General features: G+C 38.8%; 2 protein-coding genes across 2 annotated transcripts; one reads left to right on the top strand and one right to left on the bottom strand.

Annotated features, from left to right (window-relative positions):
- The first annotated feature begins 319 nt into the window (after positions 1–319).
- Positions 320–16590, top strand: LOC145781155 (ATP-dependent RNA helicase DDX54-like). Its single transcript, XM_082592922.1, has 18 exons — positions 320–498; positions 2161–2329; positions 3425–3495; positions 3709–3897; positions 4117–4304; positions 4628–4811; positions 5224–5355; positions 5885–6095; positions 10384–10518; positions 11281–11404; positions 12097–12194; positions 12619–12692; positions 12809–12942; positions 13138–13204; positions 13802–13932; positions 14282–14363; positions 15003–15231; positions 16320–16590. The coding sequence occupies exons 1-18, from the start codon at positions 496–498 to the stop codon at positions 16535–16537; spliced, it is 2439 nt and encodes an 812-aa protein (XP_082449048.1). The 5' UTR covers positions 320–495; the 3' UTR covers positions 16538–16590.
- Positions 16591–20948: 4358 nt separating this feature from the next.
- On the bottom strand, positions 20949–48516 carry LOC145780544 (uncharacterized). The gene is made up of 6 exons (XM_082592171.1): positions 46150–48516; positions 32268–32496; positions 26211–26312; positions 25029–25127; positions 23859–24005; positions 20949–21624 (listed from the first exon to the last, which is right to left on the bottom strand). Exons 1-6 carry the CDS (start codon positions 48514–48516, stop codon positions 21593–21595), a joined length of 2976 nt encoding a protein of 991 aa, XP_082448297.1. The 3' UTR covers positions 20949–21592.
- Positions 48517–60948: the final 12432 nt, after the last annotated feature.

The following is a 60948-nucleotide window of genomic DNA, read 5'->3' as shown; positions in this document are numbered from 1 at the left end:
AGAAATACAAATTCATTTAGTGAACTTTTCTGCAGCTTTTCAATAGCTTGTAAATTTGTTAGTCGGTTGCATAGCTTACGGTACTAGCCTATAAGTTATATTTTTCAAAAAATACCCACAAAATATTTCTGGGAAGCAGTTGCCCCCTGGTTACACCCTTGATCACCAGCATATTATTCAAAGAATTTTTTACCTTAGCGAATTGTAATGCTTTAAATTAGCTACCTTACCTAACCAACTTAACAGAGTAATTCAGGATTATGGCTCAAACTGTATCTTATAAAAAAATTGCAGTATCACGTTTTTTTGTTTAGTAGGTTATTAATTATACTGCATAGGTAAGTGACTTATCAGAACAGTGAACAATTCAGAAAATTTTTGTTTTCACTGATTGTGCAATTTTTTTTTCAATACATATATAACTAAAGAGTCTCAATCATTAAACAGAAGAGTTCATACCTCAAATTACCTTGTACCACTAAGTGGGAAGAAGTAATGGTAAGTCTAACTTTACTACCCATAGACAAATGCTAACATTTTTTGATTTCTACATTTTCTTAACAAAAGTTATTTTTGTTTTGCTCAAATTAGCTTTTGATTTTGTTTGCGGATTGCAGGTAATGGTTTCACAGTTTTCAAGGAAGTCCAATTTTTAGACCACCTATTACAATCACACAGCGAAATTATATGTGTTCTTGTGCGAATAGTAAAACTCCATTTTTTTGCTTTTAGATTATACCTATATTAGTACTATATATATTAAATCAAATATAGTTATTACTATTTAAACCCTTGACAGCCTGTTTCACCTAAAGGAGGATTATCAGAAGGTCCTTATTCAAAAAGAATCTCATTGAATAACGACCTACTGATGATCCTCCTTTAAGGTGAAACAGGCTGTTTACTATCAAGGGTTTAGATCAGGGTGGTCCAAGACTGCGAACATGAAGGGCCACATTAGGGTCTGAGAAAAACTTCACGGGCCGCATAGTGAGAAATGATGAAATGAACGCGTTGCTGAAAGTAGAAATGTTGTTAAATAAAAACTTAACTAGGTTGCGATTTTGAACTTCTTTTCTATACATTTTGATCTGTTTTAGCTGCATTCTTACTGTTCGCAGGCTGTTAACAGTAACAAGTCTTGTCGCTGACAAAGACTGTTCTGATCGATCTAATGTTTTGCTGCATGCCTAATTCACTTTTTAATCTTTGCTTGCAACTCAAAAAGTGATTTTCAGCTAGTAAAAAAGATACGGTACATAACACGTCAACAAATTAGCAAACCAAAGCAATTTATTGTTTTTTGCTTTTGCATATAGTGTCGATCTCTGGTTTAAATTTAGTGGTCGACAGACGTAAGCACTAAGCAGGCATCCAGGGTTTCATCAGCCATTCTGTTCTGTGTGTCGCTTTTTAATCGCTTCATAACGGAGAAAGTGTCTTCATAACAGAGAAAGTGCTAGCAACAAAAGCAAAATATCAACGCACGTTTGTGTCATCACAAACCGACATTGTTCCCACATAGTTCCCTATTGACCCGATTATGCGCGAATTGATTAGGGTGTGGCGAATGTAATGTGTTTATAAAACGTAGGTGTATTTTTAAACCTTGGATTTAGCAATGATAATTCCGGCATGCACAAAGTGTTCGCGGGCCGCACAAAAGCTTCGCGCGGGCTGCATGCGGCCCGCGTGCCAGGGATTATACCACCCTGGTTTGGAAAGTAGTAACCATCTTTGATTTAATTCGCTTTGCTTTTTGCTTGGCATTGAGCACTTTTTGTAGTATTAATAGTTTTCATTGTTTATAGTATATATATAAAATATTATATTTTTTTCGCGGTAGTGCTTCCACTGCAAGATGTTCATGTGTTACTAAATTTAGTTAAATTAATGTATATATAGTCAATTAATTAAATTTTATGGTAGCTTATTTGATTTGACCTTTGAAGCAAACACTGTTTTGTTTACAATCAAGTAAATAGTATGAAATCAATCACATCGTAAATTACTTTTAGTAAAACCAGTCTTATGATACCTACAGCTTATGAATTCAAATAAAATGTTTATGCATTTATGTATTTTAAGACTAGACATTCAAGTAACTGACAAAACTGCAGCCACTCAAAAAATTGATAATAATATTATGTGTTCACTTAGGATGATGATTCTTCCGCGTTGACTTCAGACAAACCTGAATCACAAAACATAAATGATTTGATCTCCATCATCGATCATGGCTACAAATCAGAAGGAGAACTTGATACCAGGCAGCTTGTTCTTGAAATGAATCGTAAGAAAAGAAAATCGGGTGGATTCCAGTCAATGGGTGGGTAAATGCAGAACATACATATTTCTTACCTCATTATTATTTTGTTTTACTGCCACAATCTATCAAATAGAACAATTCCACCATATTCCATGCTGTTTAGGCTACTGAATTGGGCCTGGTTGGGGTATGATTTTAAATGTAACATCATTGCTTAATTTTTTCATATTCACTGTTATTTTTTTCTTCAGATATTAGCTGATGCTTATGTAAATGTATTTTTGGATGTGTGAATTCTAAATCGTTGAGGTTCACCGTAGCTACCTAGAAATGCTGCCTGATTTGTTTCATTCTGCAGGCTTTTACAAATTGTGTCAAATTTTTGCTCCCAAAATATTGTCTACAAATCGTATTGTTATATGATATGTATATAATTGCTGCCTTTCTCAGCTTTTACCATGCCAGGCTTAAAAAATAAGGCATATTGTTCCGGAAATATTCAGTCTGTGTGAAAATTTTTTAAGTTGCATTTATTCATTTTTTACTCCGTCTTCAAGGCTGGGTTTTTTTTTCGCAGAGACTTTTCGGTCATTTGTCAGAAATGACTTGAAAAATTTCGACTATTTTATATTTATTTTGGTCACATATAGGCTAGTCAATTGACTATATATTTCTTAGGATATTTTGTTAAAAAATCGGTCAATGGCCGATAAATGACCGAAAAAAAAACCCAGGCTTCAAGGCATATCAGCTGTTACCTACATCTATATCATTACCACTTAAAAATGACAGTCTAATGTTTAGAAAATTCCAATCAGACGGCAACAGTTATAAAAATTTTTAAAAAATGTGATAAATCTGATCTTCGGCTAATGGTTAATCATTGCTGTTCTATTTGATAAGTGTCATATTGCTGTGTTAGTGTATCAACTATTAAGCTTTTCATTTAGTCTTGGTACCAGCTAGTCTCAAAATATGTTTTATGTTGTAAACTAAACTTTTATTTCCAGTTGTTTTATGCTGAATGCTTGTAACTATATAAATCACTGCTCATACTCATTTCCTAAATCCTGACGTAAATAGTCACAGCATTTCATGGAAAAATTTATATTCATTTTACTTAAGAAACTTTTGCTTAACAATTGTAACTCTCAGGCCTCACACATGCTGTCTTCAAAGGAGTCATGAAGAAAGGTTACAAAGTTCCTACACCAATTCAAAGGAAGGTTAGATTGTTATTCTGATTGCAAACCTTTTGATGATTCTTTTTTGCAAGGATCAATTATATAAAACCTAGTTACTTCATCTGAGAATTGTTTCAGCTATGATTGTACCACACATTTCTTCCATACTTTTATTGAAACTTGTTTCATTTTGCTTATAAAGTTAGAAGCCACATCAAACTTAGTTTTAAAACTAACACATTTATGGTATGTCAGTGCATTCCTTTGGTGATGAAAGACAAAGATGTGGTTGCTATGGCAAGAACAGGAAGCGGAAAAACTGCTGCATTTCTCATTCCCTTGCTCGAAAAACTTCAAACTCGACAAAGCATGACCGGCGCAAGAGCATTGTTGCTATCCCCAACTCGAGAGTTGGCTTTTCAAACTTTGAAATTTCTTAAAGAGGTAAGTTATGTAGAAGTGGCGTACGTATAACCTTTCTTGTGAAAAGCAGAAGTATTGTTTGTTTTTTTCAATAAAGAGTTAACGACGCTGTAAGGAAATAAAGATGGTACATTACTACACCATCTGGAAACAGATCTATATACTGACTTACTGACTTTTGTTTAAGGTTGTCAAATATAGTGTTACATACAATTTAAAGTATCTCGTTTATGTGTACAGTTAGGTCGTTATACAAATTTGCGAACTGCTTGCATACTTGGAGGCGACAGAATGGATGATCAGTTTTCAGCCCTGCACGAAAATCCAGATATCATCATTGCTACTCCTGGTCGGCTTATGCATGTCTTGGTTGAAATGGAGTTAAGACTGAAAGCCATTCAATATGTTGTCTTTGATGAAGCCGACAGGTTGTTAACTTATTCATGTTTTGTGATTTTCAACAACCAGTTGTGAAGGTATATTGGCAAACTTTGGGCATTGAAAAAACATAGGAAAACTGCATTCGCGCTTGGTCAATTGCATTCTGCTATAGCCTATGTCGTTTTTATAGATTTAAATATAATTTTAAATTTTCTCATATTGGTTATATTTTTGTAACCTTTATTGATTGATTCACAATGATCTAGTATAATTTTAGGAAACACTTAGATTGTAACATTACATGATATTCAACGCATTCTCTGTGATACTATTTTTTGATCTTCTCAATGTAGTTTTTATTTTGATGCAGATTGTTTGAGCTTGGTTTTCAAGAGCAGCTTCTTGAGATACTGAGGCGACTTCCGGAGGATCGACAGACTCTCCTGTTCTCAGCTACTCTTCCCCGACAGCTTGTAGAGTTTGCAAAGGCTGGTTTAAGTGATCCAACCTTGGTGCGGTTGGACGTTGACTCAAAGCTCAGTGATCAGCTAAAGGTGGGGGCAAGAGAGCATAGCTACGTGCTTTTGAACGAAGTTAATTTGGCGTAATTGACTTAGTCGATAGCAATAGGTCTGGGTTGCTTCGTTTCATTTTGTGATTTTGCAGCAGCAAATACGAAGCATATTAGAAAAGTATCATTTTTTATGTTCTCCAGATTATAATTGCTTGTTAGTTCAGACTTGATATTGTTTTACTATGAACAATTGAACATGGAACAGTGGTTTTCAACACTTGGAACATAAATGTTTCTTTTCCGGCACTTATGACCAATCATTATGCTCGTCATGTAGAATCGTGGCCCGTGGGCAATATTTTCTTGCCCTGTATCTAGCAAGAGAAGTTGTAAAATCGAGTTAATTGAACACGGCGACTTTCAATAGCGATCTTCATATTATTTACTTTTAGTTGGCTTTCCTCCATGTCCGCCACGAGGATAAACTGGCAGCCCTGCTCCATCTGCTTCGTAACGTTTGCAAGGAAACTGATCAGAGCGTTGTCTTCGTGGCAACGATGCACCACGTCGAGTACATCAAAGAGGTCTGTAACGTGGTCGCCTTGATTGTTCAATGAAGTTCGTTGTTATCGAGGGTTTGATTTAAGTGAAATTTTACTTTAAAAAGTGAGTGATCTTTGTGAGGTAATAGTGAGAGAAAAAGTAAGGAACTGTTGCAGATAGGTGGATAAATTAATGACGGTAAGAAATAACTTTCACAGATCTACAACGTCCATGACTGGCACAGCGAATGGAAACTGAGGTAGCAGGTTTTCGAATCAAGTCGATGACGCGGTTCAAATAACTTCAACCAGTATTGCTTCAATGCCATCGTGTTTGAATGACCAAGTCTCGAGTCATTCCGGTTCAATTCATTGCGTCACCATGTCATTGGAGGAAAAAGTTATGAGATCTCTCGTCATTCGGGCACAATGCCATACGTATCGCGTCAGTCAAGCCGCGTCATAATACCGTGGACCGCAGCTTGTTTTTTGTTGTTTTGAAAATGCGTCGGGCCAACAAATTTTTTACCACGTTAAACCGGGCAACGTTTCACCACATCTTAAATTACAGATTCTTTCTGTTTGCGGCATGGAATGTTCCCACGTGTACAGCAGCCTTGACCAAACGGCGCGGAAAATTAACATAAGAAAGTTTCAAGAGAAGCAGACCAACATCCTACTCGTTACTGATGTGGCTGCGAGAGGCCTCGACATACCGATGTTGGATAATGTGATTAATTTCACTTTTCCTTCAAAATCAAAGCTCTTTGTGCATAGAGTTGGTAAGCTATATCGTTATCTATTATTGCGATAAATTTGTGCATTTTAATTTAAACAATAAATACTATTAATACTACTAAAAAGTGCTCAGTGCCAAGCAAAATACCAAGCAGAGCGAATTACATCAAAATTAGTTACTACCATCATCTTCCATTTTGCTTCAAAGAAGCCTGGTCTTTATCCCGAAACATCAGCGTCGAGTTCACTCAAAACCTTAACTGCCTGTTTCACCTCAATAGGATCATCAGAAGGAACTGAAAAAAATGCCAAAATATTGAACCGGTAATACTTGAGGTGATAATATTCCACACCTTTTCAAGTATCACCGATTTAGTATTTAACCACTGAGCTAACGGGGCGGACTATTGAGATTGAAATCGATTCTGACATCTTTCAGCATCTACTGTGTATAAACACACGCGGCATTTTTATGACAGTGTTTTTACTGTAGGAGTACTTAGGTATTTCAGGCATAAAAACTAAACTTTCAACAATTGATCGACTTTGTTACCATATTTGCGTCAGTGGTTCAAAGTCTGTGTGGAAGATGTAAGATTATATGTCTCAATTTGAGGTTAAAGATTTTTCCACCGTTTCATTTCCAAAATCTGGAAACCTTAAACCTATCAGTATCTAAGCTAAAAGAAACAAAGGCCGTCCTCAGCGCGAAATGTAATTTGGAATAGTTCCTGGAACTTTTAATGTCGCTGTCACGATTTCTTTCTATCTCTTACCAGGAAAAAGACTTGGAAAGATTCAATGACGTAGTTTAATGGGTTATAACCGAAAAGCAGTCAAATGTCGAATAATTCTACTAGTGGAATGATAATCTAACTTCTTGAAGGACTTTAACGAACGGCTTCTCAAATAACTCTAATTTCTGCATCAACTACCAATCCACAACTCATAGCACAACTCTCATAACCAACACAATAATAATCATAATAATAAATCATAATCAACATCACACAAACTACACCACTATTTATAGTTGGTTGTTCAGTCCAGTAACTTCGAGAAGGTTACGTAATGTTGCGTCACACGAACTCATCGTTCAGTCACGTAGCATTGAAATGTAAACAACAGAAGTCTCTAGAAGGTCACGTAGGGAAAATGATTCCAGAAAACACATTTTACATAATACAGATTTCGTAATCAGAGGTTACTTCAGGTCATAACCGACAATAACACATCGCTCAAAATTCCACAACCAAAACAACACGCTCGTTGAAGACACAAAGCAAGCCATCGCGAGGCATTGCACCTTGATTGTGACATACGCCCCCCCTTAGAATATTGTTGCAAACAATATAACAACACAATCAATACAAAACACACCACAAAACAATTAATTACTCAATAATCAATTCTCATAAGTCCATCGTTGCATGATCTACCAACGATAGCTTTTCTCAAAACAATAGTCACGTTTTCTGCGAAAGTTCCAACGTCCTCAGCAACTTCAGTGCATCGGCGAGCGAGATGACCCATCTTCCTACATCGGAAACACCTCCTCTCCGGACAGTCCTTGGCCAGATGACCTTCTTTATGACAATTGTAGCAAGCCTTTTCATCAAAAGGGCAGCTCCTGGCTATGTGTCCAATCTCCCCACATCGGTAGCAGTGGTTGTCACGGCAACGTCTGTTTTCCGAATGTCCGCCGTCAGCAACGCACTCCCTGGCGAAGTGTCCGCGTCTACCGCATCTATAGCAAACTCCAAATGGTCGTCGCCTGCCTCTTCTCCACGGTTCTTCGCGCTCATTGTATCCATGATCGTGAGATCGTTGCTGATTATCTGCAGAACAATCTCGAGCAAAGTGACCATTCTTGCCACAAGAATAACAAGTAACTTCAGAATTTCTCTCAATAACATTTCCGATTATAAGATCAACTAAAGAGTTTTGTAAACATAACGCTTTCACAGTCCCACTACAATACGGGGTTTCGATATATATCTTCGCTAACGGTCCTTGGATTGAAGTGTTATTTATCTTTATCACATGGCCAGTTTTTCCCGTTAACTGACTGTCTTTAACCAAATCTTTCCTCACCATTATACCCGTAGAACCAGAATCACGTAAAACTTTTACCTTTTTGTCTCCAACTTTTCCATCCACTACTGGCAGGTGATCTTCAGGTATTATTTTTCCGCAAGCATCTTCATCCGGTTTCTCCTCGTCAAGCTTGGGTTCAGGAATCATTAACGCACAACCGCATCGATAAACGTCCGTGTCTTTATCTTTTCCAGACTGATTAGGTAAGGAAAACGACTTATCCTTGCATTCCTTCGCTTCGTGTCCTTGCCTATTGCAACGATTGCACCACTTCCTCGATTCCTGATGATTTCTATTAGTCTTTCTCCAGCAGTTAACAGACTTATGACCTAAGCCATTACAATTAAAACAACGTACTTCTCTTGGAACAGCACCTCCTTTAAAATTATTTGTTTGCTCCTCGTCATTATCGCATGACAACGTTTTTTCAGTCGACAACTTCTCATCATGAGCAACTAAGTACTGTTCTGCCACACTGGCTATTTCTTCTAGAGTCTTTGGACTTCTTTCCATTAAATAAACAGACAGATCTTTTGAACATGAATCTGTGAATTGTTCCTTAACTATAAGGTTTGCCAATCCGTCCAATGATTGTTCGGCCCCCGAAAGTTCAAACCATTTTAACAAAAGGTTTCTTAAACGTTCAATAAATTGACCTGGGCTTTCGTGCCGTTCAGGCTTTGCCTCACGGAATCTTTGACGGTATCCATGCTCGGTAAAATTGTATCGCTTTAACAGAGCTAACTTCAATCTGTCGTAATTCATGGCTTCTTCTTGTGAAAGTCTTGAATATACATCAAGAGCTTGTCCCGATAATAACATGCTTAGCTGGGTAGCCCACGTTGACTTCTCCAATTTGGCTATTGTAGCATATCTTTCAAATCTTAACAAATAACTATCCAACTCATCTTTTTCTTCAACAAATGATGGCAAATCTGGACGTCTAACTTGCGCCACAATAACATCTCGAGCATTATCATTAGTAGAATTAGATCGCTCACCAATGTCCAGCTTTTGTCTTTCTAATTCAAGTTTTAACTTTTCCAATTCATATTGCGCTCTTCTTTCTTCAGCTTCTGCTTCGCGTTGCGCTTGTTTCTCTTCAGCTTCTCGTTGAGCTTGTTTTTCTTCAGCTTCGCCCTGCGCTTGTTTCTCTTCAGCTTCTCGTTGAGCTTGTTTTTCTTCAGCTTCGCGCTGCGCCCGCTTCTCCTCTGCTTCAGCTTCAAGTTGTGCTCGCTTTTCCTCAGCTTCAAGTTGTGCAGCTTCAGCCTCACGCTGTGCTCGTTTTTCTTCAGCTTCAAGTTCTGCTTTCCTTATTTCACGAGCAGCTCTTCTATCTTCTCTTTCGTCAGCTTCTCGCTGAGCTTTTTGGGCCATTATCTTGTGATACTCTTCCATCACAAACTGAGACTTTTCATTGTCACTCAGCCCCATTCGTTCAGCCATGCTCCGTAAGTCTTCAATCATCTCATGTTTGACAGTATCCGCCATCTTGACATTAATTTATTATTCTTTCAATAAATCTTTCGGTGTTCTTCGGTTTTTCTTTTTCGGTTATAATTCCCGGACGAGCCCCCAGAATGTCACGATTTCTTTCTATCTCTTACCAGGAAAAAGACTTGGAAAGATTCAATGACGTAGTTTAATGGGTTATAACCGAAAAGCAGTCAAATGTCGAATAATTCTACTAGTGGAATGATAATCTAACTTCTTGAAGGACTTTAACGAACGGCTTCTCAAATAACTCTAATTTCTGCATCAACTACCAATCCACAACTCATAGCACAACTCTCATAACCAACACAATAATAATCATAATAATAAATCATAATCAACATCACACAAACTACACCACTATTTATAGTTGGTTGTTCAGTCCAGTAACTTCGAGAAGGTTACGTAATGTTGCGTCACACGAACTCATCGTTCAGTCACGTAGCATTGAAATGTAAACAACAGAAGTCTCTAGAAGGTCACGTAGGGAAAATGATTCCAGAAAACACATTTTACATAATACAGATTTCGTAATCAGAGGTTACTTCAGGTCATAACCGACAATAACACATCGCTCAAAATTCCACAACCAAAACAACACGCTCGTTGAAGATACAAAGCAAGCCATCGCGAGGCATTGCACCTTGATTGTGACAGTCGCACTAGAGACATGAATACGATCACTGCTCCTCTTTCATCATGCTGCTTGTTTATTTAATATCAATCGACCACATTGTTCAGGGCGAGTTGCGCGTGCGGGGAGGACTGGGACAGCTTATTCATTGGTTTGTCCCGATGAGGTCCCATACGTCATTGATCTTCATCTCTTTCTTGGCCGACCTTTGAACTTTGCAGTCCCGGATCGAAGTTATAAAAGTAAGCATGCCTCTCTCGTTGTCTTTGCATTGTTGACATGTAGATTGTCGATTGATATCAATCATGAGATTATCTTGTTTTCTTTTTACGTGGTAGAGTAATCCTGTTTGGCAGTACTAAGCTTTACCATGTAGGGATACAAGATGTAGAGGTTGTTGCGATGTTGAATGATTTAACTATGAAACTTGATTTATGAGAAAGGATTTGTTACTTTGCATAAGTTTTGTTGGCTTAGTTGGCTTAGTTCACGGAGAAGCTGATACCCCATTGCATGTTAATATTGCTGCAATGGCCACTTGCCTCTCCAATATAATCCGATGTGTTTGAGAACCCTTCTACATCGAGGAAAGGTGGAACGGACAGTTACGGCACACACAGTTGCGATGTACAAAGCTATGCATGAACATATTGAAAATTAATGATATAAGTCCAAAGTAAAAAGCTTGTGTGACTACAAAATTCATCTTGTCAAAAGCTACCACGAGCATGAAAGAAGCTCCTTTTTTATTGGTATGCAAATGAAGGAAACCTCCAGCCAGTAAAATCCCTTTGCATTGATTCAACGCCCGCAGATGTGATTCAACATCTACAACTATTAATACACATGTAAAAAAGATGGATTTTACGAGCTGTTAATTTACGAAAAACATCGTTTGTTTTGTATATCAGCTTTCCACTTGGCATATTTTTGAATCTATTCGTGATCTGCTATTATTAGCCATCTATAAAAAATTGTTGTTTTAACATTCCCTGTCCATCCAGGCTGGGACAACGTGTATGGTAAGGTGTCCCGCATCGTACTTGACGAGGAACAGGCCACCTTGCAACCTCACTCGAAGAACTCCGACTTAGAGGCTTTGCGTAAAGTGTCGGAGAACGCGTTCAAGTAAGACACAAACTAGATCGGTACATAAAATTTTTGAAAATGGAATACTAGAATGTATAAACTTTGAGACTTTGATAAATTGTCAGGTATGGAATATGATCGTAAGTGAAGAATGCGCAGTAAAATAGTTGGCAAGTTATCATTTTTCAACAATCCGTAAAGACGAGCGTGATACCGCTAGTTGCATTTTCATCATTCTGGAACTGCTTCGGTGTGTTAGCGATCTTATATTCTTGATATCTTGTATTAGTATTCTTGTAGCCGTATTCGATTCAACTCTTTGTTATCTAAACTTGTCATCACTGTAGTGAGCAAGCACACGGTCAGGTTTTGTTACGTCTAGACAGGGCATCAAGCCTAAGACACTAAGGAGGGACCTGGGGTTTTAACCCCTAGTCAAGGTAGTTAATACGAGAAAGAGTAATGGTAATAACTTACATCCTGTATGACAGGGCTGGCTACCCTTCATGTAGTGCGGGCAGGTTTAAAATAAACTTCATTTCCACCCGCCGGTCATCGACCTTTGGCGGGTTAAAGCAAAAAAGAGAGCGAATGTAATTGTATCAAACTTATGCGCCGTTTTCCTTCTGTGCGGTAACAAGCGTGTCGGCTGCCGGTAGCGAGCATCGGACCCGTGTTTGCTCCACCGATGCTTCATGGTATTCCCTTACACGAACTTTACGTTGTTGCAGGCAATACTTACGTTCTCGGCCAGGTGCTGCCTCCGAGTCTATCAAACGAGCGAAGGAAATCCTTCAAGACACGCCGATTGGTGTTCATCCATTGTATGGTTAGTATGAGGCATGCATGGTGAACTGCACTACTTATCACCACTATCGTGACAGCTACACGGCACCGTGTGCCTTTGTAATTTCATTTAAAGATTAGTATATTTCATGGTTATTTCATTACTTTCAATAGCCCTAGTTCCTAAGGTTTTCGTAGGTCCAGTAAGTGTTCTGTGTATTTGTTAGTTTTATCCTCCATTTCCCACTGCAGTAAGTGGATTCGTCTCGTGCATTTCCTGTCGAATTTGTCAGCTAATGTTTTAACCACTTGTTAATGTGTTATAATATAACACGCTTCGCTGCATCAAGCACTGTTTTTCAAAATTCTGGCTGTTGTAACATTCAGTTATCTGAAGAGCACAAGAAGCAACACAACGAATTGTTTTATCTCGTTTCCCACTGATTAGGTTCTTAAATACATTTCAGAAAATCGAATGGACAACGCCGAGAAGGCCCGCTTGGAGTTGGTCACTGCCGTGAAGAATTATAAACCATCTTCGGTAAGTGGATCCTATTCTATTATCCTAATGACTCAATGCTTGGACCATTTTGTTTTCGAAAAATGTTTCCACGTGTTTTCATATTCGATGTCACTTTGCCCTTGTTATTCCTGCAGACAATTTTTGAAATCGGAGTCACGACCAAGTCCACCAGCGCGGTGGTAATGAAGCAAACTAGACAACAAAATGAAAGATTCGTTCACAATTTCAAAGAAAAAATGAAGAAGCGAAAAGAAGAATCAAGCAAAACGTAAGACCACCAACATTATCTCTGTCGAGTCAAAACAATTCAAGTTTGCAATAGAAGACGCTTGGATATATTTTCATACACTTAACACAGCTTGGATCAGAGCGGTTGTTGAAGTCTTCACGGTGGCTGTATGATGGATGAGTAAAAACGTAATATATTATTGTTGCTTACAATTTCTCCACGTTATATTAACAGGCTTTCATCTTCAACATCCTCTGAACCAGCGGCTAAAGTCGAAGAAAGCAGCGACGCAGATCTTAAGGTAAAGTTATCAACAAGGTTTTGCAGCAAATACAACAAACGTGTCCGTGTGTGTTGGACAAACAATAATTGAATTATTCCTGAAGTCACGGAAATATGTCTAAAAATATGTGCATTTTTAAAAGTCACCGCAGAAACGTAGAAGGTTTTCTCAAGTTACGTTTGTCATGACCTCGTATGCCTTGAAGGTTGCAGCGGGTTGCTGAATTATGTTGAACAATCCCGATTGTTTCAGTCAGTGTCTGACAGCTGTGCCAATCGGGCCACCTCAACTATATGTAAGCTGCTTTCACAACGTAGCTAAACCTTTTCAACTCCGACAACGTAGTCTGCAGTGCTGACATATGACATAGGCGGATTGCTGACACGAGGCATTCTTGGTCGCTGCTTTGTCCGTCTTGTTTATCCGGTCGGAAAGCGGCGATCGCAAGAGACCAAGGTATATCTGATCATTTTGATCAATGAGAGCATTGGCATCGCGGTTTTGACGTCGGACTGTTTCCTTCGGAGGGAAGGTCCATATGGAATTTTGGAATAAACAGTATTTTTTTAACCATTGTGGGAAGCTATTATTTTATCCAGTTATCTTTATGTTTAGAAAACTTTTCATACAATTGTTCAATCATCGAAATCAACGAAGCCCTTCAAGAAGAAAGGAGAAAATGTTTCTTTTAAAGATGAAAACTTTTACATCAATTACCGTCCAACAGACGACCACACAGAGCGCGGGTGATTATATGCGTTGTTGCAGATGTGCACGTGGGCTTATCAGTTCCTTAGAAATACTTTAATAACTTCAATTGTGTTTCTGAGACTTTAAAAGAGTTGAGTTGACATGCACCGGGAGTGGAATATGATGTAAACTTTCCTTAAATAGTGACAGGCATGTCCTAACCACAATACGACTACAGTTGCACTAAAGGTAACAAATAATCGACATCAGGTTTTGTGATTTTATGGAGAGCGACTTTACTGCGATGACCGACTAGGTCAAACTTATTAGGTTGCTGATATGCAGACCAGGCTAAAGAGCATGTACCGACATGAACAAATGTATAACAAGGTTTGTGCTTTTCAGTTTGAGTTTATCATCCCAACAAAACTTCTCCAAGGAAGCATCAAATGTCGCGTTAGATCTAATGGGAGACGAGAATGGCCAGGTAACGCAATGTTTTGTATGAAACAGTAGGAAAGTGAGTTTGCAGCAGAAATGTGAAACCTACTGTACTGTAGAGTTATGACAGTGAAGAGTAAACTCCATTATTTGCTATTAAATAGTTGTATTTTTTAATTTTGCTGATATTGTTCTTTCGAGAAGTCCTCCAGTGTGTCATCTTAAAGCCAGCTCTTTTTAATCATACGGCCCTTTCTAGCTTGCAGCAAACTTTGTGAGGGCACCTTCACTTGGATAACAGCATGTTTTTTGGTATCTTCACTGTCCAGCTTTAACGTAAATAAAATGTTATATATTATACTTTATTGCACATTGAACTGAATGTGGGCGACGGGCGTGGGTCAATACTGTAATACCACGCTAGGTCTAGGTATATCACCTGAGTGACGATATTATTTGCTTAGGTTCCGAAGGTGATTTATCTGTCTCTCGATAAGACACTTAATCACGTACTTGAGAATGGATACAAAGTGACTTTCTTGTTCGTTCTGCCACCTGTTCGATCTACACAACTTTATTAGATTAGTGCCTTAATGTAATGATCCATAAACAGTTAAACACGCATGGGCGGCCTAGATACGTCAAGTAAGTTGAACGTGCTGGTATCGGTTGTTATTTCTTGCAGATGAGGAAGATGAACGTGCAGAAGAAGGTCTGGGATCGCAAACGGAAGCGGTTTGTGAACGAACAGGACTCTGATAAGTTCGGAGCGAAGAAGAAGATACGAACGGAGAGTGGAGCCCTCATCAACGCCACTTACAAGAAGAATATTTACGACGAATGGAAGAAGAAATCCAAGCAAGACGAACGGGATGAAGATGATGAAGCCGATGGAATCAGCAAAGCTTGGAGAGGTGAGAAAGCCCAACTGATCCTGAATCTTCGATCGATGCTTCTTAAACTGTACGTCCTTCAAATTTCTTACAGCATCGGGTGAAATTGACTTGAGTTACCCGGCAATGGAGGGGGGGGGTGTGTTTAGTGGCTGATGCAGAAAAACAACTTACTCGTGTATTTCTCAATACGTCAGAAAAAGCAATTTTTCTGTCTACAAATATTTCAACATTCACATTCCTTGAGCTACCACGTTGGTTGAAACTTCATATTTATTTCGTCATCATTCAGATTAGGCTTTGTTTGTGACCGATTGATTTCTTGGAACAATAATAATCATGCTTTTATTTGCGCCCATTGCGATAACGTACAGTACACTGCGATCACAGATGCGATACAACAGACGACAGGAAGCTGCGAAGTGACATATAGTCTTCGAATCAGCTGCTCCCCTTATTTTGGCTTGCCATTAAGTGTCTTTGCCGAGGCACAGCCGCGTGCTCTGGAGCGGTGTCGAACCCACGTCCTTTTGAACGTCGCGCAGACGCTCTCACCACTCGGTTACGCAGCCGACTATTATCTATCCCTTGTCTCCATCTCATCCTCATCACCGCATCTTTCTCTCCGACCTTGTCTGCCTCATTCTTCACCTTTTTTTTCGTATTTGAAATCGATTAAAAGGAAATGTTATGCAAACCTCTTAGCAATTTTTGGCGAAACCCGCAAAATTGTTTCTTGTATTTGTTGCCCAGCACACAAGCGATTTCCATAAGAACCTAATTGTGAACTGATAATTTTTTATGGGATATCCCTAATGATTTTTTCAAACAGTTTGCAAATACTGTCATATTAACCGATTTCATGCAAAAAAAGTACGGTGTTATCATTGTGCAACATAGGTTGTGGGGATGTGGGCCAGTAAAAGAATTCTATTTTGCGTGCAATATATGGCATGGTTGAACTTGTTAGAAAAACAATGCTTTTGATTATCACATTTGCGCCATTTCTAAGTCTATATTATTTGAAAGTGCGATCTTGTTTGCTGAGGTTTTGGCAAAGCTAAGGGGCAAACGCTCCCTGTACCATAATCACTTTATCCCTTTTTCAGGTCAGAAAAAGTTTGGAAGAAAGAAAAATCAAAAATCTAATGTGAAGAGTGAACTCAAGAGGCCGGAGCAGATATTAAGGAACAGAAAAGTAAAGGAGGAAAAGTTCAAAAAAGAGCAGAATCGCAAAGAAGCGCGTGGAAAACAAAATAAGCGTCCAAAGCCAGCAAAACGAGGGAAGAAAAGCGGAAAGAAGAATCAATTAAAAAAACGACGATAATGTTTTCGTATTTCAGTCAATAAAAGATGTTTTTTGGTGAAAAGTTTCAGTGATGTGAAACGTGAGAAAGTGAGTTCGTCAATTCAAAATTTAACTGCCAATGCGACCCTCAGCTCGACCCTTCCTATGGTGGCAACAGGCTAACGATCCAAAGGTCCTAGGTTCGATTCCCTCCCAACGCAATAGGCTAACGATCGGAGGTTCAATCCCTTTCCAACGCGACAGACTAACGATCTAAAGGTCCTCGGTTCGATTTCCTTCTAACGCAACAGGCCAACGATCCGAAGGTCCTCGGTTCGATTCCCTTCCAACGCAACAGGCTAACGATCCGAAGGTCCTCGGTTCGATTCCCTTCCAACGCAACAGGCCAACGATCCGAAGGTCCTCGGTTCGATTCCCTTCCAACGCAACAGGCCAACGATCCGAAGGTCCTCGGTTTGATTCCCTTCCAACGCAACAGACTAACAATCCGAAGATCCTCGGTTTGATTCCCTTCCAACGCAACAGACTAACATTCGTTTCCCAAATAAAGCGACGAGACAACCATACAAAGTCTCTCGATCCCTATTCAACACGACGAGTTTCGGATGCTAATATATAGGCTACCACCCAGACAGCAAATCATTCGTTTTTTTTACATTAATTCAACGTCTGCAGACGACTGATTTGCTTGCTGGGATAGGTTCGATTCTTTTTCAGACAAAATATGGCTGTCCTTTTTTTGTCAGACATGATGTTGATCTAATCTTGCAGAGTTTTACAAACAACATTTATTCATTTGCACATCACACACAAGGATTGGATTAACTCTAAAACAACAGATTAACTATCGATTGGTTTATAATTCAAAGTATTTTGCAATATACAGTACAATAAAATCAAGTTTCAGATGCTACAATTTGCTCTGGTAAGACAATGCTTAGCTGAAGAAATGCAACATTGTAAAAGTTTTATAGTGCAACAGTCTTGTAAAATTACTTGCAATAACAATAAACTTGTGTAGCCCAAATGTGTAGGCACAAAGGCCAACTCACCTCCCAGGCTTCCACTATCGGTACAGTATCATACTCCTGTGTTTTTCAATTTTTTTACTCAAAATGCAATTATTAAAACAATTACCCCTCTTCAGTCTTCAACTCGTTGGTTAGTTATTTAATATTCTGCAGGCTAAAGTAGCACCGCGTTCATTAGTTAACACAGATTTGAGAAAACCAGTCTGCTACAAATTAATCGGAAAACTTTGAAGATTTTGCAGTTCGTCCCTTTTAAAGGTTAGCCCTTTGAGACGGTAAGATATCACAATTGGCTCCAAACAGAAAACCATAATAATGTAGCCATCGACCCTTTTCGCAGCAACTTGCGATCGATTAAAAATGGGCTTACCTCGGAACAGTGGAGATTAAAAAAATTTTAAATGCAGTCATCACAGTTGAAAAATGTTGCCATCCAAAAAACCTTACATTCTACAATTTACACAGTGGCCAAGTCACAATTAAGCGACAAATCCAATTTACGCACAATGCGGAGTCTCAATGGCAAGAAAGAATACGTTTAAAGTGCACAATAATATGTACAATTGTACAAGTAGCCTACGTTGTATATAATGTACAGTAGAATTAGCTCATATCGACGTTTCAACGGGAAGAAAAAAAGTGTTGATATAGACGAATTAATATTAGTTCTTAAATTCCGGTTTTACTTTGATGTTGTTAAAATCAGCAATGCCGATAAATTTCGCTTCGGAAAACAACGCAAGCAAGATCGCGAAAAACAATGGTACCGGTAGTTGTATTTACACTTACCTAATATGCATGTATTGTAGACTATTTCCGGAACAATACGGCGTCACCGGAGTATTTAGTGCATCACCTCCATTCTCTTATTATAGATCAACATGTCGTTTTATTGTTTCTATTGCAGACGAGCTCTATGTCTGAAAAATCTTGCTTTTAGCTGCGAACGACGCTCTATAAGTGTAACAACGTCACTAACTTGTAAGTGAGCTTATGTCTCGAAGTGAAAAAACGACAACTGTCACTGTGAATAAACAAAATGCGCTGGTGGAAGTGTCGATATAGGCGAACTGACGATATAGCAGAAGTCGATATGGGGAACTCGAAAGTGTGTAAAATATTTCGTTGGTCCCAACATTCCAACAGGACCAACGAAAAAGCGACGATATAGGAGAACAGTCGATATAGACCAGTTCTACTGTACAAACTGACGACACGAATCATTTGAGCGTATAAGAAAAACGATAAAAAGTAACAATAAAATTGCACATTGACTTTCTGAGAAGCCTTGTAGAGGGCAATTCTACATAGATTGCACAACACCAAGAAAAATCCCTTGCATACAACGTACAAAAGCGACAGCTTTAATCACAGTTGTGGAGTTGGGCCGTTTCAGTCATTTATCTCCATTTGCTGGCAAAGACCTGGATATTATCATGAAGTATGAGGGTCGAGAGACATTCAGTTGTTTGCAGTGACGCTTCATTTTTCAAAAACACCCAGTTCCACAAATGGAAGGAAAGATACTTCACCTACTAACTATATCTACAACCTTGTACAGTTGATATGAGTACACAAAATCGAGAAGTGCAGCAAGTTTAAGTGTTGGCGATTGAGTAAGTGCACTAACACTGCAACAAATAGTTTCTCGTATGTATGCCGAATCAGGCTACCTATAAGCACAAGGTTGTAACGTGGAAACAGCTGCAACACGATTGTGCAGAACAAGTTGTGCATATTCCAAGAGATTTTATGATTACAAAGAAACAAAGTAGACACAGAATTGAAGTGAAAGGCAGATGGACAATTATGACGACAAACCAAAAGATAAAATTCGCTGGACAAGTTCTAAAACGTTCGCTAGATCAGCTACATCTATTGGTCGTTGAAGGTATGGTGGAAGGATCATGCAAGGGAAAGACTAGGAAAAGATGTAAAACTATGGGCTGACTCATCAAGTGAAGAAGTAAAAAGAGAGGAAGATGGTGAATTGTGGAAAGAGTTGACAGCCAACCTTCAGTTCGGAGATGGCACATGATGATAACTGCACATGACATTTCAAATAAAAGCAGTCCAAAAAACGATTTAATTGAACATATACAGTGCGAAAGTTGTCAACTCAAAGCGTGACGAAAGGCATGTAAACGATTCAAAATCTCAAAGCAAGAAGCACAAGCAATAAAAAGCCCCGACTAATAAACGCATCTTATGCTGGCAGGAAATATAAACGTGCAAAGACAGGGAAAGCATTTTTTGTATTTCGCCAAATCAAAATAATATAACCTGTGAACTGGTGCGATAGCACGTGGAATGACCTCTGAAATGGAAACCTTATGGCGGCCAACGTTCAAAAAGGGAGTGCATGGAAAGCCGCCAAAATGCCGGATCAAAATTTATCCAACCCTTGCAAACTGGACTACTGCAATGCGGGGAATAAAGGAAGGAAAAACGTACACAAACTAACTGACCAAAGCAGCTGCGTATGCGCATCTAACCCATGGCACGGTTTAGCCGGAAACCGATTTGGAAGCATTGATTCCAAACCAAGTGAACATAATTTCAGGATCAATAGAAGAGTGACCTGCTTCTAACAACGGAATTTTGCGATGCAGATGAATGGGCTAAAAAAAGCATTGTTTAAATCAATTAGAACAGCTAACACCGTAAAAAATCGACAAAAATAACCATGAAAAGAACTCACATCACGAGACTTTCAAGGTGGTGATTGTTCAGTTAGTTGCATTTCTTATTTTTGTTGAATCAACGACACCTAACGTCACAGCGACTAATCTCACTGAATAGGCAAGACAATCATCTTGGAACGAGGAAATGATTGGCCACAAGTGATTGGTCGGTTATTTTCCAACATCATGGGAAAGTTAACAATACATGTTTTCAAAGTGGATTTCCACGAAAAGACGTGGTTTAAAAGTGAACCAATTTATAAAACTCTAAACACAACTTTTTAAATCATGACATTTCACTAATTTCCAAAACAGAAACATGAGTGAGACAAAATTGAAACAAAGTGATTTTAAAAATAAAAAAAAATATTAACGCCTTGATTAATTGACGGGTACAAAAGGACCTCACGCATGCAAAGGTGAGAGCAAGGATTGCAAGGGGGCTGGTCCCGATTCAGGCAAAGCAAAAAAAGTTGGTTCACACTTAAATAGCAGTAATTTGAAGATCCGTTTGAGTTACAATTTGATAAAGACTACAAACGCTACAGTCACACTGTTTCAATCAGAACATTTTACAGAAACTATGCAAATGAAAAAGTGTAAGAAAAATTCAAGAAAAACGATCAAACGATAGGCGGGCATCATTCACAAAACCATTTTAGGATGAATTTGTATGGCACCAGGGTTGCTGGTTCGATTTTCCTAAAATTGCTCATTGGAAAAATGCTTAATTTTTTAATGTGATGAGAATATATTCTTATCCTTGTCAATAAACAAAAAAAAAGACTAGGAAAATTTTGCTTCTAAGTCAACCAACACTTGGCAACCAAAGCAATATGACGAAGATCATGCAGCAGTACATGTCTGCTTTGCGTGGAATATATTTTATGATGGCTGCCAACAATAGATTACTACAACGGCACAAAAAAGGAAATTACGTCACATCAGGGTACGGCCGGGTAAACACTTGTCATTCGTTGTTGGCTTGCCTAAATTTTATTAAGTCAACAGAAAACTGAAACAAGAAATGCTATGTAAGACATTGAATGTAATCATAATCATCACAATCCTTAACAAGCGCAATGCAAGGACAATCATATCTCTGTTAAAGCTTATTTCTTGATTAGCAGATTAATGGAGCAACTGTGGCCGTCATAGTCAACAACATAATTACGATTCATAAAATGGAAATTTATCAGCAAATTGTTCATTTTTCTTACACGTTTTACGACCAATAAATGAGCGTTTTCAACAGCATACAGACATTGCTATACAGGAAGCTCAGTGATGTACACTACAGCTACAACAGTATGTTTTCAACATTTCTCTATCAATCAGGTTTCCAGGAAAGTCAAAAGTTAACTTGGTCCTTTTCCAAAAGTTTTGTTACCTGGAAAAAACAAAATGTTCATGAACTTTCATATCCCAAGGTGACGTCACATCAGGAAGTGGAGTTCTTGAACCGCTGCAAAGTCGTGAACAACGTCTGCAGACGTTGAATCCATGCAAAAAAGTGGGATTTTTCAAACGCGGGTAGTAAACGTGGGAGCTTTGTGACGAAAAATGTGAAAAGAACCGCAAGAGCAACAATCCTGTCACTGTTTTAACTTTTTAAAAAAGTGATTGTCAAAATACTCAGCTTAAAAAAATAAATTGTCCTGAAGCAAACAATCATGGCGTCCATGCATCCGAAGAAATTATTACATCGTCATGTTTTTTCATCAATTCTCAAAATATAGAGTGTGTTATGTGTTTCTTTTTCGTTATGTTTTATATCGAACAAACATGTCCAACAATCAACAATGAGCATGACTATGGGTCACTACAATAAGACACATAAGAGTGGACTACAATGGGCTAAAAATAATTTTTGTTACTTTAGTTCACGTGAAAAAATATTGACACAACGTTAATAAAATATTTCCAAAGTTTTGAGCATATCGTTGTTTATTCAATCGCAACAGCCCAATAATTACATCTGTAACATATAATTATATACCGTTTGGCAGTTCATTTTATTAACCTATAACCTCCTAGCATCAGTTTAAACTGACAGAAGTAAAATCATCAATTTTTCACGAAAAAAATAATATCTCCCAAAAAAAATTCATTCCTTTTTTAAGTTACGCTTATCTAAAGCTACCTGGAAGAAATGAACAATAAACTCGGATTCAAGAGGGGATGAGTTATGTTATGTTTCTATTTTTCGAGTAAATAAAAGAAAAATTATGTTAAACCTACTGACGTTATTCGGTTGTATAAATCCGTGGTACAACAAACCAAACTCAACCAAAGTTTTACAATAAGGATAAAGCTTACCCCATAAACATTGGTCGTGAAAAACACGTAAAAAACAGGTAAAATTCTGAGGAAACTCGTGTAATACACGTATATTTCTCGTGTTTTTACGAGCCAATGTTTATGGGGTACGTTCTTTCTGGGCTGGTGCCTAAGTTTATCGGGTTCATTCATGTAATTCATGATTTAATCCTATTTTGGTGTAATATTTTCCAATCAATCACTTTTTCATTCCTCGTTTGCTTGTTTCACCCTCTGGTAGAATCTTTGTTTGGTGTTCACAGGGCCGGATTTAGCTGATGGGGGCCCGGGGTACGTTTAGGTCGGGGGGCCCCCGTGCAAAAAATTTTTTCACGACGACGGCGCGAAAAACAACCTCTACGTCTACAGTAGCATTAATCCAGCACTGCACAGCATTTTGCAGAAACTTCAAAGGCTGAAAGAGAAAAAAATAATAACACAAAATCGCATTTTTTCCACGTTGGGGGGCCCTTCAAAAGGGGGCCCGGGGCACCTGCACTCTCTGTCCCTCCCCTAAATCCGGGCCTAGGTGTTCATGTGAGCAATCTGCCTTCATTTGTTGAACTCTACAGTTGAGTTGAAGTTCTTACAGCATCGACTTCTCGAGAAGGAAGTGAACAAAAAGTGCCCAGTTTCAGTCATAAAAGAGCTGTCTCGGTCCCAACGCTACTGTCGCGTGAACCAGGGAATGGCGCCTTCGCTTTTCAGTTTCACATTAATTTTGTTGTTCCATTAAACGTGGAAGGAAAAGCCCTTGCGCCAGCTATTTCCGAGAAGTTATGATGTCATTTTTATACTGGGTGATCAGCCAGATGTTTTTAGTTTCATTGCTTACTTAGACCTAAATTGTTATCGATTTTTGTTGGTTTAAAATGAACGGCGTTTTAGTCGAAAACACTTGCTGTCAATACGTAAATACGTAAATCAACTCTTTCAAATGAAAATCCACGTCCTATCAAGCAATTTGAAGAAAAATCATGAAACAGTGATTATGATTAGATTAACATACGTACATTTAGACTAATATCAGATAATAATTAAAGTAAAGAAGTGCACGAAAACCCACGGCTTAAACATGTCATGAAGGTTGAGGAACGACATTGCGCGTTTCTTTCTCTTTTTGTTAACTGCAGCATATTCAACATTTTCAGTTCATGCATGGTTGTCGCGTCACAAATGCTGTAGTTGGGTCGGCAATATGACCAATGGGCCAATTTGAGAGGTGCGCCTTCCCGCTACCATATCTCCTTTGAATGTTCACACAAAGATTCACACTTCAGCTGGCTATTGCGTTAGCTGACTTACCCTGTTTCTTTCTCTTTTTGTTGACCGCAGCATATTGTGCATCGACGTTTTCAGTTCCTCCATACAGTGGATTAACCCGATCTTCTTTCTCATCAGTACCAGTTCCTCCGTACAGTGGGTTGATACGATCTTCTTTCTCATTAGAACCTAGAAATAAAAAACCACCACTTAACATGGCTCACAACTACCACGATCACCTCAACATAACACCTAATGATATGTATTTTCAGCCTTTTGGTGACATTTTACTTGTTTTAAGCAATTTATTTGAACTATTTTTTGAAACTGAAGTAATTTTTTACCACACAGATTCAAATTCTTTTTACCTAAGTTGATAAGACCTTCCTAATCAAAACATAACACGTTAAGACATTCAACTGGAGAATAATTAAGTTTGATATATCAACAGCTATATTGTCTTCAGAGATCCCTGCTGTGGTTGGGAATTTGTGTTATGATGTTAAGTTACAATTACGTTCAGTAACGTTTCATTTACATCAGCATGGTCAGTTAGTCACACAATTCAGCTTAGCTGAGGTATTTCCTTATGGCCACGTTTGTGTCGTGAAGTGATTTGCGGGGTTGATGAACGCCTACCGCTCCTGCTAGCAAAATCGGATCTCTAATACATCAATTTAACGTCTGTAGGCGTTGTTGATTGATTGTTTTGTTTCCATACTTACTTTCTATAATGCTTGGCAAAATTCATTTTTTACCGTATCAGCGACACAGTAGCGTAGCCAGGAATTTTGAAAGGGGGGGGGGTTTGACGACCCAGCGGCGGGGGGTCTGGGGGGCCTCCCCCAGAAAATTTTGAAAAATTACTTTGAATTTGGTGCATTCTGAGAGCATTCATTTTCAACAAAAATGTGGTTACGAATATTCCTGTAAAATGGTGGTGTCTGGTGGCATAGCAAAAGGATAAGATCATGTTTTCTTCGGCATTTTTCGGAAATAAAGCTAAGTCTCTATGTTTTCTTGTTGCTAATTCCTGGCTGAGATGTTTGGTATTGGCAAAACTTGCTCTTTTAATGCAATTTTGTTTAAAATTAGGCAGTTTTTTTAGACTGAAAGCATCATTCTCAATATCGTGACGTCACACGCGTGCCAAAGGGGGGGGGGGTTGTAACCCCCAAAACCCCCCTTGGCTACGCCACTGCAGCGACATACCTCGTTTCTTTTTCCGTGTGTCGATTACAGCATATTCTGCACCGACATGTTCAGTTTCTTGGTAAAGAGGGTTTATACGATCTTCTTTTTCACCAGAACCTACAAATAAAAAAGAAGTCACTGGGTGACTATTCACCGCCCAAGCCATACACAACAGCCAAAATGATCGGATTTGGATTAAATCTAAAGATTCAGTGCCTGTTGAACGTCGAACTTCATTCAGGAGGCACAAACCAGCTTCGGTAATAGTGTGGGCAGGAGTTACGTTCACAGGTCTTAGAACCTCTCAGATTTTCATCGAGGCTGGTGTCAAAATCAACCAACATATTTATCTGAAGATTTTAAAGGATGAAGTTGTTCCTTGAGTGAGGAAAGTCACTGGAAATGAAGGAATTACACTATAGCAAGATGGAGCAACCTCTCACACAGCCAGATTGGTCCAAGAATGGTGCAAAGACAGTTTCAAGTCGTTTTGGCCCAAAAAACTATGGTCTTCATCTTTCCCTGATTTAAATCCAATGGACTTTGGGATATGGTCTATCTCGGAGTAGAAGTCCTCCGCTGTATTCCACTCAAGTGTTGAGGTTATGAAGCAAAAACTGACCAAATCTTGGTGATCCCTCGTTTCCGCCAGGTTGTCAAGGAAAAAAGTGAATATGTTGAATAATTCTTAGATGTTATTAAAGGCAATACATTTCTTTTTTATTTGATATATGAGTAGTTTTTATTGGCCTTCAAATAACTAAAAAACCTAACTTTTATTTGTCCACATTTCACTGAGCCACCCTGTAAATAAATTCGGAATGAAAGCAAGAGAACAAAAAGTTTTGTCGAAACAAAACGCTTCGGATTATTTCTGTGAGAAATACCTCAACTTGAATAATTAGAAAATTGTTGTTTCAAAAATTTAAAATAAACCAAAACATTTTGGTTTCGAGCAGTAAGGTAAGAAGAAATGTAGAAGTTGATCCAAAATTTGTCCAAAATTTTGACCAGTCACTTTGCATGATACCAAGAGAAAAAAATCAATCATTTGTAGCAGCGTGTCGAAACTCAGTTAGAACACAACGCCAACGAAGGGAGCATCCTGCTAGAAAAACATCGTGCACCATTCTTGCTTTAAACAGTAAATGGACACCAGAAGACGAAGGCAATGTTGCTTTTCACAATTTAAACTCTCACCGCTCGCGGCATTCACATCAACTTCAGCATAAGCTGTCTCGTTGGGATCCTGGTGTTGCTGACCATACAACGGATTTGCACGGTCTTCTTTTTGTAATGAATCTGCAAAGAAAGACAAATCACACGTGAAGATAAAGTTATGTCCACAACATTCAAACGACATCTCTGCCTGTTAGGACCGTTGGCGGCGTGGTCGAGTGGTGAGAACGTCTGCTCGATGCTCGATGCCATGTCGGTTCAACACCACCCAAAGCACGCAGCTGTATCTCGGCAAGACGCTTAAATATCACGCCAAAATAATGGAAGTAATTGACTCGATGGCTACAAGCCCCTTCGTGGTTTCGGTCATCTGTTGCATCTGCTGTCGCAGAGTCCTGTACGTTGAGGTAATAGGGGCAAAGTAAACATGTTTATAACAAGAAGTTTCATTGGATAAGAAGTTTCATGCGATGTTGGGTGTTGTGACCATATAAAGTTACCAACAAATGGTAGAAAAAAAACAGCAGCAAAATGTATGAAAGTAAAAGCAAGTAAAACAAACTATTAATTAATAACATGATTACAGCGTGAAAGGTTGTTAAAAACAACTATTCAAGAATAACATATCGTGATGCTATGAGAGTGGCAGGGTTTGCTGTGGTGGGGCTTAAAGTGCCCAGTAGACGAGAAAGGAATAAAGAAACAAAATAGAGACTGCTTTTGTCGTATCCAGAACATATCTGGTTATTAGCAGTTTACACTAAGTGCAGGGGAAGTCAAGGAAGCCAATCTGCGTGTCAAGTTTCAAGCTTTGCATGGTGACGAGTTTTCAAAGTTACATAGTTTCCAAGCAACAAGATCCCGTGCAGTTTGCCCATGCATTAATCACTTTCGTCATCAACTTTCAATAGAGTACTACATTGTTGTATGGCATGCAACAACGCACGCTATGCCATGACTCAGTGCCTGCCTACTTCGGCACAAGCCACGATCAACTTTTTGAATCTATTCAATACCACAACCATGTACAGTTTACGTGATAGTAGTAGTAGTAGATTATTATTCACCGCATAAGCAAGTCTGCAGATTAAGCACCTTATTCAGTGGACTATTTTTGCCATGTTGGATCAACCGTAATCCGGTGATTAGAATCGCCGATTGCTGATTCACAGATGAATCTCGTGTAAACTGATTCTCTGTTAGCTTAATTGGCTGCTTAAACCATCCGCTAAAGGTGCATCTAACCCTAAAATCTGGAATTTCCATGGTTCAAACCAAACCAAACTACGCCGATGACTATTTTAATACGAACAAATGCATTGCTGCTTTGTCAGTGTATACCACTTACATTGGTGTGACGTAACCGACTAACGGTCAATCAATTCACTTACATCACAATGTCTATTACAGTGGTTCCCAACCGGGGTGCCGCGGCACCCTGGGGTGCCAATTGCAATGCTCAAGGGTGCCGCAAGATATTGCAATATTCCGGCCCATTCATTATTTTAACTTTAACCCGTTAAGTGCGGAATTTATTTATTTCTAACCGAGTTTCAGTGCGCATTAAGTTGCGCGTCTCGTAGTTATTCCCGGCTCCTTTCTGGAGGGTCGCTTAGTGGAGAAGTCGCTGACGGTAAGTAGGTAATCCGCGGCAAGCCTTTGTTTTCTCGCCCAGGAAAAACAACGTGAAAGAGATTTTGACTCGTTGCTGTTCTTTCCATAAAAACGTTTAAAACGCACCATTATTGCCAGGTTTCATGATTTTATTTTGCAAAGAATTCGAGAAATCCAGTTTTAATGGACTCTCATATTGTTTTGAATCTTAAAGAAGAATTAATTGACATTCGTAACGATGGAAATTTTAAGCTTATGCACAAGCAGATGCCTCTCCACGACTTCTGGATAAAAATTCAAAATAAATATCCTTGCGTTGGAAAGAAAGCTATTGTGCTTTTGCTGCAGTTTTCCATGTCATAGCCTACCTATGTGAGAGTGGATTTTCCGTAACGAACTAAAAAACGAGAACGACTGCTTGTAGTCGAGGAATAAATGCGAGTGGCTTTATCGAATGTGCCCCCACATATTAAGGGACTTTGTGCAAGAAGTCAAGCCCAAATTTTACACTGACTTTTGAATAACAACATTTATTTACGCGCGCTATAGCCTACTGTACAACTCATTCTGTGTTATTTCATACAGTTATTTGAAATACAGAAACCTCATAGAATTGATCCAGTTTTGCCAGGGTGCCGCAAACTATTTATCTCTTTGATAGGGTGCCGCAAGGTCTAAAAGGTTGGGAACCACTGGTCTATTATAACGTAAGTCGTAAGTGGTTTTGATGCTTGGATCCAGAGTTGCCATATTGGCGTTTTTATCCAAAGATATGTGATAACAGGGTCAAATTAAATCTAACCTAGTTTGAATTCTACGCTAATTTGTGAAAATTTGGGTAGCTCTAATTCTAGTCTAATTTGTAAAAACGTGAATAGCTGTAATTATAATTATAATCTAATTTTAAAAATCTAAAAAAGTTCTAGTTGGCCAAGTCTGCGCTGCATGCCGCGTAATGTTGATTTCAGGAATATCACATCCATTTACAACACTTCGTTCATCCCTTCTTAAAAAAAAACACAAGGGTGCAAATTTTGGATAGGTACGGGAGAGTAACAAATATCAAACAAAGTTACATTTCAATTCCACTGAACAAGTCAAAATAAAAGACATCAGTGAAGTCCTCCAATTAGGCAGACTGAGATGGCTTGGTCACGTTGAGCGCAACTCAAGCTGGATCTCACAGGTCAGATGTGTCAACATCGCAGCACAGCGGGGTCAAGGTAGACCAAAACTTCCTTGAAAAGTTCTGTTTCAAGTTTCAAGTTCTGTTTTCAAATTTCGTTCTGTTTCGGTTTTTTATCAAAAATCTACGTTCTTGGTAGGATCGTATTCCCTTTGCACGCTTTGTCGAAATATATTTCTCGATCAGCGTTTGAGCTTGATTTTTCAATGGCTTGCCGAGTTCTTGATTATTAATGTTATAAATGAATAGGTACCATTGAATAAAGCTCAACAAAGTTGAGGAAACGAGCTTATTTACATTATCCTTCCAAGCAAGGATATGATGCTAAGTTGCATGAAACAAAATAGTAAAAAATCATTTGAGGCGTCATACTCCCATAGTTTACTTCAACCGCTGGATGTAAACCTGGATACGTCCAAGTAAATAAATAGTGAGTTGCATGAAGCACAAATAGTGGAAAATCATCTGAGGCATCACACTCCTATTAGTTCAGCAGGCCATAGCCCTAATAAGAGCCGTAGGCATCTTTTTCTAGAGCAGCGTACTGTTAATAATCACGAGAGAAACCAAGAGTTATTGTCGAAGAGGTGCCACACCGCAATTGACGGCATACTTGTATCAGTAGCGCACCCAGAAAAAAATTTAGGGGGGGCTAATTCAGAAATGCAGGCCGAGTGATTTGCGACAATAGTGACTGTGACAATAGGTCAATGCCCATCCCTTTGATTAACACGGTATTTAAAAGCACTTAGGCTACAATCCACCGGTTGCCGATACATCAGGATTCGTTCTCTCAATCAGACTAGAAGTGGCCTAGTAAACCCCATGCTCAGGCGCGGATCTAGGATTTTTTTTTTGGGGGGGGGGGCACTAGAAAATTAAAAAGTCAATTAAAAAGAAAGAAAAATATAACACAGATATGAACAATGATACTACGACATACCGTAGGCTACACGATATGTTATAAAATAGACATTAAAACAGCTATTTTCATCAATTGTAAATGTTTAAAAAATAAATTTTGCTTGAATAAAAATTGCTAAGCATGCAAAGTAAACTTGAAATCTGGTTTAAAACCCTGTATACAGTGTCCATGACCAATTGGATATTTGTATGTTTGCAGGCTTATACGGTAATAGATTGAAATTATAATGAAGACTAAAAACTATAAAACAGCCATTCAAGGTTTCAGACTGTTTCAACTGACGTCATTTGGTTCAACGTTGGTAGCTCAGTCAGCTGAGTCAGCTCCAACAAATGTTGCAAATGTTGCCATTAAAATGTATTTGAAGTTGTATGAAAGAAAATAACGGAGTCTGATCGATAGATCATTTCAACCATAATAATAACAACAAATTATTCTTTCCCCCTCCCCCCCTGGATAAGTTAAGTCCGCCGTGGGACTAAGATCAGCTGTTTAGAAGCATATCAAACCATTTGATGCGGAAACATACAATTTCAACAATTCTTCACAAAATTTCGGGGGGGGCCTTGGGCCCCCCATAAATCTGCGCCTGCCCATGCTACTAGCACCATCAGCATCCTCATCCCTACGTCCACTCTTGCAATCTTCTATAGATTTCGACTTTTTCGTCATATAGCCTATGACAAAATAGAATTAGCTTTCCGTTTGCCAACACAAATAAGTGCGAAACCAACAACTAGCACGAAAACAGTTTGAAACAAAACACTAATTTTGTAAACAGTAAATTTGATGTGGATGTTTTTCCTACTTACAAAAGATTCAAATTTAGTTCGTATTTTCAACTAAAGTCCCAGACGTCTTCGTTTCTCTGCTCAAATGTCGTATACAGTTTTACAGGTCCGTGTGATTCGGCATTGACGTACGGTACATCGGTATGTCCACCAGACATTTGACCACGAGAGTACGGGACTACGGGAGCATCTGAACTTTAGGGAGTTAAAGAAAAGTGCCATCAAAGACCATATCATGGAGTGTTCTTTTTGCACTGGTCGAAAATTCTCTGCTGACTCATTTAAAATTTTACGCAAAAGTAAATCCCAATTTGACACCGAAAGTCACTGTTATGATAGGAAGCACTGTTAATCAAACGCTTCAACCCAAATTTAAACAAACAATTCTTTGCTGGAGGCGCGCCCATTCTCTTCAACATTTACTTGATGTATCACGTTCCCTGTGGTGCAAATTCTTTTGCAGTTATTTATGTAGTTGCCTTTTCCTAATATCATTTTACCTTCAAAAAGTTTAAATTTATTGCATTTTTATAAATATTTTCAGATTTCTGATGAGGGCTTAAGTTAAACTGAAAACGTTCGACTGTTAAAACTATTTGTAAATATGTAAAATATATTGTTATAATGCTCAGCTCTGTTGTATTGTTGTGTCTTATTCATATCTAACCTGTAAGCAAAAGGTAGCCTATAAATGGAGAACATACAAAAAATTCATTTTTGGTGGTGGGTTTGGGGGGGGGCTTGAGCCCCTTAGCCCCATACTGGGTGCGCTACAGACTTGTATAGTTTACTATAAAAATAAATTTTAAAACATTAATTTAGCTGCAAATTGTCATTAATCGTTCTCGTCGTCGTACGAATCATCCTATTATTTAAAACCTGAAGCTATGCATACAGCATTTATTTGAAAACACACATGGAAAATTATTTTGCCAAAAGTAGCCTATGCTTAAAGGTTCGTTATAAGCATATATGCATCAATTGCAAAGAAACGCAAACAGAAGTTTTAAAAAAAAAAGAACTTAAGTTTTTAGAATCCTGCAGAAGAAAGCGAGCCTGTGAAAGAAAGTAAAAGGATATACCTACACATAATTATCCAGATTATACACATAATTAACCATATTATGATCTTTGGACCTAGTGTTAATTTACTAGTATTCTGATATCGTCCAACATAATCATGAAAGAAATCAAGGTCTATAGTCGAATATGAATCCATTGAAATTTCAAATCAAGGTCTATAGTCGAAGGGACTCCACTCTGCAATCGACGGTTTGTGATAAACGCTTCTTACCTTTAGTTTTTACATTAAAAGGCATGCCCTACAAGGCAATAGGTGGTTGAGCATTGAGCAAGGTAGCACAACATTGCTCATGTGCCACAGCTCGAATCAACAGATGTTTTTAGATGGCATTTCCTCCATCAGGGCAACTAGCCCGTCCCAAGCGCTCATACGCCAGAAGCTGGTGGCACTTCTTGGAACATCGATTATACTACCAAGTGGTCGCTCGGTATTGTAGTATAGATCGTTATATTTAATCACATTGACAGTTATTACTCACTTTTGTCTTTAGATAATCTTCGTCTTATAAAGCAGCAAAGCAGAAGAATAAGTACCAATAAGAGCAGACAACCGGCAACACTGATTCCAACTGTAAAACCCAAACTTGTAGAAGCTGCCAATGAACTTCCATTAGATACGGTCACAGTAAAATTGAACGTGGATGACGCTCCCAAATATGCGGACGAGGAAAGAGTGAGCGTATATAACCCGTTGTCGTCAGTAGACACCTGAAGAACAATGGTTATTGATTTTGTCTTTATAAAAATAACCAAATACAATCCCACAGTATTCTCGTGGCAAATTATGAAATAGATTGTAACAATCTAGAAGAGTAACGAAAACAGACGTTTACGTTTTCCTGTAGGAGTGGCAGAAGGCATGATGCACCTGACCGCTACAAATCATTATTGAAAATCGAATTCTGCAAACAATTTTACAAAAAAATTGATCAAGGAACTATCTGCAAAACAGCTTATGAAAAGCAAACGAGTTGAATCTGCTTTTCTTATAAAAATCAGAAAACAAACCTGAATCTTCCAAAAACAAATCTTATACCCGTCAATTGCTGACTGCAATATAAGTTTACTAAAATAAACCAACACATGATACGGTATCACATGCATAGCCCATGAGTAACGGCATTGTAACTTAAGCTGACATCTTCGATTGCTTTCTGTTACAAATTCACAACGTTTGGCATAGTATAACACTACGATTACACATTGTGATATCATTATAACAAAAGTCCATCCACAAAATCAGGAAGTAATCTAAGGCGAATAAAAGATTTTTCACACAGCGTCACGGTAAAAGATACTAGTCTTATGAAGCTGAAAAACTGAACCTGTAATTTCTTGCTTAGAAGTCACCTTGAAACAGAAATTTGAATTTCGATTCCGCAACTCTGGTTTTAAAACGATTCAGCAAAGCAACTTTATAACTTTAATAATCATGTCCATACGCGCCGACTTCCGGGGGGCCGGGGGGCGGCGCCCCCCGTAAATTTATGGTTGAGGGGCAACAAAAATATCTATTCCAAGTGGTGTTTCAAAGATAAAATACTTCGCGAAAGAAATTTAGATCATTTAAACGGATTTAAAGAATGCCGAAAGCGAAAAACAGCCTACGTTGCTCTTGACCGCAAAACAACAGCTGATCGCATGGCTTTCTCTGGAACGTGAATTACTACTGAGAGTGAGATGCGCAAGGCACGCACGCTCACAGTCCCTCACTGCTTATCTTCCCGCGCGTAAGGAGCAACTTCAAAGTCAAAACGCGTGGTAGCGAAAAAGCGAATGCGAGGTTGAATGTTTATTCTCATTTCACGAGTTATCCAAACGTCCATTAGATTTTTTTGTGACTTCAAACATGAAATCAATTTTAGCAAACTTTATCGAGTTGAAACTACGACACAACGAACAATCAATTAGCACTGTATTGATGTAGGCTATATATTGTGAAAATATATACATCTCATACACTCATCTGTATGACACTCCTGCACTACCGTGTGGCCTATACTCGAGTATAGGTCAATCTCGTGTATACGTCGAACCCTTACTTTTGAGCGGAAAATCGGTGATATTTCCTTCTCCCGTGTATAAGTCGAATAGATTATTCCCGACACTACCATTCGATGGTTCATTTAAGTATTGGGATTGACATACGGTATGGAAATTTCAAAGTAGATCGCAGAGTAACTTACGCTGCTGGAATAGTCACGTAACTATTCACGACAATATTAAGTAAACCAGCTAAATTAGACGCGCTATTTTCAACGAGGTCTTCCCGCTGTGAGACAATTATGATTCAACAGAACGCATTGTTTTGTTCGCAATGTGTGAGAATTAAATCGAAAGCCGATAAAAGAAAAGGTGTTTAATGATCTTGGTCGCAGATATTGCCTGCATTAACGACGTCTCTTACCGCTATTATCACCTAGCCAACCTAACATCATTGTTTTATGCGGCCGCTAAGGTTTGACATCGACTTCAACGATCATGGAATGTTACGTAATAAGAAGGAGTATATCCTACACCCAAAAATAAAAAATAAATGATCTCTTAAAACAGCTCTTTCTGCTGTTTTGTCTCGAGAACTTTGCATATTGCTCAACAAGTGCATCATCATCATCATCATAATCCATCGTCGGTTTGTTCCCCACTAGTGGGGGTGGCCGATTGTTTCCGCGCAGCAATTGTTTTAATCCCTTTTCTCCATTTCACCCTGTCCCTTGCATCTTCCTCCTTCAGTCCGACTTTTTTAAATTCATCCTTCACTTGTTGTTTCCACGTTCTTCTTGGACGACCGCGTTTCCTCTTCCCATCCACCTTTAGATCTAGTGCCTTTCTAAGAAAACTTCCTTCCTCCCTCCTTATCACATGTCCATACCATCTTACTCCATTTGCCCTTGCCATTTGGTCTATGGTCTCTCTCATCTCTAGCATATCCAACAATTCTTCAGTCCTTTTTTCCCTTCTCGTTTTCACCCCACACGTTGCTCTCACCAGCATTGACCTTTCCGTTCTTCTCAGGATTGCCAGTTCACTCTCTCTCAATACCCATGTCTCTCTACCATATAGCATTGCAGGCCGCACACAGCTCCGATATACTTTTCCTTTCATCCTTAGTGAAAATTTTCCGCCATACAACATTTCCCCACATTCCCTGAACTTTGCCCAGCCCAATCTTGCCCTTGTTGTCACCGCTGCTTCACATCCACCACTTCCATTTATCCGATCACCCAGATAACAGAAGTCTGTCACTGTTTCGATGCCATGGCAGAACTCATCATCATGGCCTTCCACTTCATTCCTTCGTATACTGCACTTCCCGCATGAAGTTTAGAATTGACAAGAAATCATTAAATTTGAAAATTAAGGTTTAATCACTGCAAATAAACGTATTCAAAACTTTTGCTTTGGCCGACGCCATTTCACCTTCCTTAATCTACGTCGGCAATTTTGCGGCAGCAAAAATGCGTCCATTTTGTAAACTGCCTGGAAAAACACAGCTTGTCCCCTGTATAAGTTCAACCTGTCTTTTTGAGGTGAACATCACTTGCGAACATCTCGACCTATACTCGAGTAGGCCATATACGGTATTCGATAAAAGACTATAAAGACTTTCGATAAAAAACAAGAGAAAACACTTCGCCGTTGTTAACGCTTTGAAGGTAAGTAATTAGCAAAACGAGGTTAATAAAACTGATATCTGGTTTCCACTCTGCTTAAGATCATCATTTTTTTCGTTTTATTTCGATAAATTCACTGTCTTGATCGTTGTTACCCAGACAGCAAATCAACCGTTTTTACATTGATTCAACGTCCGCAGACGTTGAATCAATCTAAAAACGGTTGATTTGCTGTCTGGGTATGCACTCGAAGGAAAAGGAAATTAATCGACTTGTTTTCTAACTGTTCTTTCAATTATGACTTAACAATATCAAAATTTTTACGACTATGCGTACTGCAAACTGCATGCACAAAACTAATCGTTTCAAGCAGCGGTTTTAATAAATTTGGTTTGCGACCTACGTGTCAATATAAACAAGACAGTAAGCTTAATCAAAGACTATTTTAATTGAGCAAAATAGCATTATGGTTATGACGTCATCACCTTTCTCGCCCCCCAAGGTTTTTTGAAAAGTCGGCGCCTATGATCATGTCACTTACATTTGTTCGTTTAAATGAGAATATTTGTTGGTCCTTTGGCACGGTAGAGGAGTTCAAAAACATTAATGCGTCATTTTTCACCATTGAACCTAAAACGCATGTTTTTTATTAAAACATTTTCGTTATGTTAGTGGCTCAAAATCATCAACATTAGAAAAAAAATACAAACACCAAACACTTTAGCTAAATAAAGTAGTAACAATAATAATCTTCACTACTTTATCAGGATTTTAACACAAAACATCTAACACATAAGCCTATATAGTGCAGCTGATAACCTCTCATAATCATTACAATTGTGCAAATTATGACTAAAGCATGAAATTTTCACCAGTGTTATTACATACCATAGGGGTCATTTTAATGATGGTAATGGTCATTTTAATGATAATGATATAATGGTCATTTTAATGAGGCCAACTGCGCATTGGAGTCAAAGCAGATCTACTACACTAGGGTTACCATGTTTTAAAAAGCAAAATTCCGGACAGTGCATGACTATTTTCATGAGACCATATATATGCGCTACCGAAATGCTAAAGCTGCAAAACGTTGTACAATACTCATGCTCAGTGGCGTACGCAGTATTTTCTCAAGGGGAGGGGGCATTGACGGTAGCGTAGCCAGAAATTTTGAAAGGGGAGGTTTTTACGACCGGCAGGCAAAGCCCGACAGCGTTTTTGCCTGAGACGACATCCAGCGGCGGAGGGTCTGGGGGGGCTCCTCCAGAAAATTTTGAAAAATTACTTTGAATTTGGTGCATTCTGAGAGCATTTTCAACAAAAATGTGGGTAAAAATATTCCTGTGAAATGGTTCTGTCAGGTGGCATAGCAAAAGGATAAGATCATGTTTTCTTCGGCATTTTTCGGAAACATAGCTAAGTCTCTACGTTTTCTTGTTGCTAATTCCTGGCTGAAATGTTTGAATGTGTGGTATTGGCAAAACTCGCTCTTTTGATGCAGTTTTGTTTAAAATTAGGCAAGTTTTTTTAAAACTGAAAGCATCATTCCCAAGCATAAAGAGACTGAAAGCATCAATCTCAATATCGTGACGCCACACAACATTTTCATGGGGGGGGGGGGCATGGGCCAATGTCCCTCCCCTGCGTACGCTAGTGCTCATGCTAAAGCGCCAGCTACCGAAATGAAAAGTATTGAACCGAATACCTGACCTAAAGTATGCTATGTTAAAAAAACAAATTATAAACCAAAAAAAAATAAAAAAGTAATAAACAAATCGAAAAAAATAAACCAAATGGTTGCAAAATAAACCAGATTTGGTTTTAAAAAGACTAAAATAGTAACACTGACTTCTAAGTGGTAAACATCATTGATAAGGAAAACTCTTTGTTACATCATAATTCCGTACAACCTCGTAGTAAAAACATGCACAGGGTACGAAATAACAATGTTGTGGATTGGCAGTGTGCACAGTACGATTGCAGATGCAGTAAAATGAGCTGGTTGAGCGAATTTTCTAGGACAACTCTAATTTACAGGATTATTCCCGCTATTTTAATTCCCCCAAAACGTCCATCATAAAATTCCGGACATTTGAGCATATTTTTAAATTCCTCCCGGACGCAAAATTTAACCCTAAATTCCGGACATGTCCGGAATTTTCCGGACGGTATGGCAACCCTATACTACACTGCCTGAAATCTGAAATCACTAGAGCACATGTGGTTGATGTTATAATCCTTGATGGGGCAGCTATTATTCAAATGGTTAATCTTGTTGTGGCAAAGACCTTTGAAGAGTATATGAACACAGTTTTGCACCTTACATGTTCACTCAACTTGAAACGGTCCAAAGACTGGACCGCGTCTGGGATGTATATCTGCCTGACAGCCTGAAGGGTACGACCAGACAGAAGAGGGGTCATCAAGAAAAGTAAGGGTGCCAGGAAAAGAGTGGCTCCCTCTACCGTTATGCCTAAGAACTGGAAGGACTTCCTTCGTGTGGACCAAAACAAGATTGAACTCTTTGGTTTCTTGTCACGAGAGACCATTCGTCTTCCGATAGCTGATGGCAAGGAAGTGAACGACGCTAGGAAACAGCTTTTTGCACACAAGTCGAGGGCTCTAGAAAACATCCCTCACATGCAGACAGCATTCCAGCAACACATCAAGCGAGCATCTTTCTAGGCCAACTGCTGGAACCAAACTCTGGTCCTGAATCCCAAGTTTCCGAGCCATTCTGACTGGGGATGGACAAAGGAGGCTTCTGGGTGGCAGCCTCTCTGGACGACACTGCCAGAGGCATCAAAATCTTGCCAAGAACTGATCTACTGCAATTCCAAGAAGGGGTGTACCGGCCGCTGCAAGTGCACTATTTTTGTTGTTGATGTTTTTTGGTGTTTTGGTTTTTTTGGTGTACCGGACGCTGCAAGTGCACTATTTTTTTTGCACTGAAGTTTTTTTGGAAGAAGAAGTTTGAAGAAGAAGTTTTTTTTGCACAGCTGCACTGAAGTGCACTGCATTATGTGCATGTTCGGGAGACTGTTAGCTGCGATGACATACCTCGACATTTATGCGGCAATAGGCTATAGATGTGTGAAGGATGAATTTATGCGGCACAATGGACAAGTGAAGGATGAATTTAAAAAAGTCGGACTGAAGGAGGAAGATGCAAGGGACAGGGTGAAATGGAGAAAAGGGATTAAAACAATTGCTGCGCGGAAACAATCGGCCACCCCCACTAGTGGGGAACAAACCGACGATGGATTATGATGATGATGATAGATAATTCGTCTGTATTTCATTACCGATATGTACTATTCATGTGCCTGAGGCCCCGCCTGGCCTCACAATACTTCAAGCTTTTATAGCCTCTGTCTAATGTACATTAAACATTACACTGCAACAAATTATCATGACATGTCTATCAAATAATTCCCGAAACAAACAAACTGCACCAGAATCGTGAAAAACTGTAATTTAGGTCATTGACCTCTCAAGGTCATCAGAGATCAAATTTGACTTACTTCCCGATCTTAAAATTCTGAACCTTATGATATTATGTACTAACACCGGTAAAAACTTCCATGCTTTAATAATTATCATAACATGTCTTTCAAATAATTCTCGAGACAGACATAGCCTACAGCACCAGAATCGTGAAAAACTGTAATTTAGGTCATGTTTAGGTTATTGACCTCTCAAGGTCATCAGAGGTCAAATCTGACTTACCTCCCAATCGTAAAATGAACCTTATGATATGTACTATAGTAGGCTACTAACACTGGTGAAAATTTCATGCTTTAGTCATAATTTGCACAATGGTTTTGATAACCCACTGCACTAATAATGATAAAACAAAACAATATTAGTTTATGATTCAGTAACTGTTAGCTGTCAATAGATGTTAACTTTAACAAAAACGTTAATTTAAAAAGCAACCTATCGAATTCGTCTTCATCTCACAAAACATCTCAGCCAAGAATGTAGATATTGTGTATTGCTCTGAGCGTTGGAAGCATGAGATGAACAATAGACGTTCTTGAAGTGTTACCAAAGTTGAAAAAGATTGTAACCAACTCGTGAATTAGAAATTACCGTTTTTAGTCAAAGATACAAACTCAGTTTTTGGGTTGGAAAAAAACGTTACAATGCAAACTCCTGGACCGGGTGGCTTCCATTGACAAGAAGAATCCGACTTTGTGTTCCTATCTTGATAAGGTTCATCTATAAAACGAATGGACAAGTTTTTAATTTAATATGCTAAGAAAATAAATTGCAGGCAGTGCAGAATTTTTTTGTAAAATTCAATTTTCTAAGTTGACTTTGGTTTATCATAAACTTGATAACCTTGTTGAATGATTGCAACCTATATAGGCCTACAATGGGACTAGCGTTCACAGAAAACACTCTCCGAAGCTGCAACCAGACCCAGTGGCCGACCGCGTAAAACTCGGAGGATTACATTACGTGAGTACGTAGTACAACTGCAAGAAAATAGGAAGACACAGCACTGTTATTTGTCGCAAATAATTGTTTTGCGATTTCCCGCTAAAAATGAAAGGAATTTAACTTGTTGAACTACAATTAAATATTGATGATGTGCAGAAAAAATAATAATAGCTTACTGTACACACTACACAGCCTTAAATCTTTCCTTAGCTTTGTTCATGTAAGCAACGTTAAAGTTGCAATTTAACATAACGTAGTTTACGAGTACATCTAGTGATGGCTCTATATCTTTATCCTTTGTTTGACTAGCAACATATGTTGATGATATTATAAACAAAACTTATTTCCAAAATTAGGGCATACTTGTTTATTCATTTTATTAATGACAAATTTTAAACAGCTGGAAAACACAAACTTACAAATAACATCAACAAATATGCCTCGAGTAAAGCTTCCAAAGCGATCAGTTGTTGTGCAAGTGTAATTTCCAGTATCCGATGAACTTAATTGTGTCAGACTGAGTGCAGAAATTGTAGCAGAAAAACCATTCGGAACTTTCCACTGATATGTCGCATTCAACTCACGCCCATGATCAACAGAACAAAACAATTCTAGGTCTTCATTTCGTTCTATCGTCAACACATTGTTCTGAAGGTTTGCATGAGAAATGTTTACTGATCCTGAAAGGTGATAAGACAAAATCATCTTTTATATTCAGTTTACATAAAGTTTGAGGTTAAAATATGTTATTCTAAATCTTCATTTCATTCCATGGCAAGCACATCTTTTCTAAGTCTTGCACTGCAGAAATGGTGGACTTTATTAATCTTGAAGCCAACGAAGGAATCAAAGAGTTTTTTTTTTTATCAAAATCGTTTTTCACATTACGTTTGCAGGTGGGCCAGCAACACTAACCCGAAAAGCTGCTTCAATGCAACTACCGCGCATTTTGTTAACCTAATACTTTCGAAAAACGTGTTTGGCTTTGTAGTTTGGGTTTTACGGCACTTTTTGCGTTCTTAAATTCTCATGTTTCCAGCTCAAAACTCAAAACAACTTTCGTTTTGAGTTTCACACAGCACCGTCGTTTAAGTTTGAGCCAGTTTTGAACCAGAAAAAAATAACTTTTGTTTCTTACAAGATTCCTTAGTTTTGTTTCAATTTAAGTTCCTTTTTGAACACTCCTAAAACGTCTGTTGATTTTATTGTAGAAAAGCGTCTCGGTCAGAAAAATAACATTTAAATTACAAAGCACTTTGGCAAGGTTGGCAGTAGTACCATTTTTGGTTACTGATTAGGTACCACAAATGGGAAAATGTCACATGGAGGTATATATACTGCACTGATGGGGTCGAAACACTGATAAACCGGGAGGTCGAAACGGTGTGCACTGTGTGCAAAAAACGGTGTGCAAAAAAAAAAAAAAAATGTGCACTGTTTGCAGCGTCGCAGGGCTTCTTTCTGGGCTATGCAGAAAGAGCCTGTCTCCCTGGCCCGCTCCGCCATTCTAAATTTGCGGACGGGCCATATAGTGTTTCGATCCACACTCTCCCTCCACAGGTACCTCGACTCCCCAGCCTGGCCCTCGCGACCTAAGCTGGTGGACTTAACCCTCCGGGTGCATCGTCACCCCATAAATCCCGCCGCCGCGGGGTGTGGCAGGCCGGTTTCCTAAAGTCTTCGACCTGGCTATGCTTGTTTGTACTCTCTCACCGTGTCAATCTTTTGTACTGTGAGCTACTGATGCGAATAAAACAGTTCAACACTTGACGCTCTTGGTTTATGCCAATTGAGCACTTTACTGGAGGCACCTTGCTATGCATTGCGCAAAGCTCACTGCTTGCAGTTTGAGCACTTTGGCAAGGTTGGCAGTAGTACCATTTTTGGTTATTGATTAGGTACCACAAATGGGAAAATGTCACATGGAGGTATATATATCTTCATGGCCATTATTCCAGTGTAACTACTGCACTGCTGAGACCGGGAGGTCGAAACGGTGTGCACTGTTAAACCAGTGTCATCTTTTTTTATAACGCTCCAGTCTCATCAAACCCAAGCATTCAAAAATGAACAAAGGAAAGGAATAAAATGTCTAATGTACATGGTTTAACAGCAATTAAGTAACTTCAATCATCACTATATCTCTATGTATTAATCAATCAATTGTTTCGAATTATCTTACGCTGCCTTCGCCTTGTAACGCTGTTCTTGCCCGCTCGGATCAACCTCGCTCTGCTTTCAACGCATTGATCTACACGATCCCCTGATCAACTCGATGCAGCCTCAAAATTTCCACCCCAATTTTCTAATTTTTCCTGGTAATGTAGCCTATCAGTGCCTCTAGTTTCAATCGCTAGCCTCCCCGACCCAGCTGGGCGAACCTGCGTCAACGTCTGGCCAGTGCACATCCGTGCTCGCCGAATCAAAGCTTACTCTTCTCCAGTGAGTATGTATTACAATCCCACCTATATTTTTTGTTTCTATTGATTAATCGAGCCTCTGCTCCACATTTTTATTTGAATTTTGTTTGCCACGAGAACCAAATTATCCTTAAATAGTTGACTCTCTTCCTCGTGGTAGACCCCAATTTTATCCGCTCTGCCTACTGGCAGACCGGGTATAAGAGTCAAGTACCTGCGCCGAGGTCGCGTGAGGGAGACGTGGGCGCCGCCCGGCGGTCAATTACTGCCGGTTCCAGCGTCCACACGCGACGGGTCGCCCGGCCCGTCGCAGGCCATCTTTCTGGGCAATGCAGAAAGAGCCTGTCTCCCTGGCCCTCTCCGCCATTCTAAATTTGCGGACGGGTCATGTAACGTTTTCGAACCACACTCTCCCTCCACAGGTACCTCGACTCCCCAGCCTGGCCCCCGCGACCTAAGCTGGTGGACTTACCCCTCCGGGTGCATCGTCACCCCTAAATCATGCCGCTCCCCGCCGCCGCGGGGTGTGGCAGGCCGGTTTTCTAAAGTCTTCGACCTGGCTATGTTTGTTTGTGCTCTCTCGCCGTGTCAATTATTTGTACCCGTGCGCTGTTGATGCAAATAAAACAGTTTAACACTTGACGCTCTTGGTTTATGCCAATTGAGCACTTTACTGGAGGCACCTTGCTATGTATTGCGCAAAGCTCACTGCTTGCAGTTTGAGCACTTTGGCAAGGTTGGCAGTAGTACCATTTTTGGTTACCACAAATGGGAAAATGTCACATATAAAATGGGAAAATGTCACATATACCACAAATGGGAAAATGTCAGGTATATATATCTTCATGGCCATTATTCCAGTGTAGACCGGTGCAGTGCATCATAGATTCCTACTGCACTGATGAGACCGGTGTGCACTGTCTGCAGTTAAATTACAAGATAAATATAGTATGGTCTGTTCATGGGAAAATAATCTTTTTCTGAAGTCCCTACAAAAGCCTAATGAGAGATGATTTGATTGGTTACATCGAGTCAATATTCTAACGGACTTGAAGTAAAAAAGCGGTTTAATACTTAGTTTGAAAAATATGCAAAATAAATTGCATTTGAGAGTGCAACAACTGCAATTATATTATTTCTAATTTAAAATTTTATCTCGATTTTTGACTGATCCTACCAAGCGGAGTAACGAGAAAAATACGTAAACATTAAAAACAAAAAAATGTAAACTGCCAGCAAGCAATAAAGTTAATATTGAAAATGCAATGATCAATCAGACAATGTCCGCACTAAACTACAATTGATTGATTGAATCTTTATCTTTGAACTGGAAAAGCTTCTTTGAGAGCTTAATCCTGGCAGTTTCGCAGAGCCTACGTACTTGGAGCTGCTACTATTCGGTGAGTCCGATTCGGTGAGTCCAATTCGGTGAGTCCGATTAGGTGAGTTTCTAACCCTTAAGCCCCAACCCTAACCCCTAACCCTAAAAGGGCAATGATAATTAGGCTACGATACCCGATAATTAAAAAAAAAAATTCAAAAAATCACCGAATAGAGATCGGACTCACCGAATCGGACTCACCGAAACGGGCCATTCCGTACGTACTTAGTACTTGTAGAGATTTTTAACCACTGACGCAGGGCCAGGTCGCAAATTTTTTTCCCACAAACTTTCTGTCTCATTAACGTATTTCGGTAAGTGCAGTCATTATTGGTTACTGCGTGCGGTAAATTTTTCTGTCGGTTACTTCGCATAGAGTATTGTATTAACACCGTGTAAATGCTAACATTTTTTCGTTGACTTTTTTAGTCAGTGGTTTCATCTTGTGCCTAATGTTCGTGAGAACAACAGTTCGACGCCCATCGAAGTCAATTTTTTTTTCTTAACTTTTGTTAACTTTTGCGGTGCACAAGAGCTTTTAAAAAAAGTAGGGTTAGGGTTAAGTTTATTTTGTATTATGATTGCAGCAGAATTTCATTGGCAAATAATTATTTCGGAATCTGAATTAACCAATCTCTCAAAACACATTCGGAATATCTTACTTTTAGAGCAGGGGTTCCCAACCTGTGGTACGCGAAGGTTTTTCAGGTGGTATGCGGGTAGGATCCGTTTTTTTCACAACTTTATATTTTGTTTATCTGGTTTTGTTTACAAAAAAAAATTCCGAAGCCTATTCTTATTGTTACGTAACTATTCCTGTTGTTTCGTATCATTACGATCTTCAAAATACAGCTCATGTCAATTTTCAACAAGGAGCACAGTTGCTTTGAAAAGCCGTACCTACAAATAGTGTTGAATAATGCTAGTTGTAAGCTAAAAATAGATCGGAATAAAATGTTCAATAACGGTTACAAGGAATGTTCTCCAATAAACTTCTGGCTCAGTATGGCCTCTTCATATTCAACGCTAGCTTCCCATGTTGTTCCACAGCTACTGATTTTGCCTTCCTCGTGGGAATGCGAGCAGGGATTTTCAGTCATGACGGACAATTGGACATCAAGTCAAAAAAAACAAAACCGACTAGGTGCGCCCGGAAATGACTTTCGATGCGCTGTTAGCAAATTTACACCGCGCATTGACCAATTGGTGGACAGTAAACAAAAATCTCATTAAATTTAGTTGTGGTGTTTTAATGTTATTTTAGTAGGCCAATATTATTCTTCTAAATAAAATATGATTCGATCAAATTAGTTGTTCTGCAAGAAGTGGTACGCTTGGCAGTACAGAGCGTCCAAGTGTTACGAGATCATAAAAAGGTTGGGGACCCCTGTTTTAGAGTGACCAGAATCAATTTCTTTTCTCAACTTTTTAAATTAAGTGTGTCTCCACTCTCCGAGCTTTGTTTTTTTTTTCAAGTTCAATGTTTAGATTTGGACTTGGAGGGCGAGAATTGACTGCTGACTTTAAAAACCACGCGAAAAAATGAATCGATAAAAACAGTTACCGCGTGCGGTAACCAGTAATGGCTACACTTACAGAAATATGCAAATGAGAAAAGTTCGTGGGAAAAAAAAATTTCGCGACCCAGTCACCGAGGTTGACAGAGTGAAGTTTTTGTTGACACGTTGTTGCCGGGGAGTTATTTCATCCATTAGATGCCGCTGAATGGAGAGCAATCCTTAGAATACCTTGCTCAAAGCGCACACCTCGCAAGTCAAACTAGCGCTGCTTAATCTTGAAGCTTTTTCGTTCACGAAGTCACACGCTAACCAACTGAGTTATTGGGTCGGAATTAAACAGCGTTATATTGGCGTAATCGTAGTGGGATGACGTACGTTGCAAGTGTAATTACTTTAGTGACCAAAATGCAGTCTTATCCAGGGGCGCGGGAAGTAGGGGTTATCACATAAAGAAAATAGATTATCAAGACACTTAATCACCGTTTCGGTGCACATGTTTGAACACGGATAACAGAACGGAAAACGAGAAAATTCATCAACTATTACGAGCAAATACACATTGCGACTACTGGATGGTAATGGTCCTTTAAAGTCAATCGATATGCGTTCGAAGGGGCGAGTAGCTTTAACAAGAGTGCCTTGTTGCTGCTTAAAAAATCTTCGTTTTAGTTCTGCGCATATTCTGCAGTTACTACACACTCTCTTTGTGTCATCCATTGAGAATGGCAAATTTTTGGACCGTACGAAGTGGGAAAGTCTCCTCACACCAGGGTGGCAAAGGTTCTGATGAATTTCGTTTAAATTGTAACTGGCGGTAGACGCGTAATACGCTCTAGTTAATGTATCAGGTCCGGCATTGTCCTTCCGGGTCTATATTGCACTGTATACAAAAAAGATGCGAGTTCGAGACGCCAACACTGTATTTTATTATTTTTAACTTTCGTGCGTCTCCTGTTGTCGAACATAAATGCTACCGACTTTTGGTCTGTGACCAAGGTGAAATGTTGTCTCGCCAGAAAATGCTCCCATTTGCGAACGGCCTCTATGATTGCAGTAGCTTCTTTTTCTACGGCAGGATAATGCCGTTCTCTCCCTTGAAAAGTCCTTGACATAAAAGCAACTGGTCTTCCTGCTTGGTTAAGAGTAGCAGAAACTGCAACCTCCGACGCGTCGCATTCGACAACAAATGGTAACGTCTCGTCGATGGCCGCCAATGCGGATTCGGAGATTTCTTGTTTAATAGAAACAAAGTCTCTCAACGCTTCTGGATTCAATGGAAACGACGTAGTGTTTTTCAGACTCTGAATTTTGTCAGAAAAGTTCACGACCCATCGTGCATAATAGGCAAATAATCCTAGAGCTCTTTTGAGAGATTTGGTACTTTGGGGCGCAGGTAATTCAAGCAGTGGCCGTAGTCGTTCGGGATCTGGTTTTATTTTGCCATTGCCGACGCAATACCCGAGAATGCAGATTTCTTTGACCGACGAGATTGTTTTGTCTTCATTTAACGTAAACTTTCTTTTCTGAATTGAATGAAGAAAGCGCGAGACATTTTCATCGTGTTCACTTTTGTCACGCCCGCATACCGTAACGTTATCTAGATAAGGGTAGGTATTTTTCAATTTATCAATTTTCACCATCTCATCCATTTTCCTTTGAAACTGGGGAACTCCATTTGTTACCCCAAAAGGAATTCTGTTGAATTCCCAAAGTCTTCTGGAAGCCTCAAACCCGGTATAAATTTTGTCCTTTTCAGCGATAGGGATTTGGTGATAGGCGATTTTGAGATCGAATGTTGAGAAAAACTTATGAACAGACAACCGATGAACTAGATCGTCTATGCGTGGCAGCGGATAACCGTCCAAATTTGTGAACAAATTTATTGTTTGTGAATAATCAACACATAGCCTCTTCTTATTTGTTTCTTTGTTGTTAACGACCAGAACTTGAGCCCGCCAAGGCGAATTGCTGGGGCGGATGATACCTTTGGAAGAGAGTTTTTCAATTTCTGCGTCTATAAACTTTCTGTCCGACTCGTACCGTCTTGACTTAACAGCTATCGGCTTACAGTCTTTCGTCAAGTTTGTGAAAAGAGACGCTTCATCAGTTATTGCAGCGATCACCGAGCAATGGTCGTTCTGTTGATTAACTACAAAATCGGGTTCACCTCCTTGGTATACAAAAATTACTCGACGATGATTTCTTTGGAAGTCTGCTCCCAATAAGATGTCGCAGCACAAGTTTTGCAAAACGCCAACTTTTACATTGCTGTAGAATTTCCCGCCGACAGTGATATCGATGAAACAGTTACCTACGACTTGTTCTTTTGAGTTGTGCGTAGCCATAGAGACTTTGGAATCGCAGCGTTCAATTTTAAGTTTTAGCTTGTAAGCAGTGTCTTGGTTGATGAAACTAACAGAACTACCAGAGTCGATGAGTGACGACAGCTCGATGCCATTAACGAAGGATTTCATTGTAGCATGAGACAAACAGCAGGGTGCGGGGTGAATTGCGCACATATTGTCGGAATTAACGCAAGCGGTAACTTTTCCTCGAGAAAACTTATTTTTGCAAACTTTAGCGAAATGTCCAACTTTATTACAATGATAACAAGTTGCATTTCGGGCAGGACATCTCTTCCTCTCATGATAGGAATCCCCACAAAAGAAGCAATATCTTGCAACGTTGCTTACAGCACTGATAGTAGAAGTGTTTTTGCTCTTACCTTCAACAACTTCGTCGCTATGGATATTTGAGTTCGATGAGACAGCCGATACCTGTAGTTGGTCTCTTGAAGCATGAAATAGCCGAGTGTCTCTTGCCGCTCGATCAAGGGTGCTTGCTTGAGTGTATGCGTCAGCTAGATTGAGCTCTTGGTTTTCCAACAGGCGTTGTCGAATTGTATCGGAAGAAATGCCGCTGATGAATGCGTCGCGTACCATTTCCTGCTGATATTGAGCCGAGTCGACGGCTTGAAAGCCACATTCTTTGCTTAGAAGCTTTAAATTTTGAAGAAATTCGTCTAAGGATTGTCCTGGGTGTTGCTTGGTAGTGGCTAGACGATGCCTTGCAAATAAAATATTCGTAGGCTTCACATATAAGTTTTGAAGAACGTTCAATGCACCGTTGTAATCTTGACAGTCTTCGATGAATTCGTAGACTTCAAAATTTACACAATTCGTGAGTATTCGCAGGTCATCCCGCCGGTTTTCTCCTTCGTCTTGGACGGGGAGAGAAGCCAAGTAATTTTCAAACGTCTTCCTCCAGTGCTTCCATTCTTTTGCCGCTGTGCTTGCGTTTGGATTTAAAGCAAGGCGTTCCGGCTTCATTAACTTGCTCATCTTAGTTTTTTAAATTGTAACATCCATTTATTGAGTTTTAAAAAACTAAGAAACGAAGTGTACCTACAAAACACAAACCATAAATATAAAGCGAACAAAGTAGATCTGTTTCACACAATGAGAACTGAGCGCTAAACTGAGAACTGAACGCGAACTGAGAAAACAATCAACGTGAAGCGCTCTATGCAAGGAAACCAGAACGTAGGAACATAATGTAGACTAAACGTAATTTTACAACACTCAAGGGGCTGTAGCCGCCCCTAGAGCTAATTCAGCCCCGCCTGGAATTTTCGATAATAGCTTCAGCCCCCCCTAGAAAATTCTGACAGTTAATGGTACATAACATATTTTCAGAAAATTATTCGAACAATAATTGCTACGATCGAGGAATCGAGTTTCTGTTACTTGTGGTCGCGCTCATCATTCTCAATAAAGAGTCGTCAACCACAGGAAGCTAGCCTATATACCTCGCAGTAGCGGTACTAGCCACCCTCCCTACTAACACTGCGGTCCATCGTTTATTGGACATCATTCTGCAATGTTTACTGTACATTTCATGCTGTACTTCTGAACATTACAATAATACATGACGCGGCTTTATTTTGCAATTACCTGCAGCGGTAAAGTTTTTCAGCCTGCAGAAGCCGTCGCAAGACAGCTCCAAAACAAGATCTCTGCTTCTTCAGCTTTGGAATCCATCACCATTCTCCGCAAACGGATAAAAAATCTCAGAAAAGATGAATCCGTTTCCAAGCTTATGGAAGCAGCGAACGTCTTTGCGTCTGTCAATAACCTAAAGATGCCAAAGGATCCCCGAGTGAGCAAAACTCTAGCAAGATTTTGAAACACAGAGGAATCGGATGCTTTGTCGTCTGCGGGAAAAGGATCGCGAAAACGGCAATACATCGAAGCCCTTGATTTGGTTCAAGCTGAGCTTGATCGAAGACTCGATCAGGCGGATCTGCTTACAGCAGTCAACAGAGAGAAGGTCCTTCTGAGCTGTGCAAACGGTAAGGAAAGATCTTATACTGAGATCAGCTTATAAAATGCCATCAGAAAAGATCGCCTAAAAACGGAACTTAAGCTACCTTGCTCAGCGATGTTGTAAGTGGAAAAACCGCAAACTCCGTTCAAAAGGTTGTTGAGATACTATCGCAACTAAACCCTCAAACACGATCTTTTCAAAGAAACGCGAGAGTTCGTGGAGCTCTGCCTTTGCCTCCGGGTTTCAGCTGCATCATCAGAACGTTCTTTTTCTGCTCTAAGACGCCTGAAAACGTGGTTGAGAAGCTCAATGACACAAAAAAGACTTAGGCTACTCATCTTGCATTGATGCATGTTCACCAAAATATTTTGGATACTGTCGATGTCAAAGAATTCATGACACAGTTCATAGAGAAAAAAGGGAAAAGCAATCTTCGGAAGCGTGTGAGAACACATTTTCACAAACTGTCGTTTTCATATCACTTTCTAATTTGTTCGTTTTCATTTTAATTTCCTGAACAGCTGCTTTGTTGTTGCAGTTCTTCATTTGTTACAAATAATGTGTGTGTTTTGGCGTCGTTTTTTACACAGGAAGGGGCAAAATGCTAACTACGGTATCAGTTTGAAATGCCCCCCTACATAAGGGGGGTCTGGGGGGCGAAGCCCCCCAGCAACTGACAACACTACGGCAGCTTCATCCCCCCCTAGAGAAAAATAGTTCCCGCACCCCTGGTCTTATCGGTATTGCTGTGTGAATAAAAAAAAATGTTTCCTCATTTCAGCATAAATTTACTTGTTCGGTTCATTTTCTTTACACCAAACCAATTTCGTTTCGTTTTGCGTTGGAAAACATGCAAGAATCAAAGAACATAGAAAGTGATGTAAAACTCAAATCGCGCGGAATCACATCAGAGCTGATGCTAAAGTCACATAAAATATCACAGCATTACATAGTGACATACAGTGCTTAGTTCTTTGCCACACATTCTAAGCAACAAGAAAACATACTATTTACTCCATCAAGTAAAGCGAAATTACTGATAACTATATTTCATCATCATTTAGTTCCTTCCTCTCGTCGAGGGTTGGAGGCAATGAGGCGCCAAGTTTCTCTGTTGTGAGATTTTTCTACTGCAGTTTTGTAGTTTAGTCCTGATCAGTCTTCAATATCATTAGTCCAAATTCTAGGTGGTCTGCCCTTATTTCGTTTGCCGTTCACTTTTCCTTCTAGTAGTTGTCTTTGAATATAATTATTTCGAATCATGTGGACAAAATATTTCAATTTTCTTGATTTAATTGTTTGGCGAATTTCCAAGTTGGTTTGTATTGTAGATAGTACATCTTTGTTTGTGATTTTATCCTTCCATGAAATTTTAAGCATTCTTCTATAAATCCACACTTCAAATGCCTCAAGTGGTTTAACCATTTGTGATGATAGTGTCCATGTTTCTGCATTGTAAAGTAACGTAGTCCATAATAGCATTTCATAATTCGTTTCGAGTGTTGATGTTAATTTTGCGTGCAGTTAATGTCTTTTTCATTTTTACTAAGTTGTTTCTTGCTATTTCTATTCATCTCAATATTTCCATATCGCATCTGCTATTTTCAGTTATTGTGTGTCCCAGATAGGTAAAGCTTTTGACTTGCTCGACCAGCATTCCGTCAATACTAGTAATATTTAAACTTGGTACATTTTCTTTTTTTGTAATAATCATCGTTTTCGTCATGTTTATGTTGATTTTTATGTTATATTCCTTTCCAGTATTGCTCACTTTTTCTATTATTGTTTGGAGAGCTTCTGCTGATTCCGCCAACAAAACAGTATCGTCTGCATACCGTAGGTTGGATATATTCATACCTCCTATGCTGGTGTCTGCTACTATTCGGTGAGTCCGATTCGGTGAGTCCGATTCGGTGAGTCTGATTCGGTGAGTTCCTAACTTCTAACCCCTAACCTTAACTCCTAACCCCTAATCCTAAAACAGCAATGATAATTAGGCTATGGTACCCGATAATTTAAAAAAAAAATTAAAAAAATCCCCCGTTAAGGGATCGGACTCACCGAATCGGACTCACCGAAATGGGCCATTCCGCCTATGCTGATACCCTCCATTCCGTCAATCTGTCTGAAGATCATTTCAGTATCCGGGTTGAATAGGCATGGAGATTGGAGATAGTATACATCCCTGGCGAACTCCACGCTTTATGTCCATTGCACCAGATAAACCATCTTCCATCTGAATATACGCTTTTTGCGTCCAATATAGATTAGCTATCAGTCGCAGATCTTTTCCATTTAAACCTATATCATTATCAGCCAAACATTGCATCAATTTTTCGTGCATAACTCGGTCAAAGGCCTTTTCATGGTCTATAAAGCAGGTATAAACGTCTTTATTGATTTGGTCGTAGCGTTCACATATAGTTCTCATATTGAAAATTCCTTCCCGTGTTCCCTTTCCAGGCATAAAACCACTTTGAGTTTCATTAATTTTATGTTTAGTTGAACTATATTTATAGTTAAAATATAAGCTTTATTATATGTTCGATAGCTTGCCCTTTGTTGTTTTCAATATTATGTCATAATTAGGGCAAATTTTTGTTGCACTAAAATCGTGAGAAAGTTGCACTTAATTTTAACAAAAGTTGCAGTAAAACGTTGCATTTATGCGCAAGCTTTTTTTTTAACTATTAGGGTATTGCTTGCTTGTCGTATCCAGGCTTACATCTGGTGGTTGAAGATTTAGATTAAGTGGACGGGAAGGCAAGGAAGCCAATCTTCATGTCCACCTTCAGACATGCCTTTAATTGTCCTGCCAAAGACACAGCCGCATGCTCTTGAGCGGTCTCGAACCGGCGTCCTTTCGATTGCCGTTCCAGTGCTCTCACCACTCGGCTATGCAGCCGACAGGGAATTATTCCATCCATTAGGTGCCGCTGAATGGAGAGCGGTCCTTAACGTGCGTTGCTCAAGCGCACACCCCGAGAGTCGAACCAGCAGCGCCGCTTGATCTTGAAGCTTCTTCGTTCCAGAAGTCACGCGCCAACCAACTGAGCTATCGTGGCGGATGAGATACTCGAAGTCGAAAGGTTCCGTTGTATAACCGAACAGTTTAAGATTTGCAGGGTGTCTGCTTGTTCCGTTTCTTTCTTCGCTCTTCTATCGATCATGCATACATTTTTATGTTCTTTAGGTTTGAAACCTACATGACAGCATTGCGCTGTCAGCTCCTTCAGAGTGCAGAGCTGTCAAATTTGGTACTTTCCAATTTCACGGACGGCCTGGAGACCGCCGAAAACTACATTTTTTGACGGTATGCAGCAAGAAAATAACGCAATACGGAAATAATTTTCCGCTAAAAGCCTGTTTTTAATCACTCCTTTACATTTTGCGCAATACTTGATAAAAGTTGCAGTAAAAAGTTGCATGAACAATAGAAAAAAGTTGCAATATAAAATTCCTACAAACAGCTTAAAACATCATACTACATAAATTCTGAGTACTTAGGAAGCTGCCGTAAGCTGTAAAAAAAAGTTGCAAAAGTTGCAAAAACTTGCCCTAGTCATAATATTAACAACTAAACAGAAAATATCTTAATGTGCTCAATAGACAATAGAAAACAGACTTTGCGACAAAAGATTTGAGGTGATATTTACCCTATGTTAATTAGTCTCTGGTTCTGCAATAAATTAGCCTTGGTTGTTAGTTTCGCACCAAGTTGGTCGCGCCACGATGTCGTGTACTCAAAAACAGTAATGTTGATTTGCTATCAGACGATTGCAGTCCACGTGACAAAATTTTAAAAATGTAAATGCACAATGCTAGCTAGATCGCTTCATCAAAATGTGAATATCAGTAAAATAGAACAACTACACAATTCAAATGCAATACTTACTGGTTGTTGAGACTACAGTGAAAGTTGATTGGTTACTACACGTCGAACCAACACTATTTGTCGCACAGCAATACACTCCTGTGAACTTGACATTAACCCTTTGATTGAATGAACAATGACCGTTCATAGCATTGACAGCCACAGTGCTATGATAACGGTTGCCTTCGTATAAGTTCCAACTACATCCATAGACAAGTGGATTAGCGTCACTTGAACAATCCATGACAAGATGCTCATCAGATCGAAGATAATAGTTTCCATTCGAAAGCACTGAATGATCCGACTTAATGAGGTTGATAACAACAGTGGCAGGACGGTCTGTAAAACAACATAAGTTCAACAATTACCTACTAGTGTCACTGCAACGAAAGGACAAACAAAGCACTATCTAAAACAATACATAGCTTTAGGTTAGTACATATTAAAAACAAATACCCACTATTCAGTTGCCTTGAAGGTTTGACGAACATGAAAAAACTATAGCATCATTCACTAAATATTAAAAACTACCAACTTGCTTCGCTAAAGACTCAGCTACAATTGTTGCTCCATTAATCCTTTTTCTACTTGAGCTTAACCAGTAGAAGAAATGGCTTGGCGATTTTCTAACGCTTAGGAACAGTTCACTTACTAATTTACAAAATTGACAAAAAACAAATACACTTCAGTTGAAGTTACAACATAACTACAACAAAACACAATAACTAACTACAATAAGCACAAGAGTATTTTTTCATTAAAACCAAATCACTTTATCTTGATTGTCTACTTTCACGCTTAATTTGACAAAGCTTTAAAGTGACTTTTATTCATACTCCTCTCTCCCCATCAAACTCCCGTCTTTGATCTCTTACCTGGTTTTTAAATTCAGAAACAGGATTGGGTGAGACAAAATCGCCAATAAATCGGAGGTTCATTGACTCAATAATTTTGTTTGTTTACATTCATCAATAAGTTGTCTTATTTTTATGATAGTTATCACAAAATGAACCCCTCATACAAAAAGTAAACTTTGCTTGAGGAGGGCCGTTTTGAAGCATAATAATTGTCACATTGGGGTACGAGGGCCTCTGCTGAATGTCAGTGTGGTGGGATGGTGCAGACTACCAATCATAATCTTTGACTGCCCTATCAAATCTGCCTCTAATGGAATAATTACACTAGCATCAGCTTACTTTATGACAACAGGAAAATGGCTCCGAAATGTTCTACTGATCACAAAGTTTCTACTTCATACAAAAAAATCCTTTACTTTGCAATTCTTATTTTTAATTCGATGATTCCAACTATTTCGGCTTTGACGAACAGACTTGTTGGTTTTATTTGTTCAAAAATTGTATCTTATTTTAGGTGAAGGAAACAATGTTTTTATTATAAACCTTTCTTCGTCGTCATTTGCATTGAGCAATATAAATCTTCTAAATGATACGTTTGTATTTCTGACCATGTGTATTATGCTGGCGAGAGAAACGTCGGTCAAAACAAACAATTTATATTCTTTTTCTTTCAAATCCATCAGATGAACGCCGCAGGTCTTGCTAGACAAGTAAATAACCCTGTTAAGCACCTAAACTTTTGACCATATCAGTTAACTTTCAGGTACAACAGCAGAATGTACAATATGCAAGTTGTGTCAAGATGTAGGGGGAGAAAGTGCTTATACTAGAGACCTAAACAAACATCTATCACAATTTACAAATAACCAACTGTCTGTGTACTGTTAAATGCAGGGCATATACTCAACGACAACTGCAAGGTATGATCGTCACAATACAAAGAAACATTGTATCTCAATGGGTAATAACAGATTAAAACTACCTACATATTAAACATTAAATTACAAAGCTTTCATCTACGAAAAATACTTACACACAACGTATATAGATATTCCTTTTGAAAAGTTTCCCAATCGATCAATTGCTCTGCATGTGTAATATCCAGTATCTGATGAACTTAATTGACTCAACAGGAGTGGATTATTCAAAGGAAAACGATTCGGATATTTCCATTGATATGCCGTATCTAACAAAGTCCCATAATCAACAGAACAAGTCAGACGTAAATTTTTACCTCGTTGTATGAACAACGGGTTGGCGGGAGGGTTTCTATTGCCAGGAATGTTGAACTTTATTGATCCTGAAAAACAACAGAACAGTCACGACAACTTTCATGTTAATTTAACATCAGTTAGGCTATGGTAATCTTCGCTTTTCATATATTGCAATTAATATTATAACACCGATCAGTCAATCAATGCGTAGTGCCTTCATCAACAGCCTTCTACACCAGTGGTTCCCAACCTATGGGAAATTTTTCTGGGTTGCTTCCTTTTTTTCATCAAACAAGATATAATCATGTTTAGTTATATCAGGTTATCCTTGGGTCACAAAATTTTCTAAACCTCACTTTTTAGAAAATTTAGTTCGCTTGGAATCAAAGAGTTTTTTTAATCAAAATCGTTTTTCACATTATATTTGCAGGTGGGCTGCCAACACTAACGTGAAAAGCTTCCTTTATGCGGAACTCGAAAACTTAACATTAAAATTAAAAAATTAAAGTCAATTACAAACAACGAATTTGATGTGAATTGAAATGGAAAACATGAGTTCACAAACATTCTATGCATTGGAACTAAAATAAAACAGACCTAGTTTGCAACTTTGGATAACATAAAATGTGTTGATTAAACCAAACAAAAGTCATTTGTGAGCACAATAAAATAAAAAAACTGGAGACCAAGACAATTTGGCGCGACATTGTTGACCGCAAATGATTTGTCACAGGCACAATTTGCCGCAAAGGGTATGTTCCATTGAGCACTATTTGTTACGCGGATATTTTTGGCAAGTACCAATGTTGAATTTTTATCACAAAATATTTTTCACACTGGTAGCAAAGTTTGTTTGTTTGTTTGTTTTTGTTTGTTTATCTTTATCCTGCATTGCGGGAAAGCGGACTTGAGCGCTATGCATCGGTGTACGCCTTCCGACATACACCTGACCCACGCTGCAGCCGACGGCAATGTCAGTTTCCGGTTGTCTACTCTACTTATGACTTAAATTTGGTACTACCCATTACTCGAAATCGATCACTAGGTAGAGGCAATTATCGTTAAGTTTCTTGCCCAGAGAAACAACAGCAAGTGCGGGTGGCTGGAGTCGAACATGCAGGCTCTCGACTGCGAGCCCAACGCGCTAACCACTCGGCTACGGCTGCCGACGTCTTGTTTTAATGCAAAAATGGCATAACATTTAAAATAAAAAAGTGCAAGTTCTTCAACAAGCAATAGAATCAATTTAAACTGGAAGTATAGTTACTCAATGCAACTACCGCGCATTGTGTTAACTCAATACTTTCGAAAAACGTGTTTGGCCTCTGGAGTTTGAGTTTTACAGCACTTTCTGGGTTCTTAAATTCTCATGCTTCCAGCTCATAACTTGAGTTTCACACAGCATCGCCGTTTACGTTTAAGTCAGTTCTGAACCTGAAAATAAATTTTGTTTCTAACAGGATTCCTTTGTTTTGTTTCAATTTAAGTTTCTTTTTGAACACTACTAAAATGTCTGTTGATTTTATTGTAGAAAAGCGTCTCGGTTAGAAAAAAATAAAATAGCGTTTAAATCACAAGTTATAGCCTGTTCATGGGAAAATATTCTTTTTCTGAAGTCCTAAAAAAGCCTCTTAAGAGGTGATCTGATTGGTTACACCAAGTTAATATTGTACCGGACTTGAAGTAAATAAAGCGCTTTAATACTTCGTTTGAAAAAATATGCAAAATAGATTGCGTTTGAGAGTGCAAAAAACTGCGATTAGATCATTTTTGATTTAAAGTGTTATCCCAATTTTTGACTGACCCTACCAAGCGGGGTTACGAAAAAACTACGTAAACATTAAAAACAAAAAATGTAAACTGCCAACAAGCAATAAAGTTAATATTGAAAATCCAATGATCAATCAGGCAATGTCCGCACTAAACTACAATTGATTGATTGAATCTTTATCCTCGGACTGGAAAAGCCTCTTTGAGAGCTTAATCCTGGCAGATTCTCATAGCCTACTTGTAGAGGTTTTTAACCACTGACGCAGGGCCGGTCACCGAGATCATTGCAGGGAAGTTATTCCATCTATTAGGTGCCGCTGAATGGAAAGCAGTCTGGAAATGCGTTACTTAAGCGTATACCCCGAGAGTCAAGCCAGTACCGCTTGATCTTGAAGCTTCTTCGTTCACAAAGTCACGCGCTAACCAACTGAGCTATCGGGGCAGAATTAAACAGCATTGTATTGATGGAGTGAGATGGCGTACGTTGCAAGTGTAATTACTTTAGTTGACCAAAAGGTAGCCTAATCGGTATTGATGTGTGAATAACAAAATTTTATTTCCTCATTTCAGCATAAATTTACTTGTTCGGTTTCATTTTCTTTACATTAAACCAATTTCGGTTCGTTTTGCGTTAGAAAACATGCAAGAATGTAAGAACATAGAAAGTGATGTAAAACTCAAATCGCGCTGGAATCACACTTGAGCTGATGGTAAAGTCACATTAAATATCATAGCATTACACAGTGACATACAGTAGGCCTAAGTTCTTTGCCACATATTCTAAGCAAGAAGAAAACATACTATTTACTCCGTCAAGTAAAGCGAAATTACTGATAACTATATTTATAGTTAAAATATAAGCTTATTATATGTTCGATAGCTTGGCCTTTGTTGTTTTCAATATTATGTCATAATATTTATAACTAAACAGAAAATATCTAAATGTGCTCAATAGAAAACAGACTTTGCGACAAAAAGATTTGAGGTGGTATTTACCCGGTGACAACTTGTCTCTGCAACAAATCAGCCTGGGTTGGTAGTCTCGCACCAAGTTAGCCACGCCACGATGTCGTGTACTCAAAAACAGTCATATTGGTTTGCTATCATATGATTGAAGTGTACATGACAAAACTTTAAAAATGTAAATATATTATGCTAGCTAGATCGCTTTATTAAAATGTGCATATCAATAAAATAGAACAACTACACAATTCAAATATATTACTAACTAGTTGTTGGGACTATAGTGAAAACTGTTTTACGACCCCACTTTGTTCCAACACTATTTGTTGCAATGCAACGCACTGATGTGAACTTGACATCAACCTTTTGATTGAATGAGCAGTGACCGTTTCTATCTGCAACAGTCGCAATGTTGAGGCGGTAAGTGTCGCCTTCGAAGAACCTCCATTCACATCGACGGACAAGTGGATTAGCGTCACTTGAACAGCTCATGGCAAGATTCTCATCAGATCGAAGATAATAAACTTCATTCAAACAAACTGAATGATCAGACTGAATGAAGGTGATAACAACAGTGACAGGACGGTCTGTAAAATAATATAAGTTCAAAAATTGCCTACTAGTGTCACTGCAACGAAAGGACAAAGCATTTCATAAAACAATACATAGCTTTAATTTATTAAATATTAAAAACAAACACCAGTTATTCAGTTGCCTTGAAGGTTTGACGAAGATGGAAAAACTTTAGTATCTTTCATTAGATATTAAAAACTATCATCTTGCTTCGCAAAACACTCAGCTACAGTTGCTCCATTAATGTCGTTTCTACTTGAGCTCAACAAGCAGAAAAAATGGCTTGGCGAGACTCCATCGCTTTGGAAAGTTTGCTGACTACACTGAGTTGACAAGAAAACAAATACACTTCAGAAGAAGTTAGAACATGCAACAAAATACAGGAACTAACCACAAGAGACACAGTGGTAGTTTTTGATTGAAACCAAACCACTTTGTTTTGATTGTCTACTTTCACGCTTAATTTAATGAAGCTTTAAGGGTGATTTTTATCCATGCCCCTCTCTCCCAACCAAAACTCCCGTCTTGGCCCCCTACCTGGTTTTTAAATTTAGAAACAGGATTGGGTGACATCATGGCTTCCTAAAAATACGGCCTGATTTGTCACATTTTGCAGAAATTTCCAGATTTTGCTTAATTTTTGCGAATGTTTTATTAAATTTTTCTAAAAATTATATTTTTACCCTTTCTGTACTGTTTTCCCCAGATAACAGAATAGGTTTTAACATCCTCAGATGTTGAAAAACAAAGAAAAAATTTGATTTTGAACATTTTAGTCAGACTGTTAATTTTTCAATAACAGTCTGATTCAGCGTTTTTCAACTTACTTTTTCTCATTTTCTACTGCTTCCCCAAGGCAACAAAAAGCTTTTATATCATTAGAAGACAGCAAAAAGTAAAAAAAATCTCAGAAAATGTCAGATAAACACTAGCAGTAGCTGTAATCAAAATCTGCAAAATGTGATAAATCAGGCCGCATCTCCAGGTGGCCATGGTGACATGAAACCGCGAATGAGTCGGTTTCAATGTCAATGTTCATTCAATAACTTTGTTCGTTTACATTCATCAACAATTTGTCTTATTTTTATGATAGTTATCACAAGATGAACCTCTCATACAAAAATGAACTTTGCTTGAGGAGGGCCGTTTTGAAGCATAATTGTCACATTGGGGTATGGAGGTCTCTGCTGCATGTCAGTGTGGAACTGTGGATGGAGCACTGAAACAGAGACTACCAATCGTAATCTTTGACTGCCCTATTAAATCTACCCTAATGGAATAACTACAGTAGCATCGGTTTACTTATAACTTAACAGGAAAAAGGCTCCGGAATGTTCTACCGTCCTGCTGATCACAAAGTTTCTGCTTCATAGAAAATGAGTAGAAAAAAATTGCCTTAATTTTGCAATTCATGTTTTTAATTTGATGATTCCAAATATTTCGGCTTTGACGATCAGACTTGTTGGTTTTATTTGTTCAAAAATTGTATCTTGTGTTAGGTGAAGGAAGCTATCTTTTAATTATAATTTTCTTCTTTCGTCGTCATTTGCACTATAGCAAATATCTTCTAAAAGAATCTAAATGATACGTTTGTATTTCTGACCATGTATATTATCATGGCATGAAAAAAGTCGGTCAAACACAAACAATTTATATTCTTTTTCTTTCAAATCCGTCAGATGAACGCTGCAGGTCTTGCTAGACAAGTGAATAACCCTGTTAAGCACCTAAACTTTTGACTATTTCAGTTAACTTTCAGATACAACAGCAGAATGTACAGTATGCAAGTTGTATCAAGGTGTAGGGGGAGAAAGTGCTTTTCCTAGAGACCTAGACAAATATCTATCACAATTTACAAATAACCAATTGTCAGTGTTACATGCAGGGCATATACTCAACGACAACAGCAAGGTATGATCGTCACAGTACAAAGAAACATTGTATCTCAATGGTTAATAACAGATTAAAACTAACTACCGGTACATATTAAACATTAAATTACAAAGCTTTCATCTACAAAAAATACTTACGCCCAACGTATATAGATATTCCTTTGGAAAAGTTTCCCAATCGATCAGTTGCTCTGCATGTGTAATATCCAGCAGTATCTGATAAACTTAATTGACTCAATAGGAGTGGATTATTCAAAGGAAAACGATTCGGACCTTCCCACTGATATGCCGTATCTAACAAAGT

This window comes from Aplidium turbinatum, chromosome 12 (genome assembly GCF_918807975.1).
Source record: "Aplidium turbinatum chromosome 12, kaAplTurb1.1, whole genome shotgun sequence".
Lineage (NCBI taxonomy): Eukaryota > Metazoa > Chordata > Ascidiacea > Aplousobranchia > Polyclinidae > Aplidium > Aplidium turbinatum.
The sequence above is the reverse complement of the archived record's forward strand: the minus strand, read 5'-3'. Positions and strand labels throughout refer to the sequence as shown.

Coding starts and splice junctions, on each gene's coding strand:
- LOC145781155 (XM_082592922.1), top strand. Junction 3,898..4,116: donor CTTTGAAATTTCTTAAAGAG/GTAAGTTATGTA, acceptor TTATGTGTACAG/TTAGGTCGTTATACAAATTT. Junction 11,405..12,096: donor GTGTCGGAGAACGCGTTCAA/GTAAGACACAAA, acceptor ACGTTGTTGCAG/GCAATACTTACGTTCTCGGC.
- LOC145780544 (XM_082592171.1), bottom strand. CDS start 48,516: ATGAGCAAGTTAATGAAGCCGGAACGCCTTGCTTTAAATCCAAACGCA. Junction 26,313..32,267: donor AAGATTATCTAAAGACAAAA/GTGAGTAATAAC, acceptor CTTTCTTTGCAG/ATTCATTACAAAAAGAAGAC. Junction 24,006..25,028: donor CACACGGAAAAAGAAACGAG/GTATGTCGCTGC, acceptor TTTTATTTCTAG/GTTCTAATGAGAAAGAAGAT.